At 30.4% G+C, this 72089-nt stretch overlaps 2 protein-coding genes across 2 annotated transcripts; one reads left to right on the top strand and one right to left on the bottom strand.

The window, feature by feature from the left end:
- The first annotated feature begins 30238 nt into the window (after positions 1-30238).
- On the top strand, positions 30239-38405 carry LOC147803003 (uncharacterized). Its single transcript, XM_087152823.1, has 3 exons — positions 30239-30950; positions 36894-36917; positions 38383-38405. The coding sequence occupies exons 1-3, from the start codon at positions 30239-30241 to the stop codon at positions 38403-38405; spliced, it is 759 nt and encodes a 252-aa protein (XP_087008949.1).
- A 22943-nt stretch (positions 38406-61348) lies between these two features.
- On the bottom strand, positions 61349-61654 carry LOC147803002 (THAP domain-containing protein 2-like). The gene has a single exon (XM_087152822.1). The coding sequence runs from the start codon at positions 61652-61654 to the stop codon at positions 61349-61351; it is 306 nt and encodes a 101-aa protein (XP_087008948.1).
- Between the last annotated feature and the right edge of the window lie 10435 nt (positions 61655-72089).

Here is a 72089-nt window from a genome sequence, read left to right as displayed (position 1 = left end):
TTATCTATTCTTTCAAACCTAAAAAATACTTACCAAGAAAACGATGAAAAATTTATTAATCATCAGCACAAATGACACTATTTCAAGTAATTTGGATGATTCTTTATTGTTGTTTTCCGAATTATATACATACAGAAATATATACCGTTCTATAACAAAGAAGAATATTCTATAACAATTGCTGTTCTTGACGGTCTGAATTAATATTTATTTATTGGAATGACGAAAGCAATGTTGACTTCAGTTTAATTTATAATGAATTGAAGACAGAAGAAATGCATTTTACCTTAAAACACACATCTGTAACAGTATACGATAGCGAAATCGGAAGTTATCAGTTGCAAGTTTGTTGATAATAGAAGTTTAAAATTATTGAGGAATTTTCTTCAAGTGTTTGGCGTGTTCTGTTTCTGAAAGATTTAACAATGTTCTGGAGAGTTTTTTCAAGCTTCTCGGCATTTTCATTAGGGAAATTTTGCTTCTTATTTCGAGCAAAGAAAATGGCGACCGACTCTGCCAGTGACTCTGATCGAACTAAATGAAAGCGTGATAAATTAATGTCTGATATTTACAGGCTCCCGGTAGAGGTCGTACTCGAGCGTTGCGATCACGAATACAAAAATATTTAAAGGAAAACAACACCTTTGCGACTTTTGTTAATTTTATGCTGATGACAACCAAAACAATATTGAAGTGAATAAGGCTAAACTGGATTATCAAAAATTATTACCTTTACACACACATGCGTTCTCAATTTTAATTGGCTGTTCTGTGCATTATTAACCGCAAGTGTTCTGTGATTGGCTATTTCTTATCATTTCGCTCTCTTCTTATATTATATAAAGATATGGTGTAATCAAGTTTAAGAAGTCCGATAACATGGTTTAACTTTGAACATTATTAATACAGCAAATTATGGTTCAACGCTTTTCAATATTTCGAACAGTGTATTTAGCGCCATTTAACACTGCATAATAGCATTTGTAGAAAGGAAAAAAATCTAGCCTGCCATCAATCAATCATTGTATTAGTGAAGTCATTTAATCTTTTTGAACATTTTTCCAATTCGGCACCAAATTTAAGAACACGAGAAAAGAGCCACCCAGAAAGTTCCAAAAGAATATTCTATTCATCTTTTTACAATTTAATCCTTCGCTTTCACGTAAATTTTTTATTTGTTCAAATTGGAAAGCGCCATTTAACTTTGAATATTTTTCCCATGGATTCAACAGTTTTCCTATTTTGTGTTTATCATGGCTCATTACCGAAATTTCTTAAATAGTTTGCTAAGTTGCTAAAACGCCGGATTTAGCAGCAGGAATTCCATTGAAATTGTGGAGATCAAGAGTGTTCCAATTACTCATTAGGTCATTAAGACATCATCGATCACGTGCGTACTGACAGCCAATCCTATTCATGGTCAAATCACGATGACAGTTTTAATCCTCTTTAAGGCTTTGCTTTAGACATGGGCAGTAATAAGAAGGGTTTTATATATATATATATATATATATATATATATATATATATATATATATATATATATATATATATATATATATATATATATATATATATATATATATATATATATATATATATACATATATATATATACATACATATATATACATACATATGTATATATACATATGTATATATACATATGTATATATACATATGTATATATACATATGTATATATACATATGTATATATATATATATGTATATATATATATGTATATATATATATATGTATATATATATATATGTATATATATATATATGTATATATATATATATATATATATATATATATATATATATATATATATATATATATATATATATATATATATATATATATATATATATATATATATATATATATATATATATATATATATATATATATATATATATATAAATCTTTTTCTTTTCTTTTTTTTTGTAAAGAAATAAAAAGAAATATATTTTGGTACGAACTAACGACACGAAATATCGAAAAAAAATCTGTAAAACTGTTTCCCTGCATTAGCAGCATACGTGTAGAAAAGCAAATTGTAGGAATTGCAAGTTGTACATTGTTTTAAGAACTGTAGCATCTCAAGTTATAAAACTAAATGATGTCCGTAACAATTGTTATTGAATTTAAAAGAATTGATACATAAAGTCATGACATGAAAAGGCAAAGAAAAGTTTTTAGAACATTTTCTAAGCACTCAAAGCTTTTTAAGACATTTAAGTCGTGGCATTTTTTATTAAACCTCTCCGGTACCACCGTCGGTAAATGCGTGGTGGTAAGGAACTGTGGGTTTTGAATTCGATTCTGGCAGACAACTGAGCAATCGGGGAGTACACGTAGCAAGGTACATGTTAAAACCGCTTGTACATGTTAAATCGGTTGTAGCGAAGAAATTTAGAGAAAAGGCTGTCCACGTTATTTAACTGGTATCAAAATTGCTAGGCATTCCCGCCATGGCTGTCTAAAGATAGAACCCTAAAAACGGAGCTAGGTGGTTAGCCATTGTTGGTAGTGTGGGTTTTTTTTTTTTTTTTAATTTTTTTCTTTTCTCAAAAGGTCTTAAAAATATGTTGGACTTCAATTTTTTTGTGTTATTTAAAAAGTAGGGGGAAATGTGTAAAGTTTAAGGATGATATGCTTAATGCTGACGTTTGTTCACAACCCAAATTTTTTTTAAATAAAAAAACAAATAAAGTATCTTTGATATTTGTATTTACTGAGACTGCTGAATGTAAACAATTTAATTGATGAGTAATTAGGTAAACAGTTTTCTAATTAACAGCGTCCAAAAAAGCTTGATACGGGCTGGTATAGAGGAAACTTCAAAGAATTAAATACTTTTGTATTAATTTAGTCCAATCTATATCCTAAATAGATTATGTTTGAACTTAAAGTGCGTTTTTACAAATATCCCCAAAAGAGATCGCTGAGATATTATTAGTTAAATATACGATATAATTATTTCATTAATAATTTAAATAATTAATTGGCAATATAATTCATAATTTAATTCATATTCATTTAATAAATTTAATAATTTAATGATTAATTAAGAATTTATTTTATAAATAATTTCTTTTATAAATAATTTATTTTATAAATTATTTAAATGATTAATTAATTAATTTCAAAGAATAATTACTTAAAATAAAATGCGTCAAATTTATGAGAGCTAAAAATTGCATTTTTTTTTAACATCGCAAAAAAGGAATTTAAAGCCATTAGCTAATAAATGCGTAGTATCTAATATTTTTAGTAATTTAAATAATAAGTTAATTGAATACTTTAATTCAATTAAATACTTTATTAAATACTTTAATTCATTTAAATACTTTATTAAATACTTTAATTTATTAAATACTTTAATTTATTAAATACTTCAATTTAAGAATTTCAATTCATTTCAAGGAATTGCAAAATTAAAAATAATTTCTGTCAATTTTATGATGTAAAATTAAATACCATGAGCCTATAATCCATTTATAAAATAATGCCTGAAAATAAGAAAAATTTGGAAACTATAAACTAAATATATAATATTGCCGTGTGCAACGTAGCCATGTGACTTGAGTCACCGTCCGGGCAAGACAGATATACCGAGTTCAATTCTCTCTGCTCGACGGAAATATATAAATATAATCTAAGCTTTTATTTATTATTTCAGTGTCTTCTAGAGTTTTCTAGAATGTTCCAATTAGTCACTTCCTGTTCTATTATTTAATTCCATGAAAGCTCAGGTGTTTGAAGTGGAAATGCCAGTTGCTTTGTTCCTTGCACAATGTGAAAATAAATGACCACCCTGAATAACTTTCGATCTAATGATCAGATCTTTAGAGCTCAAACTTAATGAGCTCGTAGGGGATATCCTAATTAATAAGTGCAGACGATGATTTAAGTAACGAAATCAGACACTAAAACGTAATTTATCTGAATAAACATGCTTTTTTTTAACGGATTTGTATTTTTGATCCCCAAAATATAAAGGGGTAGCCGCAATCTGTGAAATATGGTTCCCATAGTTTTATCAAGAGAGCGATTAAAATTTTTATTCTTAATGTTAACTTTACTTTTTACATATTTCGCCATATCTCGGGAACTTTTTGAGCAAATTTAAAAATTTTTGCACACAATTATAAAATTCGTTTATAAAAATTATAATATAGAGAAAATTTAACATTAAAAATACTTTTATTAAATATTTATTATTTTATTAAATAATAGTCAAAATAATTTAAAATTGAAAGATATACAATTTTTCAAATGATTTTAAATTATGTAAATTTACATGACAAAATACAAAATTGGAGCGAATTGGTTAAATAGTTCCTGACAAATCAAATTTATAATATTTGACTTTTTTTACTTTAACCGATAAACTATTCAACCGATTTTGTTTAAATTTAGTATTTCGCCATTTAAAATTATATTCTTTAAAAAGATGCAAAAAATTTGTATACCTTACGATTCAAAATTTTTTCAACCATTTTTAAATAAAATAATAAAAAATAATAAATATTTACAAAAAGTTATTTTACATGGAACTTTCTTTGGAAAAGAAAATTTTATAATTGTGTGCAAAATTTTTTTAATTCGCTCAAAACGTTCTGGAGATATAACGAAATATGCAAAAAAGTAAAATTATCATTAAGGGGTCCAACCTTTGGAGAGCTCTTCTGACCTAACTATTGGGAGTCAGAAATTGGGAACTACTTCCCAGATTGTGCCTCCTCTCTATATTTTGGGGGTCAGAAACCCGAATCCGTCTGGAAAATGGTATATTTATTCAGAGAAAGAGTATTTTTGTGTCAGATTTCGGAGCTTAAAATATCATACTTTTTAATTACCATATTTGAGGTCACCCTCTTGAGCCATTAAGATTAAGTCCTAAAACGTGAAGATCCGATCGTTAGATCGAAAGTTATTCAGGGTGATCCGTTCTTTTTTTTTACGCACTGTACGTTTGAAGATTCTTAGCAAAACTCTTTTGCTTCATGGACTGCTCCAGATTCATTCTATGTGACAATATATGAACTTTTTGATAATTTTGTCATAAAACTTACAATAACAACTGCATACTTTAAGTAATGTTTTGAGTTATAAAAAGGAACCTTTTCCCAAGTTGATTTTTATTCCCATTACTTCTGACTGGAAAGTTTTACGCGTGTTTGCTTAGTGGCTACTTTTTGTATGAAAAAAGAAAAAAGAAAAAAAAGCTTTAAGAGGAAATAATTAGAAAAACTAGAAATTGTTTTAAAAGTTAGAATTTAGGCACTATACCGTCAAAAAAACTCACTTTTCTGTCCGTCTATTCCTAATCCGAAATTTACCGTGTGATGCCACAATTGGCATTACATATTTATTTTCTATCTTTTAAAATATCTTTCATTACTTAAGCTTATTTTTATTAATAGAATATTTTATTAATAAATAAATCAAAGACTTAATCTTTCAAAACGAACATAAAATATTTATTTCTTCTCGTATAGATCAATGTAGTGGATACTTTTTATTTTATTACTAATGCAGACTTATTTATAACTTTTTATTCTAATTTCTAACAGCAAAAATGTTTCAGTTGCAAGGTTATAATAATTCTCATAAATTTGTTGGCGACTCGTGATCGCCAAGGTATTATTTTAAACCCAATATTGATATGCTGATTGGCTATGTTATAATTTAATAAATCGCCAATTTTGGATCTCCTACCCATGATTCTGTGTCCGTTGGGAACAAATTACATGTACTTTTTCATTTGGCTTTTGTTTAGGAAGGTCGTGGGGGATTTGTCTCCCATGGCCTGTCCTTATTAATATTATTATGCAAAATTGATTCAACTGAAATTCTTACGGATAATATATTTGGTACCTCGAGCTCTGCAAATATATTAAATAAAAGCTTTTTATTAATTCTGATCCGGTTCAAGTATTCTCTTCATTATCTTCAATTTGTCAGTATTCTTCAACTAATCCACTATACAATACAAACTCCAACACCCTGATATTCCATGTTCAACATAAATTGGTACCCTAACTTCCATACATCATTTTCTTTCTCCACCATATACCGTAAGATCATTAGTTTAAGTATCATAAGGATTTTAGTATACATAATGTATAAATAATAAAAAATTTTAATTTAACTAACTACTGGTCTGATATTCCTATCTAAACAATTAAAGTAAAGCATTGTTTAGCAAATAAACTATTATTTTATAAATTTTTTTTTTGCTGAATTGAGTTAAATAAAAAAAATGAATAAATTAATTGTTTAGAAGCTAAAAAGGTTTTTTGTATCAGAAGTATAATTTTTAACTAAGACATATTCAAGCTTGGAACTTCTTATCAATTGATCCTTTAAATTAAATTTCAAAAAAACATAAATTAACAATATTATTTAAATAAAATTAGAATTATGAACTTATTTCTTATTAAAAAATATAAGTTAACAATTCATTGATACATTCATCAAATATTAGACTAGATTACAATATACTTCGAGTTGGTTTCATTCGATTCAGAATTTAAATAAAAGAAAAAAAACATAGGGAAAAATATTTTATTGGTCTGGATTGTAAAACGTAAGCATCCCTCTAGATGGTGACTTAAGCTTACCTCGGAGAAAAGGACATGTATTCATATTAGGTATAAACTATGATTTTTGATTTTTGAACCCAATTTACAGCTTTCCCTAAATTATATCCGTATTCAAATTTAGGTACTGGTTTAGTATTTATACGTAAAAAGTATTTTCCTTAATTAATGGAAAAAGAAAGTATTAACTGGATAACAATAAATTGATAAATTAGATAGATAATAATAAATAGGTAAAAAATAAATAGATTATTAAAAAATGGTAAAAAAAAGTTTCAGTACCAAACATTAAAAATTCATGGGATACATTTAAAAATTCAGAAGCATTAATGCAGTTTAGCTGTCAGAAAAATAGATTTTTAAGTTTCGTAAAAACTTGGATTGTAAATTTATTGAAATGACTTAAGAAGTTTCAATTCTTTTCCTTTCGCTTATTTACTATACATTTATTAAAAATTATATTGTTTCTGAGTAAGCACCAATTTCTAAAACATTAAGGTTAAAGTTAAATTAAATTAAAATTTAAAGTTAAATTTTTATAGTATAGTCAAAAAATATTTCGATAAAATTTTTAGAAAAAGTTTTTAAAACATTGAAGTTCTTTTTCCGAAGAGAGAAAAGTTTGATTGCGCTAAGAAATAGCCAATTTGGCAAAAAAATTAAAATTTGCTTCAATGGACTTAAAAATTCAATATGAAATTTCACTGTTTCAAAAACTGAAACTGTTCTAAAAAAACCAATTACTGCATCTTGGTCACAAATATCCTCAACAAGAATTTTAAAAAATCCTATTTCTAGTATGAAAAAATGCATTTATTAACCAAAATTACAAAATTGAAATGGCACTCATTACTAGTCAAATAGTTTTGAAAACTTAGAATTACTTTTAGCTTTGGAACGGCATAAAAAAATTTTGTACTAGAATTTTATTCTAAATGCCTGAAGATTTAAAGGCTGTATTTTAAAATCTTAATCATAAAATAATTTTGAAAATGACATTTAGTGCAAAAGTAATTTAAAACACACAGATTTATTGAAAATTTATAATGGTTACTTAAATTTTTGGAACACAGTGTAACAGTTTTTTTCGACGCATTTAGTATTACATGTGTTTGTACTGTAAAAACGCTATTTTTTTTTATGGAAAAAAAATTTTCACTAATAATTTTATATTTATTAACTAATATTAAAAAATGGAAACGACACTCATTGTTAATCAAATAGTTTTGAAAACTTTAAATTACTTTTCGTTTTGAGACGACATAAAAGCATTTTTTGAACCTGAATTTTACCTTGAATGCGCACAGATTTAAAGGATATATTATTAAAAGTTTAATCATAAAGTAGTTTTGAAAGTGTCATTTTACGCAACAAAATGAAGAATGAAAATGTCCTTTATAGCAAAAGTACTATAAAACATGCACACTCATTTATAGAATATTTATAGGATTACTTATATTCTTGAGACACAGTGTCACTGTATTTTTTATTGATGTTTAGTCTTACATGTTCCTGTACACTAAAAACTCTTACAAAAAAATGTTCAGTTATAATTTTTAGTCGCAATATTTTAAAATTTATTTAAAATTATTCCTAATGACATTTTATTCAATATTCAGAAACATTATACTTCTATTAAATATACTTCTTACCGTTTGCTTCAAACACCTCGAGAGCTGGGAAACAGTTTCAAAAAGTTTTCTTGGATATTTCTGTATCAATTCTTAGTTTTCAGTATCAATTCTTTTAAATTCAATTAAAATTGTTACTGACATCAATTAATTTGATGACTTGAGATGCTACCATTTTTATAACAATGTGTGTTACCGTTTGCTTTTTAACACATATACTTCTACTGCAGGGAAACAGTTTTACAGATTTTTTCTTCGATATTTCGTGTCTTTCATACCAAAACATATTTTTAAAGATTTTTTAAAATCATTCCTAATGATATATTATTCAATGCCTTGAGTTATTTTTCAGTTCTTGTAACTGTGTTTCTTTCAAATAATTTTGACAATCTCCCCACATTTTAAAACTGGATTTAAAAATCTAATACCGAACTAATTTAAATGCCATTTTCGTCATTAATCATCAGAAAACATGAAATTAAGATAATTTAGATAAATAAAAGTACATATTCACAGACAAGCTGAAGAGAGCGCTCATAATAACAGAAGCGCCCCCAGAGGCGTAGGATGGGATTTGCAGTAATTGGTTCCTATGTAATTCTAATTCTTACAATGCTAACTACCTCCCATAGAAGATTTTTCTGACCTTTTTTAGACTTCCCTTTGCATACTAATTGAAAATGTTCTATACTATAGGAGGAGGGAATATGACTGAATCAAAGAATATTTTGAAAAATAACATGTCTGTCTTCATTCAAGCTTGGAGAAGCTTGAATGAAGATGATGATTATAATTTCAGAGAAGATTCTGATGAAGAATCTAAAGATCAAAAATCCAAACGAACAGTATGTAGACCACTGCGTTATACTGATTTTATAAACTGATAGAACCTTTCCATATTTCATATTATTTATCTAGTTAATTTTATTGTAATGTATTTTAAGTTTAGTTCAATTGAAGTCAAATGAAATGTTAGCTCTTATATTTATGAGCAAGGAATGGCAACAGCCGTTGTGTCGAATTGATGTGTAATTGTAAAACGCGTGCACGTGAATGTATCAAGTTATAAGTACGCTTATACTTGCAATTAATATTTAATTTTGTTTCCTGTAAATCATGTATTTTTGTGAAATAACTAAATAAGAAGCAGACAACAATTAAAAAATCATAACTTACTTTTTATTTTCTGAAAAAAAGCAGCTATATTGAAAAGAAGTGATTTATTTCTTTTCAATATGCATTTTATCTCAAGTTTTTTAACTTTTATTTAATAAAAAATGCAATAAATCAATGATCAAATCGCGCCGCAATGAATTTATTAAAAATAAAACGTATTGCTTTTTAAAATTAAACTATACGCTTGCTTTGAATACATTATCCTTATCTTCTCCTAACAACCAATTTCTATTTTTCAAATTTGTCTCATATTCAGCATTTGATACATTACCATACGAATATGAAAAATTTACATAATTTCCCACTTACAGAGAGTAAAGACTTTCAATAATACAATAACCGCAAATCAAAAACATGACCGAAAACGAGCAATAAAAAGAAGGTATATTTTTTATTATTATTTGCGCATTTTGTAGCTGCAGGGGTCGCTTCAACCCCGCTGCTAACCCATTGTGTTTATTGGACGCAGTTTTGCGAACAGAATGGCAAGTTTTTAATATACTCGGACTCATAATCGTTGTCGGATTATGATGGCTGCCGGTACGGTTGCGGTGTAAATGCAACAAATTGACATTAGCTCGCTTCGGATTCCTTTCAATTGCAAGGTTGCCATAGTTTGGCACGTTATCGCATAAAGTATCCTTCTTTTTATGTCTTAAAAATGGTATATTTGGATGCCCTTGCATAGTTCTGTCGCTCTCTGCTGTTGTGAATAATCTGAAGATCCAGTAATAAGTCCTCTATAAACGATGGTTCAATATATCTGGAGAAAAAAATTTTACACATTTTTAATATATTATGGAAGTATTGTGGTAAATAATGATTGCTATAGGACATCATTTGCTTTATGAATTATTTACTAACTAAACATGAACAGTGCACAAATTAAAAAGCAGATCACCCTGAATAACTTTTGATCTAAGGATCGGATCTTCAAATTCTGGACTCCATCTTAAAGGCTTGAGTAGGGGGGACCTCCATTATGATAATTAATTGGCGCAGATGATATTTCAAGTTACGATATCAGACACAAAAACGTACTTTCTCTGAATACGTTTACTTCTTTTTTGACGGATTTAGATTTTTGACCCCCAAGAAGTGGGGGGTAGCGACAAACTGGGCAATATGGTCCCAGGAGAGCGATCCAAAGTTTGGAACCCTAATGTTAAATTTACTTTTTGCGTATTTCGCTATATCTCAAGAATTTTTTACAAGAATTGAAAATTATTTTCACGCAATTACAAAAATTCGCTTATCCAAAGATAAATCCATGCAAAAAATAAATTTTTGTAAATATTTGCTGCATATTTTTAGTAAATATTTTTAGTAAATATTTATTATATAATTCTATTTAGCAATAGTCTAAAAACTTTTGAAATGTTAGGTGCACAATTTTTCACATCATGTTAAAGTATCTAATTTTACATGGCAAAATACAAAATTTGAGCGAAATTGCTTGAATAGTTTCTGAGAAATCGAATTTTAAAAAAGTCGTATATTTAAAATTTGATTTCTCAGAAACTATTCCAATTCGCTCAAATTTTGTTTTTTTCCACGTAAATTAAATAAAATTATATGAATTATTAAGTAAAATAATAAAGAATAGAAATAACTGTTATTAAAAAAAATAATAATGAATAGTAAATATTTACTAAACGTTATTTTTTGAATGGAAGTATTTTTAGATAAACGAATTTTTTAATTGCGGGTAAGGAGTTTTCAACTTACTTTAAAAGTTCTCGAGATTATGGCGAAGTACGCAAAAATTAAAACTGACATTAAAGTGTCGAAAATTTGGATCGCTCTCCTGATCAAACTATAAACACTGTATTTTTCAGATTGCGGCTACCCCCTATATTTTGGGGGACAAAAGTCGGAAACCATCGTAAAGAGGTATGTTTGATCTGAGAAAGTACGTTTTTGCGTCATATTTTGTAATTTAATATATAGTCTGTGCAAATTAATTAGTATATTTGTAGTCACCCCTTGGACCATTAAGATTGAGTCCTAGGACATGAAGATCCAATCATTAGATCAAAAGTTATTCAGGATGGTTCGTTTTCTTTCTTTTTCTGCTTGCTGTGTTCCCCGCAATAGTAAAAGTTCCGTACAGTGAATGTTTTCCTTAAATACAAAATTTTTATCGGAATGTTAAATAACATTTTAAATATTCCAGATAGAACGAAGTGGTTGTCCTTTATAACGAATTTTTTCAGATTTTTATCTCTTTTTAAGTTTAATTCTGTACTTTTTGAAAAAGTTGAATTTAAAAGTTGGAATTTTTGTACAACCAATTTGCACATCCATGTACCTGTTTTTTGTACCGCTCGATTTATTCATTCTAATAAATTTACTCATCTTAAACGCTCCTTCATAATGTGCTTTATTTTGAATTAAAAGTCGTAAATATATACTTATCACATAGACTTCACATAACAATTCAAGACTTTACATAAGAAAGCAATTTAAGTTCACTATGAATGAACTAATAATTTAACAGGTATTCGCTATAAGAGTATGAAATTACATTAACAACAAACGTTACGCTATATTTAAATAAAAATTTCGACAGATATTATTTTTTAGATTGTAAGAACGAATAAAAAAAAACAAAGCCTCTTGCGATTTATTTGACACAAAACTAACTGTATATTTGACATTTTTAACACTTTCATCGAGTGCAATGACGCACCTTTGTCCCACCATCTGCATTTAGAATTCCCCCGCAGCACTAAAATTGAAATCAAACACTAAATCCTTTAAAACTTGTTTATTTCCCTTTAAAAATTAGTAATCAATTGCATTCAATAACCATAATCACAAATACAACACAACGAGTAATTTCGTCCGTCGCGATGAAAGAATTAATCTCTATAATTTTTGTTTAAAAAAAATTAAAAAAATAAATATTCTACAAAAAAAATCTATGAAATTTTTTTATTGGGAATATTGATGGGCTTTTTTTTCTTCTTTCATCACTTAGCTTTTACAGCTTAAAATAGTTAATTAACCCTATGGACAGTGGTTTGAATCGAAAAAAAAGCTGACCAGAAGTCCAAGCGCTCTGATAAACTGTATATTTTGTAATTTTTAGGGTATTTGAAGTTCAGTGATTCAAATTGAACTGCGAAATTCAGTTTGGTTAAGGCAATAAATATATCAGTGAAAAAAGAATTTATTGACGATATCATGCAAGCAATTATCGTATTCATTAATAGACAAGTATTTATTTATTTTCAGGATTTATAGCTGCTAATATAATGTAAATTTATAAGCATTTTAATACAGATATTAGAGTTTTTATTGCAATTGAAAATTAATTGGAAATTATATAAATGCTAGTTTCAAAAGTTTGAACTGTGAAAACTATTGAGAGTGGAAATGATGCATTGTTTTAGAGATAACTCATGCATTATTTTAGAGTTAAGATACTGCATATCATTCAAAATATCGTGTCTATAAATTAAAAAAAATTCTTATGGAGCAAAATATATCAAACAATGTATTTTCAGTAGTATATTTTTAAAAATTAATTCTGTTTTCCCTTGTTCTTCTTCTTATTTATTTAGCATAAGCAACTATGAATATACCTTAATTTCAGTCACTTAAAAATGTTTTTCTGAATCAGAATTTTATCATGATAAGATTTTTGCTATTTTCTATTAAAGGAACAAAAAACAAGTTTACTACTAAGATTTGTTCTGATTGTTGGTCATAGACTTTCGAAATTTTCTATCTGGAATTCGTTTCTCAAATATTTTATTAAATAATTAATTACATTGCTCATTTACAAAACTGTTAAAGACTTTTTCACATTTTTCTGGAAAAGGTTGCATACTTGCAATTTACAATAGATTTTTTTTTTTTCAGATTAATTTTCAAACGATTGTTTTATATTAACTTAGAGATCAATTTATCTTTCAGTTAAGGTAAAAATCAAATATCAATTTTTTAATAATTGATTAAAAACTTTTTAATTTTACTTTACAACGTTTTCGAATTATTTCAAAGCTTGCTGGTAAGTATAATTGCCAAAGCACGGAGAATTTTTTTAAATTTTTTGGCGAAAATATGCGCAGCTAATTATTCTCTTTTTTACTATATTTACATTTTTTATTATAACAATGTAGTTTTATAGCAGTTAAAGATGACCAAAATTTTTAAATTTAATGAACTTTCTTTAAAAAAAAGTCAAATATTTCATAAAATATATATGAGCAAGTTAAATGCATTTTTTTATTTATTCTTCTTTCATATTTGCATCCGTATTCAATGTTCGTATACAATATTTCAGCTCAGTAAGAAAAAAATGATAGTAATAAATATTGCCAAAAGTTCTACATTTGGCTAAAATTCTTGAAGTTCTTAATGTTTGGGTTTCTTTCCTTTATAACTATTCCCATCTGTTTCTTCCTTTCCGATAATAAGAAAAAAATATAAGTTTTGCCCATTATTTAAGTCGAAAAGTAAGTCAACTTAATATTTTTTTTTTTTTTTTGTGATCTTAGGGTTATTAGGCTTGTGTTTAGTGATTTTAGGCTATTAAAACAAATATGACAAAAGATGAAACTTTTTTTAATTATAACTTTTGGTCAGATGTTTTCGTGATTCCGACCAGTGTTCCTTCTCACTAGGTTATTTGTACAACATTTACAAACACAAATGAAATTCTCGAGTCAAGCGCATGCTGAATCATTTTATATTTTGATTTTTAATTCTTTTGGTGCAAATATGAGCGGCTAGTTTTATTTTATTTACATTTATTTATTTATTTTACTTATTCATTTATTTTATTTATTTATTTTATTTTGTTACTCTCCATTTTTTTACTTATTTATTTAATTATTTTGTGTGAGCGTTTCTGTACAAAACAATGCAATTTTTATAATTTCTATTTATTACATTCAAGATAATTCGAGATGTTACAAAAATGATAAGTGATTTGATTAAATAAAGAATTCTTAATAACTATGAAAATAATAAATATTGACAACTAAAGAAATTATTAATAACTATGATACAGTTTTAAATTATCATTTTTTAAATAAATTATGAATAAGAGTACTTTTTACGATTTTTTTTTTTGTGCTCTGCTAATTTTTTATTTTTTAAGGTAATTGCACTCACTAGCAAATTTATTGATATTTAAGTTTCTAAACACTTAGTAATTTACTTATTAAAATCCCCATATTTTACATATTTATCTAAAAATTAACTGCTAACTGAAAATAATAATCAGTTTCAAATTAATAAATGACGAAGTGAAAATGATCTATTAAAATCATTTCATGTTCTTAAAACTCTAAATATCATTACACATTTTCCCACAATAAAAACTTTTAAGCGCAGTAAAAAAAGTCATATCTAACTTCTTTGACTACAAATAAAATTATATTTAATTAAACAGATCCATAAAATACGCAAATGCACAGATCTCCCACCATAAAATTCGACTCGCAATTACTTATCATTTAGATCAGTTTCGTTACCTCCAATCCTTATCATCAGCATCACATTAAATTCCGTTTCAAAATTAAATTCTCGCCAATCCTCGACCATTCCGCCCCTGTATCCCTTCAAATCAGGGCGCAGCAACCCCAAAAGCCCCGGCAACCAATCGCAAATCTCCTATCCCTCCTTTTCCACATTCGGCAGTAGTATCACGTTGAGAACGAACGGCCCCAGGAAGCCACTAATAATAAGAAAGTCGGTGGGGGGCCCCTCGCGAAAGGGTCCCGCAGTCGTATTACTTATGATATGGAAAAAAGTGAATCATAGCTCCAGCAAACAGTTTACACATAAGAAAAGGTGGGTGGGGGATATATAATATTTATCCACATTTATATCCAAGTGACGTTTTAATAACCGGCGAGAATAGAGCCTCTTTTTCCTTTCTTACCACTAAAACTTGGTCGTGTTATGTCGTTTTGTTCGTAAGGGCTTAATTGCTCATATTGTGGGTTGTTTGTGGATTGATTGATTTATATATAATGCGCAGGGTTATTGCTGGATGTTTTTCGGGGAGTTCTTTTACTGAAAACAACGTGGCTCGGAATAAAAATGGTCAGTGGTTATGTGTGTTTGTGGAACTCTTTGGAAACAGTAAAAATTTGATTCGATCGTAATGTTTGATTCAGTGCATGCTTCTTGCTTTCTTTAGTGAAAGAATTCTTACGTTTTGGGTTGTAAATGTTTTTTTCAGTTGCTTAATGAAAAGGTGCTTGATTGATTTAGGGTGGTATTCGCTTGTAATGCTCAATGTGTTTTCGAGGTTATGAGTTGTAAATGTCAGTTTCTTGGGAGGAATTGTTGTTATGAAAAAAAATAAGGGAATTAATAGTGAGTAAGTTGAATATTGGAAACAGGACCTGATTTACGTTCTGGCAAAAATAGTGTGGTTCCATAAAAGTTTGAAGATTTTCAATTAAAAGAAGATGAAAAAATCATTAGGCAGAAAAGTTAGTTGAATGTACTGGTACAAATTTTCTACAAACTACTTTCATTTATTTTGTATTTTTCAATTTAAAAAAAATTGCTCGATTATATTTTGATTCGAAAAGAGCATCTTCAAATGAAAACAATTTAATTAAAAATAAGTGAAATATTGGTCAAATTCCCGAAAAAAAAATTTCCAAGTAAATTAGACTTTGGTTAGAAAAACACATTTGATTCATTATTTTTGAAAGTGGAATAAGTCAATTTCTTCCTATACCGAGAGATTTAAGTGTTATTGTTTGAATGAATTAAAATATTGGCAAGGTAAATCTGTTTGGTTGGTGTTTTTAAAACTGTAATATGATCAAACTTTAAAATACAATCCTCTTACCGTCAGGCTAACCATCGGAGGTCTTAGTTTTTTTCCTCTCAATTTAACGCAAATGCGGATCAGTTCTACCAAAAAATCTTCCACGAAGGCAAATTTTCTCCCAATACTTAATCTAGGAGTTCCCTTGTCTTCTGGATTGGATTAAAAATTACAATTATGCGGAGTTGAAAATTGGTAATCGTTAACTGAAAATTCGGTCGGCTGTTCAATGTCGGTTATAATATTAATATTATAATATCAGTTCATTTGTGAAAATTAAAAAAAGATGATCAAATCAGATTTAAATTGTTCCTCCTGCCTTTCCACCCCTCCAACAGTTTAGCTTTATTGAAAAGGGAGAGGTGTTTCAATACAAATTTTCCTAAAAGTATCATTTAACATGTCCACCCCCCCCCCAAGTTCTTCAAGGGAGAAATGATATTAAGCGAATTATGATAGTGATAATTTTTTGAATAATTAGTTGATAATTTTTTTATAACACATTATTTAAATTCATTAATCACATCTGGATTGGGTTCAAAATTACAAGGCTACGGAGTTGAACATTAGTAGTCATAAACCCAAAAATTGGGTTGGCTGTTAAATGACGGTTATAAATAAAATAAAATAATAAATATTAATACCGTAAAAAAAATAGCTAATTTTTAGCATCTACTGGATTTATTCCACTTTCAATAATAACAGTTTATAAGAAATAAAAACAAGCGGAAAGTTGAGCCCATATTTTTATGCATTTTGGCCTTACTGGAATGGATTTTCCAATGTAAAAATATTAATTGAATATAGACATGTAAGTTCACAAACAATTAATTTATTTAAAAATAGCAATTAAGTACTCATGATAAATAAGAGGCATATAAGGTACTCGTCATATTGCTGTACTTCTCTCTTGTTTAAGATTATAGTAATTTTGTTGAGATCTCCTGATTTTTTCTTTTTTGATTATTTGCTTTGTTAAAAAATTATATAACTTGAAATTCGCATGCTGTGATTGATTGCTAAAGAAAGCACAAGCCAAACGGTAGGGTTTGAAGAAAAAAAAAATACTAAAACAAATTAAGGCAACTGACTTAGAATATAAATTGGAAGGAAAAATGGCTTACTCCTTAAACTGTATGCTGGCACAGTGTTGCCTAAAGCACGATTTTTTCCAAGGCATATGGTAATTTGATAAAGCAATTAAATTTGTTTTTAACTTTAATTAAATAAAAAATAAGAGAATAACAATAAATGAGTCTGTCTGGTTCATTGATAAATTGTTTTTCGATAGAGCAATATTGATCTGTAATTTAAAATTTTCAAATGAAAATGAAAAATTTCCTACAATATTTTTGTTTTCAGATTAGCACATTAAAATGAAAAAAAATAATTATTCAAATTAACCAATCCAAAAATTAATTATTAAATATTTCTTGAAACATAAATTTAAAACATGTTTTTAAAAACAAGCAAACATAAATTTAGAACATGTTTTTAAAAACAAGCAGACATAAATAAATATTAAATTATGCATGAAATTAAGTTATTTGACTTTATGAGCGATTTTCGAAAGAATTATAAAAAAACACGCTAGATATTTACATTCTTCAATTAATTTTCAAATCTTATTTAAAATCAAATTAACTTTTAATGGAAACTAATGACCCATATTTACAATAAAAGATTTATAAATGACAATTTAACTCAAAATGCTTCAACAATTTAACAGAAATATTTAGATTATTTCATAGAAACTTGATACACATCATTTTTTTTAAAGTGTTAAGTCAATTTATTTGAATTACTACTAATTTGTAAATTGTGCATGTGCGAAACTTCTAGAAAATAAAAGGAGAAAAAAATCCTAACCTCATAATTATCCTCCGTTCAGCAATTTAAATTTAGCTATAAAGGAAAAAAATCTAATTCAAAGTTTATTCAGGGTATAAAATAATAATTTATAAAGCTGAATTTATGAAGATAAAAGGCAAGAGATTTATTTCTTCACCAAAATACGAGCTGCATAAATTGCGAATGCAAATGAACTTCATATTTTTTAGAGATATTCGTACCTAAAGTCTAAAATGAGTTTATTATACCGAATTTACAATAATTTCTTAACTAAGAGTAATTGCCCAATGAACTATAGACGAGCATTTTGTTAAAGAAAAAATAATAATTTAAATTTAAATCCAACTTATTTATCAAATAGAGAAAAATTCAATTACCATGTTCGTTAAGTTTATATTCAGATGTAAATGTTATTTTATTGAAGGAATCCTTAAATTTTTATTGTACTGTATCGTTTTCATTCGAAAAATTTTTACTTGACATAAATTTTGAATGCATTCAGTCATGCATCTGAATAATTAATTTTCTTATTTTTCGAGCAATTTAATGTAATTTGCTTGATTAATTTTGAATAAAAATATTTTATACTCCGGCACATGATATAGTTATATGGTTGCTTTAAATTTAAATTTACTAAATAAAGACAAATCAAACAAATCGAAATAAATCAAAATCTTACTGCAGGTTTTAAATTTTCAAACTATTTTGAACTCAGCGAAATGTAATTTACTGAATTAAAATTTTTCAAGGTGTTCTTGTTTTTTGTTTTGCTTTCAACGGACATGTTTTTTTTTTTTTTTTTTTTTTTTTTTTGCTTTTTTTGCTATAAATAAAACTGATAGAGTCGTGATGGCTCAGGGGACACAAAGTTCGCCTCCCAATGAGGGATTCGAATCCCAGTGAGGGCTGGTTGATATGATTTCCACACCCAGCTCTCACCGACCACAGTACTGTTTTAAAATATCCTCAGATCATGAGTTGGAGTCCCCTTACCGCAAGGCTACAGATCATGGGTTGGAGTCCCCTTACCGCAAGGCTACAGATCATGGGTTGGAGTCCCCTTACCGCAAGGCTATAGATCATGGGTTGGAGTCCCCTTACCGCAAGGCTACAGATCATGGGTTGGAGTCCCCTTACCGAAAGGCTAATCGTAGAAGGTTTCCGTGGTTTCCCTCTTCATGTAACGCCAATGCGGGTTAGTTCCATGAAAAAGTCCTACACAAGGGCGAATTTCTCCCAATACTTGATCCACGAATTCCCTTGTCTTCTGGATTGAGTTTAAAATTACAAGGTTACGGAGTAGAACATTGGTAGTCGTATACCCAGAATTGGAGACTGTTCAGCAACGGATATAAAATAAAATAGAACTGATAAAACGTAAGTACAAGATTTCTCTGTAAAAGGTCTTATTTAGAAGTGCATAACCACTATACTACACATTTATACTACTTTATACCTATAAAGTAATTTGAAAATTTAAATGGTGGATACGAATGTCAGTGAGCCCTTTATTTAATAGCCTTTTTCAACACCACAACTAAAATTTGTATTTAAATTATTAAACATTTGAGATTCGTATAAAGACAAAGACTGGGATCTTTTCTCGCTTAATATCGTAATAAGAATAAGAACTAGTAAATATAAGATTATGTACAAAATACTTAGAAAAGATTTTATAACATTCATTTCATTGCAACGAAAAGCATTTAATCATTCAAAATAATTCAGCAATTTGTCAAATGCGATAAAAATAAACGCTTTTCGAAGTTTACGTTTCAGTTTAACATTCAGCTTCCGGGCGAGATTTGTCAAATTTGCCATTTATCGCCAAGCCAAAAATTACCACAGCTTTGGTGAAGAACATAGCACCCACAAACTGCGATATCATCAAAACCGCGCTTTAATATTTGTCTAAATCTTCCATGGACACAAAAGGCTGCTTGAGGGCCCCTTCACAGCTTTTGACTATAACTAATGGCTGGTTTGTCCGAAATTATAATCCAACAAGGTTCAACCACTCATCTCTCGTGCGGTGTATATTTATAAATTTCATATTTCGCGGGGTTTAAAATGCCTACGTTTGACCCCTAAATCAACCTGCCATTAATCACAGGGTATTATCTAATTGTTATCCGCCTTTATCATGGGTCTTCCCTGAAGGAGATTACGTTCATTCATCATTTCTCAGTCCCGTGTCACGTGCCTTCCGGTAGCAGACTTTTCATTCATAACATTATGAAAAGGGACGTATGTTGTACTTATGCTGAGTCGTGCTATGGTTTCGGTCTTTAGATTTAAGATCCTTTGATTGTTTAAAGCTTTTGAAGTGGACAGCGGGTTTATTCTCATCTGGACAGGTCTATAGTAATGTGCGAAATTTAATTCTGTTTTAATATATATTATTTGTATGTATAATAAATTGTTTTAATATGAAATTGTGATAAAAATTAAAATAAAAAAATATATATATAATTGTAACTTTTTTCATTCAATACAATAATTATTTACTTTTCAAAAATTATATTATAAAACAATTATCCAATTAGCATTTCTTTTTATGTACCTTATGCTCAGCATAATTATTCATAACAAGAGAAAACGTTAAAAACTAACTACCGTTGGATTTTCCTTATTTTAATTTAAAGGAAACATAGAGACAAAAGTATTTATTTGCACTTACTATGACAACTTTGTTACTATCAAATTATGCATTATTTATTTAGTTATTTTGTTTATTTTACATTTGAGATTTAAATTTTTTGTTATTTTTTCTACTTCTCTATCACTCTCACATATTATTATCTGTCTCACTTTCTTTCTTAATCTATCATATATGTATTTATTCACTCATATATCTATCTATCTATTTATTTATGCATCTATTTATCAATTTATTTATACATCTATGTATCTAAAATAACCCTTCATTAGTGTTCTCCCTTAAACGTTTTCAAAAGAGCGCCCTATGATACCTTTAAATGTGCACTTTTTGTAAAAATAAGCTGCCATCCCTTAAAAACACTGCTTATTTAATCATATTCCATTTTTAAGACAAATTAATTAAATGTTAAAATAATAATTACACACAAAAATTATCATCGTTTATTGGTGTAATTCTGATTACTATTACAAATATTTACTAATATGTTAGGATTATACTCAAATGGTAAAATTTTTATAAGTTTATCTTTTTTTAAGGGGATCTATTAATAAACTTCTTAAGTGATTTTAAATTTAGAATTATTCTTTTATATAAATGCATTTTTTTTAAAAAATGCTTCTTTAAAAGTTTGTTTTCTACTAATTTTTAGTATAAATTATAAATAAAATCTTTTAAGCTGCTTATCAAAAAAAAATTTTTTTTATTTATTGTTTTCTTCTAAATATATACACAGAGATTGTTTCTTGGAATGTTTAATTATTATTTATAAACTACAAATTTTTCTTTTTTTTAGATAAGGAGTAAAAATTACTTTTTGAAATATGCACATAAAACAGCATAAGACAGTAATTTAAAAATTATTGAGGATAAAATTCAGTTATTCTTTGATATTACACATTTTGATAAACTTTTACGGTGTTAAGCGAGTGCCCTTTCAAAACTCAAAGTGTCCTTTTCTGTGAGGAAGTACTTTGCTCTTTTTTATTCCTAGGAAGAACTCTGTCTTCATTTTCTATAAAAGTATGGGAATCTATTTTTTCTTCTGCAATTTTTTAAAATTGCTTATCTTTCTTATTTAAAAAACTTCTGTTTGGATTACATCATAAAAAAATAATCATATGAATAAATAGAATATTTCTCAAGTTCAAAAATTTTTTGTTGTTCTCCTTCTTTCTTTATCACTCCCACATATTTTTCTCTATTTCACACTTTTTCTTTATCTATCTATCTATTATCTATCTAAAAATGAGTATTCATTTCCTATAATAGTAGGGGAATCTATATTTTCTTCTGTTATTTTTTTTAAATTACTTAGCCATCTTATTTATGAAAATTCTGTTTGGATTACATCTTAACGAAATAATCATATTAATGAATAGAGTCTTTCTCAGGTTCAACAATTTTCATAATTATTAAAATTTTTATTACTTAAACTAATTTACAAAATTTATTATATTTAATAGATATTTTTAAAAAATAATGACAAAAAATTTATAATTAAGTAAAGTGAATGACCTTTTTTTCATCCAAAGATTAATAGTATTTTAACGAGTTGGAAAAAATTTACCTCAAACCAAATGTCCTTCATAATGGGTGATGTTTTACTACAAAACGTATACATATAGTAATGGCAAGGTGTGATTTTTAAATTGTTCAGAGAAGCGCTTTAGGAGAAGAAAAAAACAAAGTGTTATGATGTTCTGATTACACTGATTAACAAACTTTAAAAAGTTGCGGATATCTTAGTATCCAATACATATTCTAAGACAATTAAAATATGTTGATTCTAAATACGCAAGCCATTCATCTCAATTAGCCAGCGTTGCTTAGATGTACTTCTTTAACCGTTTATATTTCACTAGAACCATATACTGTTACATTGAGTGCTCATGAACACATCATTATCTAAGAAAACAGTCAGATTAGTCACATCACATAAATACTCTAGAGAGATATCTATTTTATATTTCATTTTATATCAGTCGTTAAACAGCGGACCCAATTTTGGGTTCAGCACTGTAGCCTTGGAATTTTGAACCCTATCCAAAAAAACAAAGGAACTCCTAAATCAAGTATTACGAAAAATTCGCCTTCCTGGAGGACTTTTTGATTAAATAACCCACATTTGCGTTACACGGAGAGGAAAACCACTAAAACCTCCCAGTGTTAGCTTGACAGCAAGGAGACTCCAACTCATGATCCGTCTACCACTGACTATATTTTACGTCAGCATTGTAGTCGGTGTGAGCCGAGTGCGGGATTTGAATCGACCAGCCATTGCTGAGATTCGAACCCGGTTAACTTCATAGGAAGGCAAATGCTCTATCCCCTGAACCACCACGGCTCAAAAATATAGATTTCAAAATGCTTCACTCCTAAAAATACGTATGCATATATACATTACAAAGTACATCGCATATAAGAATGCATTTTCAAAGTGTATGGATTCATGCGTGATGTATTTAGAATACTCTATTTCAAAATACATAAAATCCATATACTCTGAAAATGCATCCTTAAGCTAAAGTATACTTCAGTGCTGTATACATTTTGAACCCCCGCATATATTTTGATATTATTGCGAATGGTAAACGGAAAAAAGAGTATCAGAAAAACACCGAAAGGAACCGGAAAGAAAGTTCTGGAGAAACAGCACCGGAAAGAACCAGAAAAAAAGAAGAAGGCTTTCGAAAAAAAAGCTCTTTAAAAAATGTTGCTTTAACAATAATATGAATTTATGTTCAAATTGGTTTGATCCGTTGAACGATATTTAGCCCCAGTTTTAAGAAATTAAATATTTACTCCACCGGAATTAGATATTTAAAAAAAAACTGAAGTGCATGGATTAATTTAAAGTTTATGGAAGTAGCTTTACGCTCTTAATGATATTTAACAAAATTTTTTAATTCTCTCAAGCAACTGCGTAATATTTCTGAATTCCGGTAATTACACTAATTGTGTAGTCTCATTACTCCATTGTTACATTTTTAACTTTTTAAAAGGAAAATTTTGTGAAATAATGTTCAAATATTAGCTTTTAGAAAAACTTTTAAAAAATACATTTAAAAAGATTTAAAATATATACTTCTTTTTAAATATTTATTATGTCTAGAACATTATCTAGAATCTTTATTAAGTATATTAGATTGTTCTCTCATTACAATGCAATATTTTTAATGAGCTTAATACTATTAACGAGATTAATTTGTATTAATGATTAAGGGAAAGAAATGAAGTGAAAGAATGTATTTAGTTACACGTGCACGATTATGCACTACCAATTCGTAGTATGCATTTTATTTCATTCGATCTAAACGATATCTGACATTTATACTATTATTCTTTTATAGTCTTGAGTTACGCATGTACAATCCTGTACCGATTTGTGGCATGTATTTAATTTCATTATATCTAAATGATGTCTGATATTTATACTATCGTTCTTTCCTCAGTTCTTCTAATATTTGATGCTTCACGTCACTATCCTTTTTATTTAATCGACTCGTTTGTTCTATTGATTACAATGAACGAGATAAATTTTATTCTTTAACTTATTTCCTGAAATAACGAAAAACAAGGCTAAGGTTTCATAAAATAAAAAGTCTGATACATAATTTAAATTTTATTTCATTACAACTAGCATGTAATTTCATATTTATGTGTTATTTGATATCTACAGCTAATGTCGCTTTTACTTTGTCAATATATTTGTTGAGGTAATTACTGCTAACGAGATAAATTTCATTTACTAATTTGTTCCACGAAAGGAAGAAAAAAAAACGATACACCTGATGAATTATACCTTTTGCGTAGCTTAAACAAAGCCCGATAATCGATAAAATTCCAATTAGTGTTTTCCTGCTTGGTAATAAATTCATAAAGGAAATTTTCGACGCTGATTTTTAAATGCTTAATCACTTTTCTGAAGATAAAAATAACTAAATAGGAAAATAATTTTTTAAAAATTATCATAATTTATGCAGCGTAAAAAGGTCAATTTCAGAATGCTTATACGCCGTACACTATGTGCATTTATGACGAAGCATTAAAAACTTATCTTGGGGATGGCCTAGTCCTATCTTTTATCGGTTTCATCGCATCATTTCCTTTTCCCCCACCCCCATTAATGAGCGAATTATTATCAGGTTACTTTACGCTAAGGTTAACAAACAGAAAGCTGTCCCGTAATAATAACCCATTATAGGTATAACGGGTGCTTAAAAGTTTAATGGCTACCGTTAAACGGTATTTATCGCATAAAATAAAAGTTCTCATTATCACTTTCTATAGGCACCAAAATGAAAAAAAGTGTTTACAAAAAAAAATAATAATAATGAAGAAAATAACGTTTTTATCGTCGCCAGCAAATTACTCGCGCTCCATTCTCAAAAAGAAAAAAAAAATGGAAGAAAGAATGGCCTAAAAAAAGGTAATGTTTTACGCTTTCGGTACGTACAACTCATTATAAAAGAAAGGGGGTGGCTTAAAAAAGGAGAAAAAAAGGGGGGACCATTTTGTAAGTACTTTGGCACATTCAATTCTAGCATAATTGCCTCTGATTTATCATTGAGTCTTTTTATTTTAATGAGTATTACTATTATCATTAACCACGTTTTTCGATGATAGAGGAGCCGTTTTTTTTTATGTTTTATTTATGCACAGGGTGTATAAAAATAACTTCATTTAGGCCCCTAAGTGTTAAAAGGCTTAATTGTCGAACGCACAATTTTCTGGTAATGACGACGTTGGGAGTTTTTCCAGAACGTTTTGCTATTCTTTTATTTAAAAAAAAAAATGTGCGCTTAATAATGACAATAATAATAAAAATAGTCGAAGAGGAGGAAAATAATGGAGAAAAGAAAAGCGAAAAAACAAAGAAAAAATCCCCTGAAAAGTCGATGGTTTAAAAAAAAATGGACGAAGAAAAAATTACGGAGAGAAAAATAATCTTCTTTTTCCCCCTAATTGCATTATTTTTATCTCACTCAAACCATTAAATTGAAAACGCGTTGAAAAGGGGGAGGGGTTCGGAAGCTTCTAAAATATACCAAGCTAGTTTTTTTAGTTTTTTCGTTGAGTAAAAGAAGGGGGGAATAAGCTGGAAATGACTTTTGATGTTTTTTAAATTGATTTTTTTTCACCCGTTTTGCTTTCACTGCTTCACTTTTATCGACTCGTGGACTTAATTGATTGGCTTAAACGGGTAGAGAGAATTCGTTTTAAGCTAAAAGGATGCAGCATTTAGAATTTTTCAGGAAAATCTCTCGAAATACTTTTATTTAAGTGATGAAGATCTTTTTTAATCACTTGATTGTACGAAATAGATTTAAATTCAATTTATTTTCTGTAAAAATTGTTTAAAAGTAGCATTTAAATGTTTAGAAAATCAATTGTAATTTAATATGATTAGAAGTTTGAGAAATCAAAGTGTATTTTTATAGTCATTTTCTGAAACACCTAAATAGTGAAACAATATGTGAATAATTGTATTTTATTGAAATTCCAAATTCTTATATAATGATTTATTAAATTTGACATACTTTAAAAATAATACTCAATTGTTAGAATTTTTATTCTAGAATTGCAGTAAAATAATCAACAGCAGTCTGTCCACTCACTTATAACCGTAAATATTACGGTTAGGAACATTTTTTACCTTTACGGTTTTAAGACCATTTACAACTAGAATGGTTTCAAAACCATAAAAATGTAATTTAACTGAGCATTGGAGTTAGGCTTAGGTTTCTCCAATTCCTTTCAGTTTGGTAATGTACATTGGAGTTACTCTTTTCGTTAGGTAATGAAAGCTGAGTTATGTTGTGGCTGAGTTGTGTTTTGTCAAAAGAACTGTGAAATGTTATTTAATTAGTTCGTTTAGTGGTATCATCGGTCGTAGAGATGAAAAGATATTTTTGTATTACACAGCTTTATGTGTTGAAGGAAGGGAAGAAACATTGCGATGTATACGCTGGGATACGAACCATCGTTCAGCCGGTCATGAGATTGACAAATTTGCCTTCTCGGCTGTAATATGTGTTTATTTATAAGGAACTAAATGATTTCATAAGGTGGGTCTAGTTGACGCAGATAAAATTCCGGTTATTTAACCGTATTAGGTAAAAACAATCAATGAACGATTTTTCTCACACTTAGCAGTTTTAATATCATCTTTTTAATGGTTATTTCAGTGTTTTGCTTGAATATGGTGAAATAACAGTTAAATAAAATCTTAGTTAAAAAAAAGTTTCCCAAAAATTTCGAATAGTATGATTACTGTAAATTTGGTGGTGATTTTTATTTAAAAATCAAATAAAAAAGTCTACAGTGGCTAATAAAGTCAAAGTGTCCTATTTTTGAGATGAGTGACTTCAGCTAATAATTATAATAATTATTATATACAATTATATTATACAAACATTTAAATCGGTCTAATCATTCCTAAATTCACTTATTGTGAAGTAAATTTATAAAGTAAAAACTATTTTATTAGCCAAATGAAATCGAAAAACAGGACTGGTCATTTATCTATAGTGTAATAATTAAAATTGGTATGGAAATTATTACCTCTATAGACTTAAAATTTGTTGGCCAGTTTTAATTCCTTTTCAAAATAGTTCAGGTTTCGTATTTCTTATTTCTGGAATTTGATATTAAATATTCGTTTTATTATTCGCTGGAATTTGGTATTAAATATTCGTTATATTAATTATTTTAATTAAGAAAAAAGGATAAAACTATGGATGTAAAGTATGTTGTTTCGATAATACCCTATGTATACAGACAAAAATAAATAGCCAAAAATAAATTCTTATAATAATTAAGTTCAGAGGGAAAATATATTAATTATATTCTGTTCATTCTTGAATTGTCTTAAGCTTTGTTATCAAATTCTTTTATTGTTTTTATTATAGCTCAAGCTCAAGGGAATGAAATAAAAGGATGATCACATTTCCCTTTCTAAAATGTCAGAGAAACGATTTTAAAATGGAACGTTTCTGCCATGAAATCTCTTCCAGAAACAGCAATCACCCCTTTTAAGAAAATTTTCTATTGAAGAATCAAAACGATCTATTTAAACAACGGCAATTTTAACAGCGCAATTCTCAACGAAAATAGTTTCCGCCGCCATAAGTCGAAACAATCCAATCTTAGCAACAATACGAAAATATTAACCCCCTTTCTATTCGCCAAGGAAACCCATCTTGAATCACTTTACGCGCCGCATAGCACTCGTCCAGATTTAGAAATATTTCAAACAGCCCTCCCCCACTTCAGTCCATTTTCTCGCCAAAGCGATTCGGAGCTAGATTAGGAACGCCAAACACAGAAAAGGCCGAAAGTAATTAAAATAATATGTCAAGTACTGAACTACAACTTCGTCGCCTTTTACCACATGAAATTTTAATGATGCTCTTTAGTAGCAGCCAACTAAAAGAGGGAAGGGTTGGCGTCCACGGGGATAATTTTCTGTTTATCGCGCCAAATTAATCACCACCTTCTATTGTTCCTTCATTGTCTTGTGTTGAAACTCATGTCAGCAAAGTATAGCATTTTTAGTCTCTTTTAATGAACAAACTGCCTCGTTTTCGTTATCATAATTGCCTGTGATAAGGGGTAAACCATCCAAAGTGTAGGCGGGGGTTTTTAGCCCCTACCCCCTTCTGCACTTTTCGATAACAGAAACCCCGAAAAGCGGGCGTCTGTAATTTATGACACGATAAGCTCGCTTCAAACTCAATTAATCTAAATCACCTTTATTATTGTACACTAATAGTCATTTCCTCCAACTTCTTTGCATCCTTTTCTAATAGGTTGCGCAATTCTCCGACATTTTAAAAGCCGCTGTTTTCCGCTTTTAGCTCTTTTTTTCCCCGGAGCTTGTAAATTTGATGACGAAGCTTATTTGACAGACGATTTTTACGCCATTTTTTTAGTACTTTAATTTCATGCAGTGATATTTTGGTAGCTTTAATTTTTCTATCGAGCTCCGTTGTTGTAATTTCGGTGCTACCGGGGCAATTAAGTCTGTTAAATTTTTCCGATCAAATCTATTTTATTGGCATCGCTAGCAATAAATTGTAAACATAAAGAGGTAAACATATATCAGAAAATCTCATTAAATCTTTAAGTTGAATGTTAAAAGAGCAGTTAATCATCTTTAATACTGTTAATTAAAATAGTAAATTTTAAATCAAATATATAAATAAATATTCTTTCGTCTATTTTAATACTCAAATTTAAATATTTCCTTAAAATAATTAAATTTGTGGTAAAAACCATTTGTTTTAAAATTAAAATTTTAGCAAATTTCTTTTAGTACGATAATTTTGTTCAATTTAATATCTCTATTTTAAAAAAATCGTAAGCGACACTGCTTTTGATTTCGTATTCAACTTTAAGCTTTATTTTGTTTGCATGCTCATTTGTGTATAGATACATTTAGCTTAAAAACTTGAAATCAAGATAGTGTATGGAAAAATGTATAGAAAGTACAATGGCATGAAAAAAAAATAAACTTTATTAACTTTTAAACTTATTGTAAAAAAATAGCATGCGAGCCGCTCAGCAAAACAACAGAAAAAACAACTACAGAATTAAAATTTGACTCGCTAAAAGGTGAGTTTTTATACATGAACTAAAAGCTAGTTAATTTTTTTCTGAAATTTTGATTTGTTTGATTGTTATTGCAATTTTAAGAACTTCTTTTTCAATGCATTTAATTTTTGATAAATATTCGAAAAATATCATTTCAGGTGAGTCATTACGGCACACCTTGTATATTTAAATAATCTTGGGCTTGGATAGCAAGCATTCGGTTGATATTCTCCAAAAGGAGTCCAAACTCATCACTTACGTACATAACATTCAATATATATGCAGTATCCTCACTGCTGAGTCAAACTCAAAAACGACAACTGCCCCCTGGCGCAGTTGTGAGATTGAGACTGCTACTTCAACTTCTACATCCGAACCAGTCCGAACTTTGAACTGAAGTGAACAGTAGTTTCTTTTTAGATATAAACAAGTTCGTTCACGAGATGTTGCTCATCTGATATTATTCTCTCTCGCGATCGTCAGCGAGATATATTTTTATTTCATGTAACCTTTTATTATTTAATTTTAATTACATTAAAATGTAATATTGGAGATGAATTATTATTTCATGTCTACTGCATAAAAGACAGGATTGGACTTCGTATTCTGGTCTAAACCTGTAGTGGTGACCCTTGTAAAAATTATTTTAAGCATGCAGTAGCGACAGAGGATCTCGTTACATCCTTGCTTTAATGGAAATCTTTCACGCCTATAAACTTTCAAGGAACTGAGACGGTACTAAACGCTACCAAAGAAATCTTCATTTCGTACAAGAATGGATAATTTCGCATGCCAGTTATTCTCCGTCTGATGATTGATTAAACTCCATCGCCAAAAGCCTCTTCAGTACAAGGCAAGATCTTATATTTGTCCATTTTCTTATCAGTTATTGGAGCTTTACCATGCCGAACAACGATACTCAACAAATGCAGGTTAACAGAGTAGGGTTGAAATTAGCTCCCTTTTGGGATAAACACGCCGTACTTTGGTTCGCCAATATTGAAGCACAGTTCGTGGTATCCGGTATAACTCAAGATGATACTAAGTTTTATTGCGTGGTGTCAGCCCTTGCCTCCGACATCTTGAGCCATGTTAGCGATATCGTGCTCTCGCCGCCAGCCACGGACAAATATGCAGCTCTTAAATCGCGATTGATAAGCGAATTTTCGGATTCTGAACAAAGAAGAATAAAAGCAGTACTTTCGGAATTAACCTTAGGAGAGGACAAACCTTCACATTTATTGAGGAAGATGAAACAATTAGCGGACAAAATTCTTGGCGACGATGTGCTAAAAACACTTTGGCTACAACGTTTGCCCAATCAAGTGCAGGCGATACTTTCAGTCTCTGACGATAATACAGAAAAGCTCGCAGTAATGGCGGACAAAATTCATGAAACCACAGGCGGTAATGTCGACGCAGTACGTTGCTCAAATCCATCTTCTGAAATGAGTGAATTGCGAACACAAATAGCGGAACTTACTAAACAAGTTGAACGCCTTTCCCGAAATCGCGAACGCAACAATTCTTTTCGCCAGCGTAATCGCTCACAAACACCCAAAAAGTATGATCAGTGTTGGTATCATTTTAAATTTGGAAATGCAGCAAAACGCTGTAAGTCCCCTTGCAAGTTTAAAAAAAAACAGGAAAACTAGAGAAGAAATCACATACTCAAGCCACCTCCCCAAAAAGTGATAAAATCGCAAATTTGACGAATAAAATTGTGTTTAGGCAAAAGTATTGGCCGAGGATTTCTTCTGAAAGAAAGACTGGGGAAAAAAATATATTTATCTCGATCCTTTAAAATACGTCAAAATGAATTTTTCTAAAAAAATCAGTACTTTTTATTCGATTACAGTAATTTTCGGTAGATGCACCGCATTGCCAATTAGAATTGGGTCCAAATAATATAAGCCTGAAATAAACTACCGTAAAATAGTTTTCTATGAAAAAAATTAATCATAATGTTAACATTTGCATTTGGCGAAGACTTTCGAAAATTGGCGAATACTTTTGATATTTGCCTAATTTACTGGCTAATAATTTGAAATCCTTAGCGTGTGCCCTGTACTGACTGACGATTCCATTATGTAAGGACTGTAGTTCCATCCAATTCCGTGCCGTACCGAGCTTTCATCCTTTAATTAAAGTTCGTCCGTCTTAAAGTTCTTCAATCTTAATTCTTTTCTTTCTTTCTTTCTTTCTTTCTTTCTTTCTTTCTTTCTTTCTTTCTTTCTTTCTTTCTTTCTTTCTTTCTTTCTTTCTTTCTTTCTTTCTTTCTTTCTTTCTTTTTTTTTTTTTTCTTTTTTCGATTTTTCTTTTGGTTAATTTTAACGATACTTCAGTAAAATGGAAAATTACAGTTCATTTTTACATCCAATTTAATTTTAGAAAGCAAAAACTAAAGAAATTTCATGTACAAATATACAGGTAGCCGATTATTTAAATATACGTTTAAAAAAAACGAGTGCGTGCCTTTCACTTACAACATATGCAAGAGATGGACAAGACAATGGAAACACTTCCATGCTAACATATTTTTTCATTATACTCAAACACTTAACGAATGATTTTAAAACTTCAGAAGTGTTTAAATCATGCAATTTCTCAAACTTATCAATGAAGTTTAAATTAAAGCTTTTAGAGGTTTCATGGACTCACAATAAATTACAAAAGTAAACTAGTGTTTTTAAACTCCTCATGCCATAAAATATAGCAATAAATGTGTAACTTGTAAAAATTATTTTAGTTATTGTATATTGTATGCAATAATTGCATGAAAATTCGTAAGCCTAGCTTAAATATTTATGCAGATATAAACAATTTTATTTGAAAAAGAAAAAAAAATTGACTTGCGTTTTTTTTTTTTTTTTTTTTTTTTTTTTTTGCTATAACAAAATATTTAATAAAATTAAACAACACTTTTAGAGCAATTTAAAATTAACTACAAAATTATTTCTTTAAAATTTGAAAAAAATTCGTTGAAAACTGTGCAATATATTAGTATTTAAAGTAATTTTTTTATATTGTGCATCGCGAAAAAATTTAGCAATTTTTTTTTCGTAATTTGTAGAGAATCGTATTTGGCATGTAATGAAAAAAATTCAATTAGAATATCTTAAGTTAAAAAGTTTCAAGAAATGTTCTAAATAGTTTTTGTACTGTTTGAAAAAAACTCAAAATGATAAGGAGTTTTCTGCAAATATTATTATGTATCATAAGACAAAATTGAATAGCAAATGATAATACTTTACAATAAACGTTCATACCCTGAAATATGATTGTGGAAGAAAAGATTCCACAATCATATTCAGGGTATGAACGTCTTATTGATAAAGTATTATCATTTGCTATTAATTTTGTCTTTAGCACATAATAATATTTGCAGAAAACTTCCTTATCATTTTGAGCTTCCCTTTATAGAGTACGAAAATTACTTAGAAAATTGCTTGAAACTTTTAAATTTTCAGGATATTCTTATAGGGCTTTTTTTATTAGTTACTAAATATGATTCACTACAAAATAATTTTTTTTGAATTAATTTCCCGCGTAGGCGCAATATGAAAGAACTACTTTAATTACTCATATCCTTCATAATTTTAAACAAATTTTTCTCAAATTTTAAAACAATAATTTCTTTATTAATTTTAAATTGCCTCAATTTTTTTCCTTATTAATTTTAAATTTTAATTAATAGGCCTCTCCCCTCTCGATAAAGTTCAACTTTTGGAGGGATGAAGGCGCAAGAGGAAAACTCTAAATCTACTTTTGATTATCTTTATTTATTTTTGCCAAATGAACTGATATTATAATATTAATATTATAACCGCCATTAAACAGCCGACCGAATTTTCAGTTTACGACTTCCAATAGTCAACTCCGTAGCCTTTTACTTCAAATCCGATTCAGAAGAACTCCTCTCTCAAGTATTGGGAGAAATTTGCCTTCCTGGAGGACTTTTTGATGAAACTCACCCACATTTGTGTTACACGGAAAGGAAAACCATGAAAACCTCCCACAGTTAGCCCGGCGTGAAGGGGACTCTAACCCATGACGCTTCTACCACTTTGGATATTTTACGCCAGTACTGTGATCGATAAGAGCCTAGTGCAGAATTTGTATTGATCAACCATCAAAGGATTCGAATCCGGGTCAAGTCATTGGGACGAATGTGCTCTATTCCCTGGGCCACCATGGCCCTATTTCATTTATTTATTTTTGTACTGATTTCTTTTTTTTTCGAAAAAATAAAGTCATCCAGAAAAATGAAATAAAACAGTTGGGAATATTTTACGCCCGTACTATGATCGATGCGAGCCGTGTGCGGAATTCGAATGACTCAGCAATCGCTGGGATTCGAACTCATTCATCTCATTGGGAAGCGAGCATTTTCTTTATTCTGAAGTATCTTTCGATGCACGTAAAATACAAAACCGTCATTCCGTCATTGAGGTATAATGCGTGCAGAATTTCAGATCTTTATTTATTTATTTATTTATTTATTTATTTATTTATTTTTGAAAAATTATACCAATAAAATTCTGAAAGCAGTAGTTTTTGAAAAGTTCTTAAATAGTATGAAGTTGCAAAAAAAACGAAAAATGACGTGAATAAAACACAAATGAAAGCACATAAGTGGATTAGTTTCATTTCTATAAACAAAAACCTTCAAAGTTTAAATACCAAGTGATGAAATTATTACTTCATTTGGTGTTTAGACACGAAATTGTGATGGAACAGAAACTACAGAGCGTCAATTTTTGTACTTTCATCTGTGCTTTATACGCGTTGCTTTTGCTGGAGTTTTCGCAGCAGAAAGTATAACCCATCCTTTGTTGAATATAGAGTTGTTTGCTTTTTTGGTAAATATCTTTGTTTTTGTGAAGTTTCGTTCAAAATATTTATTTATTTATTTATTATCATGTTTTGCATTATTCCAATCAGTTTTCAGCAGTTTAAACTGTAATGAAATTAAATTTTAGAAAATCTAAAAACTCACAAATGTGTAATTTTAAATTACCTACTCAAAACTAGAAATCTCATAATTTTATTCCTTTAAAGTTTTGAGAAAAAATCTATAGAAATTTTAGAAACTTTCAAGCGCTATTTCTTCTAATCCAATACACCGACCCTTTTATTTTCCACTTTTTTTTAAAAGGTGTCGCGCTGTTGGTTAATACTACATCGTCAAAAATTTGTTGAGTACTAAAAATATCAAGAGAACGCAAATTAAATATTCAACCTAAAATCCAAGTTTGGTGAGGGTGGAGGCCTTTTTAATTTCTATCTGAGAAAATATAAAAACTATACAGTTTACATGGAAGCTGTATCTTTCTCTTTACTTATTCCATGCAATAAAACCCCGAAAAATTGTTTTCCTTTCAATTTAGTATCTAAGGAAAAAAATGTAAGACAGATTACGGTACTTCTTTGAATTAACTTCGTCTTTTTCTCGTATCTTATTTCCTGCTAAAGAGTTCATTCATAAGTTCTCCAAAGGAAAAAAAGAATAATATTAAGCCCTAAACTGGATAGCGACCTTTTTTGTTATGTACTCTGATATATACTCCTCCTCTTAACCCAAAAACACAAGTATAATCCTCTATCGAATAGTGTATCATTCTTTATACCAAAAAAAGAAGTTATTTCGAATAAAAAATAAACAAGTAACCAGAAATAAAGAAAAATAATAAAAGTATCCCATATACAGGATCTTTTGTGAGTATAACTATTATTATCTTATACTTTAGCTTAGAGCAGTACAGCGGAAGCGAATGTGAATGAGATACTTATTGTTTATTGTGTGAAACATAGCTGATAGCTTTCACTTTTTGCAATATTTTTCGTAGAAAGATATAAAAAAATATTTTTTTAAGAAAATCATATTTGTAAATTTTTCTTTCTTTTAACCTGAGCCACAAATCAAGCCAATGCAAAATGTGTTTACGACTATCAAGATTTAAGTCTATACATCCATAATTTTCTAAGATAACCACCATATCAATCATTGAATTGCTTATGGAAGTTCTTTAAAAAAAATAATAATAATAATCGCGCTTTCACATCAAGAAAGTCAAAAACTCTGAAATGTTTCCGAAATGAACCAATATCTCCTAAAAAAGAGAAGGCCTCTGCACGGTTAACCATAAACAAGAAATTTGATCCTTTAGTAATTCAAGCGTAAGGACATCATTCGTTTTCACCACCACTGCGAAGCCTAGTAGCCCGAATGTAGTGACATCTTTCGTATTTTTCCTCCACTGCGCAGTTTATGTTCGTTACGTCGGACTACTAAATTGATCCATGCTGAGGCCTTCTTCTTTTCTAGGAGGTGTTGAGGGAACTCGGTGGCAAAGGGCTCCAATATTATGTAGGCATTTTTATGCATTTTACATCAACATTGTGGTTCGTCGCAACTAGTAGCAGAATGGATGGTGTTTTCAATATTAATGTAACAACAACAATCTTGACCTGCTCCGCTTCCGGTTAGAAAGTATACAGTTGCTTACTATTGTTTATTCTGCGAAGCGATGTTTTCAAGTAGAAAATTTTGTTTTTAATAAAAGAAGTAAATTATATAATTCCCGAGCACAAATCTGCCTTATTTCATAAGATATTAATTATATTACGTAGTTCCGATGAGTTTAAAGTGAAAATTTGTTTTTGTTATTTATAGACGGTTAAAAAAGGTGAAATGGATAGATTTAGAAAGCACTCTCTTTCTTGGTAATACTAATTAGGCCTCTTTTTACTTGTTTATTGCTGTTTGTTCTTGCTGCAAACCGTGCACCATCATATGCTAGTGTTAGCATATTGTTCGAGCAGCGAGATTAAGTTCATTTTACAAATTTATTATTTAGGTTTAAATTTTGAAGCTGGTATATTGCTGGCAAGATAAGACGTGTTTTTTAACTATTCTTTTTTCAAATATGTCTTGAAATGATAAATCTTCAATTGACTATTCTTTCTTTAAATACAAATAATGAATCAAGTAACAAATACACGCATACAAGAAATACTACTCAAGAGGGTCTCAAAACACAATGATCACGTTGTGAGCCAAATGATTTCAAATCACACCAAGAGCAATAACCTGGAAGTATAGGCAATCAAAAGCTTGCAGTGCACCCTGGTGTAGAAAACTCTAGCCATAGCAACTGGTCATTACCGGTATTAAACAATAATCAATTACAAACTTCCTGAATAAAAGGAGAAAGCGATAAAGGCTCTATTTTACTCTAATCCTAGTTTGTAATCCTACCTAAATCTGGATTTGAATCAAAGTTTTATTAAATGCAGCAGAAGGAGCAAACTAATTAATTTATGTTCTGAACATCACTTGCTTAACTAATTGTGTTTTTAAGCGATATTTGAAGTCAAAAATTAATTTCTATTTGCTTATTTATAAGCTCCTTAATTTCATTAACTGATTTTTATACAAATGTATGCATGAAAGTATACATTTGTATTAAAAATCAGCTTATGAAATTAGGATATTTATAATAAGTTAATTTTTTTGTTCGTTGGAGAATTAAAAATTTAATTTTTAATTTACAGGTTTCGCAAAAGGTTTTCCAACAGGTAATTAACGTTTTAATCGATCTTAAGATACATAAAATATCACTTACACTTATATCATATGAATCATGGCATTTTTAAATAATGAAAATTACTAATAACCAAAGTAAAATTAGTCTAGTTAATTTGTGGAGAAAGAACAGTAATGCTCTCATCACTACAGTATGCAATCCTGTCAAAATCGGGATTCGAACCTGAGGTTCAAGTTGAGCTCAACGGCAAACCAAGATACTTTTAAACGCTATCAACGTAAATATTTTATTATTATTATTATTATTATTATTATTATATACACTCTTCTTCATGATTAAATCTATAAAAAAAAACTCTAGAATTCAATTCAGATGGTCGGAATCATCAATAACCTGATTAAAATTTTCGAATATGACTAATGCTAAGCGATTAAAGAAACAAAATACTAATAATGTAGTTTTCTAACTAATAATGTAGTTTTTCTCTAACTAATAATGTTTAGTAACTAATAATGCAGTTTTCGAAAAAGTGGTTTCACAACTATTTTCTTTCGATTGCTAAGAACGCCTAGATAGAAAATAAAAAAAAAAACTGATAAAACATTTATTTTCGAAGGAAGAAAATTGCACTAAGTAGCTTATAAAAAAGATGCCAAATATAAAAAAAATCTCAATTTCGAATTTTTTGTCACTTACGTTTATTTTCCAATGCATGACAAAATCGCGAGAATAGCTCTTATCCCAATTTTGTAAAACCAGGATTCGAACCAGGGAGCTGTACTAAATAACGCAGTGTAAGCTAAGTTAAAAGTGAAGTGGTATCAATATTTAATTATTGTTCTGTAAATAACTTTTTCAGAGCTTGCGCATGTTTAAAATGTTCCTTTTTTAGTACGGATAAAATTTTAAAAAAATGTATTGAAATAATTTTTATGTAATGATAACCAAGTAAAATTTGACTACACGACTTGCAGTGAGAAAACAGCAATGTTTTTATCACCACAGTGTGCCACAGTTTTGAAGTCAATGGAGGTAACTCATAAGAGCAACCAACTTCTATTAACGATGATTTTGGACAACCATCTATCGAACAAAGAGTGCTCGCTCCCGAGAGGTTCCCCTGTATATAGATATGCTAATTTAGAAGTACAGTTACACTGATTTTTTAGTGTTTTGCTTAAGATAAAGCAATCATAAAAGTTTTGTACTTCTTCCAAACAATGAAAAGAATCTTTCAACAAATGACACCCGCCAATTGTAACTTAAAATGTTGATGCCAAACAGAACTTTTTACGTAGAAATCGAAGCTCTGAATTCGAATATGCCATTTATTTTATAGCCACTTCAATGGGTCCTATGTAATAAACCAATGTGTGTCTTATGTAATATACCGTAACTGTGTTCCAGAAAGGGAAAAAAATAAAACTAATTTTTCTCTTTATGCCAAGTTACATTATAAAAATTGAAAACTTATCAAATATTTTTCTTTCTTTTAGGTGCTTTCATTCATAATTCATGATACATTATTAAAATTTAAATTTATCAATGAAAGGGAAGCAAGAAACAAATAAAGAGTACTTGTTCCCATAGCGAAAGTGCTATGTTCGTTGATTAAGTGGACTGTGCGAAAAATATAACAAGCAACAACTGTAAAAAATTTTATTTTAAGCAAATTTGTAATGCAATTCAACCAAGACGTTCGAATACGAAACGAGAAACTTCGTTCATTACGCCAAAGCAAAGTGGAGAAGAGTAGCCAAAACTAAGTTCGGCGCAAACAGGGAGCTTTGGCACCTAATGGGTAAAGGAAACCCTAAAAAAAATTTTGAAAAAAAATAATTTAAATTATAAGAAAACAATTCTTATGGAAAAACTGTGACAACCACCGCTTACGTTTAGAATATTAAGAGCGAAAAAATACAAGCGCTTCCCCTTAGCGATTTTCCCATCCTGCAATTCTCGCTCCCGTGAAAATGCCGGGGAGAGGTTTCGCCCTCTATTTCTCGCTCCCGTGATATTGACGGGCTGGAGTGTTCAGTAGTAAAGCGCCAATAAGAATAAAACTAATTCATTTCTTTTGTCCGGGAAACATTTTATTTCTCATTTTACACACCAGATGGCAGTACCAGGATATTTTTTAGGTAATTGTACATAGTTTATTTTAAACTTGTTGCAGCACTAATCAAATACGTAATACAAATACAAAAGCCAAAAAAATAGGCACTTTTATGACCGTTTTCTTGAAAATTAACTGACCGTTAAGGTTAACGACCCGTTCTCCTGTTTGGCATTTTTTTTAAAACATAATTTTCTTTCAGTTCAGGTAACAAACTTTAAAAGAATTAAACAGTTTCATTATAATTGCAATCAACTACAGCCTAGAGGAAAATCTCCAAGAAAAGATAGCGAGTCGTTAAAAATCGTAGGATTGTAAATTAGCTTCCCATTACGCAGATAGGTCTTTTAAAGTTATGCATTTTAACCCTTAACGCTGCGCAGACAGACTTTTAAACATTGCCTATTCAAATCTACACTTTTCTCTCAGTAAAATCTAATGATACTATGGAAGAAAAACTCACGTTTTCTGTCAATATGTAACCTTAATATATGTGGAACAAAAAAATTATCAATGAAATTATGTCGTTTTAATTCTACTTATACTGTTACGAAGCAATGCTTTATTACAATAATTACATTTGCCTATATCCTGGATTTATTTTAATTTCGCCGATATCTTAAAATTTATTACACGAGTAAATTGATCACAAAAGACTCTTATTCAATTCGTAGCATATTTCTATAAAACAATCACAATTCTAATCTAATTTATGCTTGAAGTATTTCTACTCAATCGCTAACATTTCAAATGATCATTTTCTCCGGGCACGCACTACCCTCTCTACCGGAAGAGGGTGGTTCATTTCCAGAATCCAAACGATTTTATAGCTTTCGAACTCTTTTGAAGGGGTAATATCGGAAGAAAGGGGGTAATCACTTAATCTGGAAACGTCCGCTGGCCCAGAGGTGGGAAACAAATTGCTTCTACTCTCTGGCACTTCATTTCCTTCGAATCCTGGAACTTGGCGTAATTGGCGGAAATAGTTGCGTTCTCTGTTGGCAGGAAAACTGGAAAACTTAGTAAGACCGTTGAAGCACGTCATTCTCCGATGCTATTTCAGATGAGTGCATTAATTCTTTTCTTAATCTGAAACTTAAGAAGAAAAAACACTTGAATGAATTTAAATTGAATAAATATTACTTCATTCTATTTTATTTTATAACTGTCCTCGAGCAATATTGAGTTTACGACTACCAATTTTCAACTCCGTAATCTTGAACCCATTCCAGCGGACAAGAGAACTCCTGGATCAGGTCTTCGTAGAGATTTTTTAATGGAACCAACCCACATCTGCGTTACATGAAGAGGAAAACCCCGAAAACCTTCCGCGGCTAGCCGATGGCAAAGGGACTATAACCCACGATCCGTTTACCACTGAGGATATTTTACGTCAGCACTGTGGTCGGTGCGAGCCGGGTGCGGAATTCATATCGACAAACCAAAGCTGTGATTTGAACCCGAGTCCCCTTATTGGGAGGCGTGTACTATATCCCCTGCTCATATTTCTTTATTTTTATTTTATATTATAACCGTCGTTGAACAGCCGATCCAATTTTGGGTTTACGACTACTAATGTTCAACTTCGTAGCCTTGTAATTTTGAACCAATCCCGATAATATAATCATGCCACCCATGTTAAATAAATCTGCTGACGCCTTTTGACACAAAAAGAATAAAATATTGGGAGGTAGCGTACCCAACCATACATGTAGAGTTGTCCAACAATCGGTTTACAGGTTACGTACCTCCTCGACTGTCACTTTTCTTGTTGCACGCATGCGCTGGATCTTAGTACATATTATGTGCTGCTAAATTTGAGCGCGTCGCTCACCCTGAATTTTTTTTTTCCTTTTTTTTAATGTACAGCACACCGCACCGAGCTGTTCCCCGCGATAGTTACGTATTCGAAAAGCTGGACTTCTTCTCCTTTTTATATTCTTTACTATAAGCGTACAAACATCAACGATGTTACCTTTAAAATATTTGAAAAATAAATTAGAACCGTCCATATTTTAATCTATAATAATGGCTATTATGCTAAACTAATCAGAAAATTCCCTTTTCGTATATTTCTCCCGAATCATCTAATTGAAAATTTCGAACGAATTTTAAGATCGAGGGCTGAAATCTGCCGTTGCACCCACTGTTCGAATTTCAAGACGATAGGACAACCTGGAATTATAAGATAGACACACAAACTCTTCCTTTTAATATCATAGATTCACGTCGTAAAATTAAAATATATCCAAAATAAACTGTGAATCAGTATCTATGTTAAGCCTAAGCCTACTATTACAATTCAGATTGATGATGTTGACGGGCCGTTTTAGGCCAATCGTATGGAGTCGCTCAGTTTCACGTTGTCATTAGTTTTACTCAGCGACTCATTTGTTCATGAAACTTTACCATAACTTTTTATTAGTGAGTTATTATATCAATTCAGGTAAAAAGTTAAATTGTAAAATAATGTGAAACAAATATTATTGTTCATTGGGCAACAATAAAACAACGTTTTATGAAATTAAAATGTTTATATACGCTATCATCTGCTACGCATTTTTATTTAAAAAGGTGTTTTATGTGAAATTAACTAACGAAATTTACTAAGATTTCATCTGAAAAAATTATAACTTTCTTTTTAATAATGACCAACATATTTAGATATTTAAACTGTTTTTTCTTCTAGTATTTTTTAAAAACAGGTCAGAGAACTTCTGAATCAATCTATGTTTGAATATATATTCTTGATGGCATCGTTGAGAATAACTTCGCAAGAATATGACATACTTTGAAGCGTAAAAAAATAACTTGCACCCGATTTTGAATACCGTCCATTGTTTTAGGTTTCCTAGACGTCAAAGTATGACATTGTTGAAGCACGATAAGCAGAGAAGCAACCATTACTCATTTCGTTCGAAAATCCCAGACTACACCATCCCTTTTTCAAAGACAGCCTTTAACCCTTTTTTACATACTCAACCCCTACTCTTTTCCCGTTTCCCTGAGTTTTCCCGTCTATGCAAACAGGATTTTAACGAAGGAGGATCTTTTTTCCAGCCCCTTGCCAAAGAACTGAGTGGGCTCTTATACATTTTCAAACTATCCTAATGTATTTAAATATTCCCTTTTTCCAAGCAGTTCTACCCTCGTCCGCAAAATTCGAACTGCAAAAGAGTAGGGAAAAAAGGATAGTTCTGCCACTTCCTGCACCTCCCCTGCTGTAGGAACTTGAAGAGAAGTAATCCCGCATTTGAATAAATAAATATATAAACCATTTAGGAGTGTCAGGTTGCATTGACTGATTTTCGAACTGCGATGGCTTCTGGAATGAAGTAAAATTCTTCTAGGGTGTAAGGAATCATTAAAATTTATGGACGCTTGGCGAAGAGACAGCCTCCGAAAAGATACTTAAGTAAATTTTCCAGCAGGGGAATTTAGTTTTCCCGCCTAAAAGACCCCTTCAAGGCTTATTTATATTCCGAAAAAGAAGTTTTATTTCGTTGCTTTTGGCAACACTTCTTCCGCCTGTTCTTTTATTACTTTTTTCTCTCTTCCACTTCATTTCAGTTCTGAAGGTCTCATCAATTGCCATTCCCGACTTCGAAAACTCCTTCTAAGATCATTAGGGGAAGAGAAACAAAGGAAATTTATTTCACTCCCACCGTCATTTGCGGGGAAAAAAATCGTTTCTGAATGGATAAGTAAATGCAGATTTTATTAAAAACCATTAAGGTTAGAAGATGCTGGGAAAGAAAAATGGTCTCTAATCTAGTTTGACTATGAAGTTCTTAATCACTTAATTCCGAAAATTAAGTTAATTTTTATGAGTCTCGGTTCTTAAAATTGATTCAAAGAATTTTCGAACGGAAATGGTTTTCTTAAGTCATTTTCTTTATTTTGATTAATGAAATTAGTGCTATTTCCTTAATTAGAGAATTTATCTTTCATTTAAACGGAGCTATACCTTCTTTTTATTTTGATAAATAGAATGTGTAAGTGAATTTATTGATTTTTTCCCCCTCTTACGTTTTATCGGAAATATAATTTTGTTGTTTAATAACATTGTATAAATGCTTTTTATTTAAGAATACCAAATTTACAACATATAACCTTTATGTTAAATTTACATAATCAAATGGCTTTTATTATAATCATAGATGAAATGTCATTAAAAATAGATCATTATTAATAATTTGTACAGTGTAAAAAAAACATAACATTTACGGTTTTAAACAGTCAGCTAGGTTGATTGTAAAAAACCGTAAAATATACGAAGTAAATAAGTAGTCTCGAAGGTTTTTTACCATACAAGAGCATGTTTTTATAGCAACAATTTACGAAGAAAACCAGTAATTAGAATGATTTTTTACCGTAACAAAGCAAGTTTTTACAAACATTAATCTGTTTTCTCAGCAGATTTTTACTACATGGGGACAGATAATTTTACAATATTATTAAACATGCCTTGCAAGACATTCTTGCTCTGGATTAATGACGATAATAGATTACCTCTTTCATGTTAACAGCACGCCATTCCAAGAACTTTTGAATGAATAATTTTTAACTAATCTGTTTGATTAACTTTTAACTATTTTATGGTAATTTATACTTTTGATGCATTTTAATGCTTTTAATTATCTTTATAAATTTAGCATTTTAATTGTACTCATAATCACCTTTCAGTTATTTAAATATTACTTTCATCCTTTAAGTGTATTTTATATGTTGCTATAATTCATATTTCAAATTCTTTGATAAATTTTTATCTCTTGTATTGCTTAGTTTTCAACCTATTATGGTGTTTTTAGATTTGACTATACTTTGATTACTAATTTAACTGTTTCATTGATTTTATAAATTTTGGTCATCCTCAGCTTTTAGTTTCTTAATGATTTAGTCACCTTTGACTTGTCTTGCCGGTGCTTTCTGTGATTTTATTCAAATTGATTTGTAATTGTCTTGTTCTTAATTGATTTATTTGTTATTATTCCATTTACATATATATATGAAGGAAAAAAAAACTTTTTGTGTATATATTTTGATTTCATAACTCTGTTATTTATTGATTGATTTCACCCAGTTGAAAAAAATCATAATGATGTAAACTTAGAACCACAATTGCATATTGATATTTATAATGAAAAGTCATACTTGAACCACAATCCACGCAAATAGATGTAAACCTTATATGAATCATGTTAACATCTTTTTTTAAACCGTTAAACCGTAATGTGTAACCATTATTTGGTTTAAATAAACGCCACGGGAGGCGCTTCGGTAGTCCATGGGCCTCGCGGTAACTTACCGTCACCTTTCCTAAAGGGTCTATTGTGGCGGCGAGTAATATTTTCCGCCTGCCCCAAACGAGGTGGGTCGGGGTTAGCAACTACTTATTATATGGGGGCATGTTTTCTCCGTGAAAGTCACAGAGAAAATCTGTACTCGAACCAAATGTGAATATTTATATCGTCTATATCGGCATTAAATATAAACTCTTTTCACAATTAATTCTTTAGTTTAAATGGTGCAATGGTTCATCTCATTCATATAATATTTTTTCAACATTGAAATAAATTTAAAAACCAGAAAAATGGTGCAAAATTAAAATATATTTTAAATGAACCATAATTTACCTGACAAAATGCATTTTTGCCGTTTGTAAAAAACGATATTCTTAACGAATCAACGTCTAAGCACTTCTCAGAACTAAAAGCAAATGACCAAACGATTGTTGTTGCTGTTGTCGTTTGACAAGTGCAGAAAAGTACAAGTGAAATGGGACCAAAGGCATGGAGCACAGCCCTGGCCACATCTCCGACTTTTTCGGAATAAAGGGTGTCATGACAGCAGTTGAGGTCGATGTTGAAGAGGGTCGAGACGCAGCTGAAGACATGCCTCGGATCCAGCTGAGCATCTGGGCAGTGCCTGCAATTTGCGTGGTGGTGACTCCGCCCAGGATCGAACTGAGGACCTTTCGCGTGTAAAGCGAACGTGATACCAAACGATTATAAAAAGCATTATAAATTCAATTAAAAATAATAATAATAAAAAAGAAAACTAGAAAGAAAAAAATGATGAAATGAACTCAGCAGTTTATCGAATCTAACTGATAGTTAAGCTTTATGCCGAAGCGTGGCGCTAAAATGGTTTGGGCCACACTGTTGCCATTTTGGAGCGCATCAATAAAGGTCTTCTAGGGAAAAAGATTCTCTCTTTTTCCGTTTAGTTAGCTTTTATTTCCCCTTTAAGAGCACCAATTCATAATGTGCTATATGTTCAAAAGTATATGAGTATGAATTTTATTTAACAATGGAGTTAATAATTTCAAATATATAAAAAAACTACTAATTTTTATTGTATATATTAAATGTTCAAAAGTGAAAACAATTCATGTATTTAAAGATTAATATGTGCTTAATATGATTTTACATTGCTTTGCATTTTGTGATGTTTAATTGTGATAAAATTTATTTTATGAGCTTCGTTGAACAACCGATCCAATTTTGAGTTTACAACTACCAGTGTTCAACTAAATAGCCTTGTAATTTTGAACCCAATCCAGAAGAAAAGGAAACTCCGGGATCAAAAAATGAGAGAAATTTACCTTCGTGGATGACTTTTTGAAGAAACTAACCCGCATTTGTGTCACATGGTGAGAAAAACCACGAAAACCTCTCATGGTTATCCTAAACCTCATGGGAACGGCAAGGTAACTCTAACCCATGATTCATCTACCACAGAGGATATTTTACATCAGCACTATGGTCGGTGCGAGACAGGTGCAGAATTAACATCAATCAGCCATCGCTGGAATTCGAAACCGGGTTACCTCATTGGTCAGCGAATGCTCTATCCCCTCTATCCCTTGAGCCATTATGACTTTGATAAAAATTATTTGCATCCACAGTGATTACACTTTCAATATCTCCTCAACTCTACATATTAAAAAATTAACAGCTTTTTCTTCGTTTTAATAAAATCGGAGAGAGTTACATCATTTGTTTTTCTTCCATTCTCTACTAATGTTCTAAAGTAATTTCATAATTTCAATTTTCATAGTTGCTATTTTCTTCAAAAATAATGAAAACCGAAATAAAAAATATGAAAACTTCGCTATAGAGAGAGAATCTTTTCGTTTTAAGGAAAATATTTTGGATGTTACTTAACGTTTCGATTCGAAATTTCGTTATTTGAAGAAATTCGTAATGGATCTCTGATACCTAATTCAATACATCTTTTTTTTTCTTTTTTTTTTTTCTTCTCAAAATTATACTGCAGCGAAAATTAATTGCATCCAATCCAATTTTTTCAGCAACGCTGAGAACATAAATTTAATTTAAATCATCTTTTGAAATTGTATTTAATATTTTTATGCAAATCATCCCATATCTTTGAAAAATCGCAGGTGAATTATTCACTGATTTCGGCCCTAAAATCTTTATCAGACATAAATTAAATATATAGTTAGCACCCGAAATCTGGAACTCTTCAAAAAATTCAATATTGCTTCATCATACCATTCGAAATATTTCAATGAGCTTAAATTCTACATCCTGTGATAATTTTAAAAAACAAATAATATTCAGAAGATTAACAGCACCTTGAAAAAAATTTCAAAAATCACGAACAAATAGAATGATAAATGAGTTTTTAAAACTATATGTCTCAAAAAGTGCAAATGCGTTTGCGCACTGAAGAGAAAGAAATGGAGGAAGCAAAATTCGTAACCTATAATAAATTCTAAGTAAAACCGCTCATGAATCAATCGATTATCGCAGCAATAATATCTTTCTCATATATAAATCAAACACAGAATTCGAACCCGAAATCAAGAACGGTATAAAAAATTTAATACTGTTTCGTCATATCATTAGAAAGTGTTCATTGAGTTTCAATTGAATATTATGTGAAAAATTACAAATAAATAAATAATATTTAGAATACTGACTACACTCCGAAAAAATTTCAAAAATCACAAACAAATGGAATGATAAATGGGTTTTTTAAAATAATTGTCTCAAAAAGTGCAAATGTATTTGCGTACAGAAGAAAAAGAAATGGAAAGTGCTAAATTCTTTTGAATTCCTTCCTTCAGATGTCAACTAAATTACGATTTATCAAACTTTTCCCAACCTCCTTGCAAGGCGCAAAACACCACCTTGGCGATCCACACTTCCGTTTGGCAGGATTCAATACCCCCACTTCATAATCTTAATTTATTTTTGATGAGAACCCGTTCTTTTCTGAAAATAAGACGCAAAACTTATCGCCTTTGTTAATGGAAAAGAAAAATTGGCTGCATTTACGCCATTTCCGCCTTGGCGATCATTTGGGCAACAACAAACAGTTATATTTTTATAAAACTGAATTACCATCTGAAAAAGTTCCATTCATATAAACCACACTAAAAAAAAAAGCTTACTGTTCTTTTGTGTTTTTATTTCTGCGAAAAAATAAAATGGCGATATATACGAAGCCTTATATGAAATAGTGAAAAATAAAATTATGGTAATTATTGAATGTCACGACACATAAGTCACGTGAGGGACAATTTGAGACACATTGAAGTCCATTAGCTGTTTCCATGCTTCGTTTTTAATGGGCTACTGTATCACGTATCCGACAGGAAAGTACAACGGAATGCTTAGGGATAGCGCGACACGATTGAGTCGCAAAGGTGGTACCTGAAACTGTCAACTTTGCTGAAGGGCGATGTAGGTTGAACTTTCACGAACAAATTGTTTCGACTGTGCACACTTTTTGTCACGAATGAGTGTCATAGGTGCCAGTTAACTGTTTCAAATCTGCTTTATTTAGGATATTAAATAAGTCAAACTTAAAATTTTAACTTTCTTATTCGACCAAAAAAATATTAAAATATGTTTAATCGTCTGCTTTTTTGTATATATCCGTCTGTCGAGTAACTTTATTCTTATTTTCGATTTAAGATTGCGTTTAACATTTCTGATTACCATTTCATGCAACATTTCTATTTAATATTACCTTTCTTTTTTCGATTTACTAGTCTGTTTACTTTATCCATTAATCCAAATCAATTATATCTGTTTAACAATTTTTGTATAGTACTTTCCATTATGATATTTCAACCGTAGCAGACCGGACTGTGTAGGGGTCGGGGAACTGGCCTTGCATCAGAAAGGTTCTGGGTTCGAATCCCGGACAAGTCGTGGATGTTCTTTCTTTCTCTGTTATATCTGTCCATACTGGGGGAACACCGTTGGGCCACGTAACATGGTGCCCCTGAAGGAATGGCAATCAAATAAGCCCTAATACGCCAGAATTAGCGAAATAATAACCCTGGTCGGAATTTTAAATAAAAAATAAAATATTTTAATCGTTTCACTTAATTCATTTCCAATTCCTCAATTTAAATGTTCTCAAGTATTCACATTCATTCAAGTCTTTTTTGATAAAAATAATTAAAATAATTAATTATGGATGAATTAAATTTTTATAAATATTTTGAAATCTATTAGCTGTTTCCATGCTTCGCTTTTAATGAGCTATCACGTATACAACAGGAAAATGCAATGCTTTGGACAATATGACGCATTCCAGTAGCAAAAGTGGTACCTTAAAACTGTCGACTTTGTGGAAGACTGTTGAGCTTTCAGGAAATAATTGTTTTGACAACCCAACCTTTTAGTAACGAATTGGGTCATAGATAGTGTTGTAAGAGCTTGAAGAGAAAAAAAACGATTTTAAACAGAGAACAAATTTCATATTTTGCGAAGAAATTTCTTAAACATGGGAATTTTGAGTACGTTTTTTGTGGTAATATTGCCCTTTTAACGCTCTTCTTTTTATTCTTTAATAAAAAATTTAATTACAATTAGACCAATTGACTTTTCATATTCAATTCTAAAGATTTTATATTATATAAAAAATTTTACGCATTGATTCAGGATTAAAACGAACAATTTTACTTAAAATGTAATGTTGTTTTTTTCCCGAAACATCATCAGAGATGCCAACTGCTCCGGACACGCCGAAATAATTTTAAAAAACGGTAAATAACTACAATCCAAAATTTGCAAATATTTTACTAATATTGCTCAATTTTAAAAGGTTTAACATGACTTAACTGTAACAAAGCGGCGAATTATGTAAGCCTTCGGATTGTTTAGAAATAGTGGTGGATTAAAACCTAATAAATTGAATTTATTAAACAAAGAATCACAATTAATAAACTACCACTGGAAAATATTTATTAGCTATCCGGAGCAAGTTTGCATCACATGCAGGGTGTCCCAAAACTCGTGGTACATACTTTAGAGTGTGATGGAAGACAACTAGATAAGCCTAAATCACCATAAAATCCATGGTCGGAACCTCAAGTCGTAAAGCGCTAGAGCACGAAACTTACTGTGTCACGAAAGACAGACAGAGATGAAATGAAAACAAAAACGATAATATAAAATTAAAAAAAAAAATTAAAAAAAAACAGTTCATTCAACAATATGAAATTAAACAAAACTAAGTCCCCTATCACAAGATCTACTCAAAAATTGCTGCCACCTACATTAACGCGGGCTTTACACCGTCGAAGGAGTGACTGCCGTGCATAAACTTCAGGCATCTCTATTATGGTATCAGCAGCTACGGATATCCGGGCAACAAGGTTTTTATCAGAATCTATGGGACCATCTTATAACCGTCATTGAACAGCAGACCGAACTCTTTTGGGTTTACGACTGCTAATGTTCAATTCCGTAGCCTTGTAATTCTGAACTCAATCAAGAAGACAAGGGAACTCCTGGATCAAGTATTGGGAGAAATTTGCCTTCTTGGAGAACTTTTTGGCGAAACAAACCCATTGGTGAAGCAAACCACGAAAACCTTACACTGTTAGCCTGACAGCAAGGGGACTGTAACTCATGATCCGTCTACCACTGAGGATGTTTTACGTCAGCACTATGGTCAGTGGGAGCTTGATGCGGAATTCGTATCTATCGTACATCGCTGGGATTCGAACCCGGTTCATCTCATTGGAAGATGAACGCTTCATCCCCAGAGCCACCACAGCTTTTATGGGACCATCGTTGTAGATGAGGCTCTTCATATGACCCCAGAAGAAAAAGTCCAAACATAAAATTAAATGTCCAAACCCAGAAAAAATTCCGCGCCCTCTAGCGCATTACGACTTGCGTGAATTCAACGTGTCTCGTTGAATGAGAAATTTTGCTTGTCTAGTTGCATATTACCTCTTAACGTTTTAATGTATGTACCATTCAAGACTCATTCCATTCCATCAGGAATGAAATGAGACACCACGAAACATTATCTAAAGTGTGAAATTCGCTCAGTTTTGAAGAAAACTGCATCAACCAAAACTATGGCCTGCTGAGAGTACAGGAGTTAATTTAAGAGAACAAGCACGAATCCTTTTCTGAAACCATTATTGTGATTATTTCTTAAGTTTAAAGGAAGAGAAAATGCCTATCACCAAGCAGTTTTAATTCTGATAGCAAAATTACAATTCCCATTCCGAGAAAACTGACCTCTTCAGAAAACACATCTGAGTGAAAACAAGAGGACTGATTTCTGGACTTCTGATTATAATATTTAATTACAACTTGAAGTAATACTTTTTATTTGCTAGTAGTTATCGAAACAAATTAGTTACGCTTGAAATCGAAACATATTTACGAACCAGAAACTAAATTCTACTCATAATGAACGCACATAACGGGACAGTGGTATTTAATGATATATATAAATTTTATGCAGGATAAATGTTGATATTTATAGATTATGATTTCACGCAGAAATTGAAAACACATCTTCCTACTATGAAAATATCACTGCCTGATCTGATCAAAGTTAACATATTTCTATAAATAAATGACTCTGTAGACGATTGTTGATTCTAGTATTTTTAACATGTTTTGAAATAAATGCTGACTAATAAGATAATAAAATAATGAATTCTTTATTATTTTAATCACTTAATATTAAAATCTTCATGAAAGTAATTTATATCATTGTCTTACATAGGAAAATAAATTTAACTATATTTTCTGAAAATTCAATTGTTGACCATCCAGTTAAAGTTGTAAGAATAAATAAAACTAGAAGGCTCTGCCCCCTGCTCGATAACGCTCGCCAACCCCCGAGAATTGCTACGCAATCCTATGTGGTTCACGCCATGAACCATGGCTCGCTGCGCTCGCTTGCCAATGCAACAATGTTCTAGCACAAAGACATAGTATATTATCATCAAAGACATAATATTTTATCATCAAAGACACAGTATTGTACTTATGTAGAAGAATTCTATCAATGTTCTTACTAGCTTTTAAAAAAGTATATTAGCTATTTACATTGTACATGGTGAAAAAATCAAAACATTAGCTAAATGAGAAACGTATTAGCAAAATAAATTATCAAATATTGCAGTTACTCACCTAAATTCAACTAATTGTGTATAATAAATTAGTTAATGCTAGAAATTCTGAAAATTTTAGAAAAAAATTTTATTATTTAAAAATATAAACATTAAACCCTAACTTTTCCTTGTGAGATAATAACCCTCAAAAGTCTTTCATTTTCAAGAACACAAAAATTTGTTTTATCGCCAAATGAAATATTTTTTGGTGATCAGCATTATTGAAATCAATTTCTATATTAATTAACATTTGTGATAAAGTACATAACATTTCAGAACAAAATAAGGATGATTTAATTACAATAAATTAAAATGCATGGCTGTTAGCATTACCCGAGAAATACCACGTGGAGGTCGCCATGCTGCATTTCTAATCGGGGAGTTTTGATTTTGGCAGTTCCCCTTGCCTACTGCCAATAGAAGTTTCAATTAAATTTTTTCCAAAAAAAATTTTTTCTGCAAAGCTCTAAGAAATTAACACTAAGCATTTAGAATTTCTTTGAAAACACAATTATAGATTTGGCATCTTGGAGCAATTACTGAAAGGCTGTCAAATGACCTAACTCTTGACAGGCCAACAAAAAGTTGTCCATGACTAAAAACTTGTTTAGTCAATACTAAACTGATTTTTTCAAAAGTCTGATCTTGTGACTTATTTATAGACATGGAGAAGGCCATCCTAATTAATTCCTAATTGAGTATAAAATAAATATTATCATTTTTTAGGGCATGAATCTGAATTGAACAACCTGATAATGCTCACTCTGGTTATTGTTTCCGTTTTTAAAAGCGCTATATGTTGAGCCACCTCATGTGACATTTGGCATGTGACATTTTTAGCAGCAATCATTGGTCGATTTTCTAACGTTGCCATTCGGGGAGTTGTAATGAGGCTTTTTTTTGGTGCCGTGTAAGAGAAATATATATATAAATAATAACATGACAAGATCAAATTGTCAAGCTTTAATATTGTTGGAAAGAAATGCATTGTGATTATTTCATCTCTTCGGCTTCGGTGTCTCTTATCCTTATAATAATATAAAGCCACACATCAATTCAAGCATTTTTCCAGATTTTACTAGAAAAAATATAATCGATACATGATTGAATATAATCTATATAATTTAAAATGAGAACATAATGACAGTTTCTTTGACAGGGATCAAAGTTTTGATTTCCTTATTAATACATCCAAGCACCCTCACAAATTTCGGTCCTGCAATAATATTTTGTATCTTGTGCAGCTTAAAAATACATGATGAGGAAAAATTAAAATGTGTATTTAATTTAGAATATTAATTATAGTCATAATTACTTAATTAGCCTATATATTCATGGAACATATAAATTGTATCTAAAATATCATAGTTCAATTATTTGATTGAAAAAAATTCTCAAGATTCTCTGATTTTACTTTTTTCTCTTCTCTCGTTTTCTTTCTTTTCTACCTTTTTCGCTTTCTTTTTCTCATTCAACTTTTTCTTCTTCTTCTTCCTCCTCTCTTTGTCTTTCTTTTTTTTACTTCCTTTTTTTTTCCTTTCTTTTTCTTCATTCTTTTTCTGTTCCTTCTATTCCTTCACCTTTTTTTTTTTAATCTTTCTCTTTTTCTTTTCTTCTTCTTCAACTTCCTCTTCTTCTTATTCTTTTTTCTGTTCTATTGCTTCACTCTGTCTTCTTCTCCATATTATTATGGCGCAACGTTTGCAATTCAGATTCATAATAGTTATTAAAATATGTATTATCTTTATTTTCATTATTTCAATCATGAGTAACTTAGTTTCGATTAAGAGTAAGAAATGTACTACTTAATAAATTTCTATTCGACAAAACTTCAGATGAAATTCATAAAAAAAAGGTATGAATAGTATAATAAAAAAAATTTCCTCTGCAAAACATTTGAAATTTCTAACAAGCATTATTTATTAAAAATGTGAAGGATTTGAAAAAGAATTATTACTCTTTCTTTTTTACGCAGCATAAGTATAATTTCCCGATAAACCAAAATAAATAAATAAACTAAAAACCACTGTTCGATAAATTTCTATTTGTAAAAATAAAATTCAAAAGAAGAAAAAAAAGATGAAAGGGAAAATCATGAGAAGTAAGATGCTATTAGTTCTAAGATAGTGATTTCTAAAGAATCTGGCAACTGCATTTTAATAAGGTAATACGTTGAGCCTATTTCTAAAATATGTTCTGCTAAAAAAAGGAGATACATAAAATAAATAACTAAATAAAACTGCCATACTTTTCTGTTCCACATTACAAAAACTAAAGGGAACAAAATCCCTCAATCGGACACTTGCTGCGAGAGAGGGATTTTCTGCCTAGCCATTTGTTTACTTCCGGCCTTCAAAAAAAGGGAATTTATAGAGTGAAGGAAAATTCCCTATAATCCCTTTTTCGGGGCTTCATTTTTAGTGAGCTAGGGTATTACTGTTTCTAAAAATTTAGAGACTCCATTGGAATTCCATTTGTAATGACTGGCGACGTTACATATGTCAAATATCATCTTCCTTGTCAGGATTTGGCGCGTACTGGGATTTCGATGAAAAGAGGGGGGAGGGAATTACCCCTCTCTTTATTATATCGTCATAATTTTTGGTTGGTGAGAACGGGAACGTTCCATAATTTCCGAACTTCTAATACATCCATCTCACGTGTATAAAATGCTTGCTACAAGAAGAATGTTTTTCAAAACTTAATAACCGACGCTAAACAACCGACCAAATTTTTGGATTTACGACAGCTAATGTTCAACTCCGTAGCCTTGTGACGTTGAACCCAATCCAGAAGACAAAGGAACTCCTGGATCAAGTTTTGAGAGAAATTTGTCGTCGTGGAGGACTTTTTGATGGAACTAACTCGCATTTGCTTAACATGGAAAGGAAAACTATAAAAATCTCCCACTGTTAGCCTGATGGCAAGGGGACTCTAACCAAGGGGACTAAAAATATCCTCAGTGGTAGACGGATTATGAGTTAAAGTCCTCTTGCCATCTAGCCAACCATGGAAGGTTTTCCTAGTTTTCCTCTCCATGTAACGCAAATGCGGGTTAGCTCCATCAAAAATGTCCTCCACGAAGTCCACAATGTCCTCCGCTCCTAGTTTGCCCAACTGCTTGATCCTGGAGCTCCCTTGTCTTCAAGGTTGGGTTTAAAATTACACTTATGCCTGTTACAAAATTATAAAATAAGAATAATTGTATTACATCTAAATTTTTTAAAAAAAATATATTAAATAATAATTTACATCTTATTTTGAAGGAAATATTTTTCAAATTTACTTGAAATAACATTACACTTCATTGAGTGCAAATTCTGATGCAAAACTACAAAGATATTCTTCTCCTCTCAAACTTTTAAATATTTTAGCAGTGGAATATTTTAAATTCGAATAAAGATAATTCGAGAAATTCGAGAATCAAATATTTTATTCTTTTTTCATCGATCAATGTAACGGCTAACTTTTTACTTCAATACTAATGTAGACTCGTTAATTCACTGCCGCGCCTAATCAGAAACAAAATTCTATTTATAACTCTTTATTATTAACTTCTTATCACAAATATGTTTCAGTTACATGGTTATAATAATTCTCACAGTCTTGTTGGCGATTCGCGATTGCCAAGGTATTTACAAACCTAATATTGATTATGCGGGATTGGCTTTATTTGGGCTATGTTATGTTTCGATAATTCGCTAATTTGAGATCTCCTCTCCACGCTTCTGTGTCCATTAGGAATAAATTCATTCACTTTCAATTTCAAATTTCTGGCGACTGGGAGTGCCCTTGCGGGCCTCTCAGTCTCAACCGTTTAATACCTCTCATGCTATCAAAAACTCTCGATGTGGGAGAGTGTTTAGTATTGATCCCTTTGGGAATTTTCGTTTCTGTATTATTTGTGTATTTTAAATACGGCCATTTTAAAATTACTGGTTCTTTCTTTAATAAATCAATTTTTTACTAAAACGATTTTATTCATTTTCCTGGTGACAAATATTTCAACAACCACTATATAGCGATCACCGCCTCCAAAGCATCTTTTAATTCTGCCACTATTTTCTCATTAAGAAATTGTTTTGCATATCATAGTTCAAAAAATTTGTTATTTACAAATATGCACACACGGAATATGTTAAATTATTTAATAATATAAATTCAGGTAAAGATTTATTTAAAAGAGAAAGACAAAGCAAAATGTTTCTCTTCTGAAAAGACAGAACCTCGTGCCTCTACTCCTTCACGCCCCCCTCAAATCCTGCTAGCTGCCTCACCGTGGCGGGGGGTGCCACTGGGCAGAATGGGCGAAGTACGTCGGGAGCTTAGCTCCTGGTAGGGCCACCCGTAACCTCCGAGAAAGGAAGAAGGCCATGACAGCTGCGAGTGACTCATACCTAGCCGTCCGACGGGAAGCATAGCTAGAAGACGGTGATAGCGGAGGAATGTAAAAGGGAAAAATAAGGATCGCTTCGTTAAGCCATAATTCTGACAATTATATTAAATTAAACATCACTTATTTAAAAAAAAACTAAATTCAGTTTTTAAAAACATTCGGAAATCGAATTTTTTTTAGAAATTCTTTTCAAAGATTATGAATTGACCTGTATAATATCATACATTGGGAAAAAAGAAAGAAACACTGCGGATTTTTAACAGATAATTAAATATGCAATAAAATATTTTTCAATAAGATTGAAAGAATTTATTACTTGAATTAAATTAAAAACATGATTATTTTAAAATGCTTTATCATTGGAAACTAAATTTTAAAAATAATTACAAATTGCTGTAATATAAAGTTAAATATCGATTTGAAAAAAAGAATGTATCATATACATATGTTAATTATTGTATTAATTAAAATAAAAAGTCAAGGAATACTATCAACCTAAAAGGAAATAATCCAATAGATTTTTATAAAATTTGAATTTATATTATTTCAAACTATCTAAAATGTATGAGATTTTAGGGATTTCTATTATGTGAATAAAATAAGAAGAAAAAAAAACTGTAGATTTAAATTGACTGCAATACTTAATAATTCATAAATGTTTTTTAATGTTTATTCTATTTTTGAGTTTAGAATTTGTTTTAGCAAGAGATATTGAATTAATTTTAGACTGTAAGATATTATTTAATTTGAAAAATAAAGCACTATATAATACTTCATATAGAAATAACTTGTTTACATACTCAAGCAAGCAAAAAACTTAATAAAACATATATCTTGCATTGGAAAATGTCCAAATTTTAAAAAACTTTCTAAAACATAGAAGAAACCAATATAATTTTTAGAAAGCCAGAAAATCAAGAGAAATTTGCAAAATCCAGTACAGTTCACATCTATGACGCTACTATTACTGTACAGGAAGAAAGCTACTAAAGATTAATATTCAGAGTTAAAATTCAAATAAATTAGATTCACATAGAAAGAAATTTGATTTCTAAGTTAGTGTTATTTATATTAATTTTGTGTTCAATTTTATTTCAAAATTTTTATTTGCTCTAATGCGTTATCACAATCATATTAAAATTTTGCGTTAAATATGGTTTAATAAATCATTAATATCAGGTAACTTTATTACTCGGTGACAGTTTATGAAGGGAAATTTATTAAAACAAAATAAACAGAAATGTTTCATGGTGTAACAAATTTATTAATGTATTCATTTCAATACTAAATATTACATACATTATATGATTATATTTAATCCTTTACTTTTAAGTTTAGAAAACTATAATTTTATTTTACCGGCAAGACAGGTTAATTTCATGAAACACAGCAATGGTGTAGCCATGTTTCCTAACTCAACATTACTGAAATAGTATTTGGAAATAATGTGAGGCTTTATTAATTTACAATACAATATAAAAATTGAGGTACTTTTTCCACATCATAACCTCACAGACAAGAAACTTTAATGTATTTTACAAACATATATTTTGATAAATTATTTATTGTTTCTCTCATTTGCTCCAAATTAATAAATCATTTAATTTCATTCATTAAAATACACTTAATAAATCATTAGTATCAGAAAACTTTTTTACTTGGTGACAGTTCATTAACGGAAATTTATTAAAATAAAATAAACAGAAATGTTTCATGGTATAACAAATTTATTAATGTATTCATTTCAATACTAAATATTACATACATTATATGATTATATTTAATCCTTTACTTTTAAGTTCAGAAAACTAAAATTTTATTTCACCAGCAACACAGGTTAATTTCATGAAACATGGCAATGGTGTAGCCATGTTTCCTAACTCAACATAATTGAAATTGTATTTGGAAATAGGGCGAGGCGATAGCAATTTTTGTATTGTATTGTAATTAATTTACAATACAATATAAAAATTGAGGTACCTTTTCAACATCATAACCTTACAGACCAGAAACTTTAATAGATTTTACAAGCATATATCGTGATAAACAGAATGAATGAAATTATTTATTGTTTTTTCCAAACTTATTTATGCCTGTTATAAAACATGCAGTTTTTAAAATGGTTAGTATCAATTTTTATCTCTTCATAGTCCTCTTTTATTTCAGACATATTTGAATTATAGAAGCATTAACATTCTTATCTTTACTTACTGAAACAGTTCTTTTGCTCATTCTATAGAATTTTATAAATAGAAAGTGCATTATGGAAAACTATAGATTTCAATTTTCTTATTAACATAAAATCCATTACTATAATTTTACAATAATGAAAGCAAAGTTTGTTTATTACTTCACAATCAAACACATATTGTTGATTTTAATGTACTAGCAAGAAGAATAGTTGATTCATCAAATGTACAGCCAAGAGAATTTGTTCTATAGATTTTTGATGTCGAAGAGAAGAATGAAAATAGATTTATCAAGGTCAGGCTTTGAGTTTAAGAAAAATTATAATGTAAAAAACAATATTACTATTTTAAAATAATAGCACCCGAGCTTTCATTAATGATAGATTTCATCAAGCCTTAAATATATTACCAACAAGAATTATACTGCCCGTCAACGTTAATCAATAAAAAAGTAACATTTTTTAAATAATGCTATAAATACTCTTTCAATAAATTTTATAATGATATAAACATAGTAAGGGTAAATTTGTGATAATTAATTATAAAATTGAACTAACTCATACTCTGGGAAGGAAATTTCTGCCATTCCACAAAATATATAGTTAAAAATAAATATAAAATTTCAGCATTTATATCTGATAAGAAATAGAATTCGAAATGGTACAATTTGAAATGGTACTATACTAATAAAAGTCAGACTACAAAGAAATTATTGACAAAAATCAACACAATTATAAAAAGTAGATAACATAAAGTACAGCGATAGTATAACTTACCAAATTTAAAGGTAATATATAAAAAGCACAACAAAAAAATTAACGAGGTTTGAATTTTTTCAATTTTCGTTCTTGTAAATTTACAAGATTTTTGTCAGATAGCACTTTAGTATAATTTTTTAAGCAAATGTTACTAAAGGTGGTGATAATTTTACAAACAGAATTAAACAATTCAGTTCCACAAATGTCACATTTCTCTTGTAGTGAAAACAAATCACTGTTCTCAAGATAAAATTTAATTAAGTTTACAAGAACTTTATGTTGTGGCATGTTACACTTTTGAAAGTTTTCTTCAAATTCAGAAGTTAAAAGCTTTTTAAAAATACTATATGCATGAATGATTATGTTTAAAATTAGTCTTGAGGGTTTCTTTAATCCTCCTCTATTTACGATGTTTATAAAAGAGTCGGGTTTGTTTTCTGAAATAGGTGCCAAGTGAATCTCACTAGGTTCAATCAGAATATTATGATTAACTACATAATGTTTTAAACACATACTGCATGTTAGATTTAATTTGAAGACACAATAACCAGAAATATATGTAAGAATCTCTACTTCATCACAACTAACATCGACGTTGAAGTCGCACAAGACATCACTGAAATCACAAATGTCCACTTCTTCAACGTCACCTGAAGTATCATCACCACATAAACTGCGAAAGAAAATGTTCCCCAAACTGCTTGAATTCAGAGTGAGGATACTTTTGATTCGAAGTTTTCTCTCACTTTCAATTACATCAATTACCGAAACATGGTAATTGCTACCAGACATTTGCCGGTAAATGCCAAATCTAGACTCTAAACAGTCTGTCTGAAACTTGCCTGTGAGGACATAAGAGTTTCCTTGGTTCAAGAGATGTTCAATTAAGGATATCATGCATCGAGTTGTTTGGGTGAGGGCATAAAAGGTTTCTTCTGACAAACATCCACAGCGAGGCTTCAGTTTCAACTTTTTCCATGCATCTAACCACGCAAGAAAATTTCCAAGAAATTGAAACCTTTCATCACTTAAAGAGCGAAATGGAAAAGAAGCAGCATTTCGTTTAAGGAAACCTTTCTTAGTGTTCTTTATGTTCATAATATCCCACCACTTTTTTACTGTTTTCAAAAATTGAACAGTAGGTTGCCAGTTTGAAAAACAGTTTTGTTCCCCATATATCTGAATTGCAGCTTGAGTACTTTCATCAAAAATATTCAATGCCAGGTTGACATTTTGTCTCTCAATATTAGTTGGATAAGTTGTCTTAAAAGACAACTTGTGGGCATACTTAACAATCGAGTTTCGTTCAATGTTAAAAACTTTTCGTAAAAACGAAAATTTCACATTCACGATTTTGGTAAAATCTTCAAAATCTGGGCACACAAATGTCTTTTCTGAATCTATCTGATTTAGTAAATTATTTCGTATGGATTTTACGATGTGCACAGAATCAAATAAGAGAAATAGGGGACGAGAATTATCCACAGGATTTTTAATACAAACTGAATCCTCAGCTTGAAGTTTTAAATGTTGAAACATATTTCGATTAATTCTATTATTATCTGATATGACAGTAAGCACATTGAATGATGAACCATGCAACACCGAGAGAGCAGTTTTGGTAAAATTGGTCAAATCTGAAGCACTCATGTTTTTCACCGGAACTAGTCCAATTATATCTTTATATGTACTGAATATTGAAGAAACCATGAAAGCTTGAACTGATGTTGCCTCAGTATTAACAGCATTTTCAGCAAAACCATACAAAGCTTTGCCCTTGTAAGAAATTGCAGGTTTTACATGTACTTCATCAATTAATAAGCTTACAGTTTTCTCATGAGCTAAAAGGCTTTGGCATTTTTTTGTTAAGTAACTAACATTATTAACATTGTTTGTAGATGGTGATAAGCTGAGGAAGGAAGTTAATCGTTTTAGATGTCTAATAGATGGCAAATAAATTATCTGGCTTTGACGAAGCTCTTCGTAGCAGGCAGCCGATTTAATGTACAAAGAATAGGCTAGCGTTGTCAAGTGAGGACTATACCTTCGACTATTTGGTGATTTTTTGTGAAGCTTTAACTGCTCCGAAACGAACACCTCAAAAGAAAATTCCTCACATGCTTCTGCTTGCACAAACTGATCCCATACTTCAACAGCGGCAGAATACATATCCTTGGAGGATTCGACATTATTTTCCACAGAAAAATTATAAATAAAACTGCATACATTTTCTAGTTCACTCCATAAACTTACTTTAGTCGAGCTGTTTAAAATATGGTGCAGGTGCTTTTTAAGATCCAAATGATCTTGCATTATGTATATATTTATATTCATATTATCATCAACTATAATACTTTTTAGCACAACTGGAGAAGGATCATAACTCATATAAAGAACAAAAAATTTTGACTCAGCTTGGTAAACAAGCAGATTTTCTCTACGCAAGAAGTTTTCCATCTTTGCAGAAAATTCATTCACAAATTCCTTAAAATTAGAAATCTGATCATCTTTCACAAATGATGAAATCATCTCCCTGTCCATTTTGAGTCTTTTTTCATCTCTACTGGATCTCTGAGTAGTTTTTATTTCACTCAAATAAGGGGGACATCCATCAAATATGCATCTTCAGTTAAAATAGGGCGTTCTCGTTTTATTTTATGAGTGATTCCTTTGGAGTCTGTAAAATCTTCTTCCCTGATGATCATATGATTTTGGAAATGCTTTTCGCACACCACTGAATGTTTAGATGGTGTAAAGTTTTGCCGAGGGATTTTACGTAGCCACAATTTCTTCCTTTCCTCATTTCTAGGAAATTTAAAAACACTGACATACTCGACACTAGCAGCTTTTGATGTATAATTAGACTTGCAAGCAGGCACACAACAACGGTCCGGCATTGCTAACACTAAAATCTTTTAACGATGTTTAAAAACAGTAATAATTGTGAAATTTCAACAATATAAAAATGTAAACAAAACAATAAGAAAGTTTTACAAAAGAAACTCAAAAATTATAACAAGAAATTAGATAATTCGCTCGAAAATGATCGTATTTATCGCACTGTATACATAAGTAAACAACGCGCATTGCAAAGTTGCTGCGGTCGAGATTTCACTTGATGGAAGGCGGACGACTAGCTATGAGTCATCAAAGATTCGGCGGTAGCCGTCATGGCCTTCTATCTTCTCGGAGGTTACGGGCCACCCTAGGCGTGAGGGCCATTCCATTATGCCCAGCTAATGCTAGCAGGTGAAACTATGGAGCTAAATCAGTCTTCTACCTTTGGTGCTCCAGGTCACTTTCGGCCAACAGAAGCTGTAACACTTTTCCCTGTACCATGAGTCTAGTTCAATCCAGTCGACGAGGTTTTTTCAAAACCTCATCTGTTTTTAGACTTCCTGGACATTTTTGGACTTATGGAATTGGTCTAATTGGGATGGACCTCTTGGGGATTAGAAACAACAACAACTCCTTCACGCGGCGACGAAGTCAAGAACCACGCCCGCTCTTAGAAAAAAATCTCCGAACAGGAGAGCAGGTCTTGAAACGCTTTGATAAAAAAGCGCTTTGATTGAATAATCGCGAATCGGAGAATGAGCAACATGATGGGGTTGCTGGTTTCCGAATGTAAAAAAAGTCTATCGTGAAAAGTCTATCTATGTATATTTTATCTATAAGTCTATGGCATCTTCCGTGGCGAAGATCGAGAAGTTCAGTGCCTGCCGTTAAAAAGAAACATATATATATAGTAACAATTCATAAAAATATTTATCTCAAAAGTCTCTAGAATTGTTGTCAAAAAAGACAAATGTTTAAATCTGTATTGTCACAATATTGAAACTAGAAGCCTATAATAGAGAACAGAACGTAGTATCTCCCGGGTAAATAAGTCGAATTTTCTTGGAGGAAGATAATCATGAGAAAAAGGTAACTGACAAAGCTTAAGAATATGAGATATTTCATGATATATTTTCAACTTGCATTAAAAAATAAATAAATAGAATCATTTTTACGTTGATGTGAATTTCAGATGATTCCAATATTTTAGAGGTTCGATCTCTATCCTAAGATATCTGATCGGCATGTGAAGTACTGCAATATTTCTTTGAGCAGCATTTAACTTACAGTCTATATAAATGCCAGTAACTAAGCTAAAGCTAAGCAACAGATTAAGCTACTTAGCTAAGTTACAGATTGTTTGCACATGACAGCAAATCAACCCATCTGAATCCGTAGCGGTGATTATGCAAACGAGGTTTAACTATTTTAAGTGGGGGGGTGTGGTCATTGTTTGGGGCAAGTTTTGGTCTGGTCGGTGAGAGAAAGGGAATATTTTTCTTTGGTCCATTGTGTTAGCCCTAGAGTGAAGAGAAGCTACTCTTCCTGAAATGTGCTGCTCTTATTTCTTTAGCAGCACACGTCCTCAGACTTAGTGGCGGGGTGGAGACCATCTATATGTAAGCGAAAAAGAACTGAAGCTACGTTAGTTCATGAATGGCCATTATAAGTAAGGTTTATAAGACTTGGATCGACACCTTGTGCTAGTAACAGGTTGCAAGATGATAGATGAATATGTTCCGATGTTCGGGGCTCAAATCCCATTGGAAGACCATGTCGCGTAAAATGGGAGATATCTGATGGAAGAATTGTGATTTTTTTTTATGTGTCTTAGTTTTTGGTCTCTATTTGATTTTAATTCCGTTTAAGGAGAAGGTTGCAGTATATTCCTTTCTATGATGTATCTCTTAGCACATTGTCTGTTTTGCTTTTGGTTACTGCAAAAGTTTTCAACAGGCAATGATATCCCTACTCTGGTGGAATTTTTCAGACTAACTACAAAAAATTTAGAAAATATTAAAAACGCAGGATATGTACAATTTACAAAAGAGGAAAAAAAAGGAAATGGACTACCTTGACTAACTTGTTATCTAATAATCACATTCTAAAACCCATTCTTAATGGTTCGAAGGGGTGACCTCGAATATGCTAATTAATTAATGCAAAAGATACTTCAATTTACGAAACTAAACGCAAATTTCGTAAGACCCCCTAAATATAGAGGGTTGCCAAAATCTGCGAAATATGGTCCCAATAATTTGGTCAGGAGAGCGCTCGATCAGTATTCGTTGAAAAGAAAGTACGTTTTTACGTCTGATTTAATAACGTAAAATATCGTCAGCACTAATTAATTAGCATATTTGAGGTTAACCCTTCAAACCATTAAGATTGAGACATAGAACATGAAGACCCGATCATTAGATCAAAAGTTATTCAGAGTGATCCTTCTTTTTTTCTCACTGTACATTGTTATTTATTTCATAGGATCTGATAAATCTCATAAAACTATTGAATTGTTATAAAATTGGATTTATTTTTGTTCTTTTCTGTTTTTTTTTTTTTTTTTTTTTTTTTTTTTTTAAGGAACAGAAAAACTGTTTGGAGTACTTGACATTAAAACACTCTATACAAAGTTAAGGTCGTTTAAGACCTTTTAACACGTTAAGACAAAAATAGATATTTTCTTCAGATTCTTCCGTGCCTGCGATCGGTCCTCTTTCCATCTCTTATTTGAATAGAGCAGTTCTCATGAGCGTCTGATGCCTTCTTGGTCCAACGAAGGGTTGGCTGTATTTTCAGACAGAACTAATAATTTTGCTGCTATCAAGTTTCTAAATCATGTATCAAATCACATTTTTCCTTAATAGATTGAAAAATGAGTTGATATTGAGTCATTAAAAACACGCGGAGCATCTCATGAATACTGAAAAATTCAAACGCATTCGCAGTATTTATGAGTTCTTTCCAGAAACTAAGATAAAATTTTTTAAAGTGACAACGGGAATGCAGGCATTTCTATGCTTTGGGAAAAATATTCTGTGACTTTTTTTAAAAGTAGTCTTCTTTAGTTCAACTATTGCAAAAGTAAAGACAAGAAAAACCTTCTGTATCCGAACTTCGAATACCTCTGTTAATCGATATCGATTTTGAAGTGTATTTTATTTTATATTTATTTATTTATTTTTGACGCGAGTACTTAGGTTTTTCTTTTCAGTTTTAATAACATGCAGCCACAATAAGCCTATATACGAGTCTTCCAACTTAAAAAAATAAATAAATAAATAAAAATAAAATAAAAATTTAAAAAATTCATGTGAGTAACAAGCAAACGCACAAGCAGAGCTGCTTGCTGTTTTTGAGAGACTAGCCGTGAGAAAAATCTTCGGTGCTCTAAATGTGGATGACCTAAGGAGACAACAACATAATTTTGAGATATCTAGGCTATTCAAGTAAGCTTATATCAGCAAATACATTAAAATAAGTCGCTTGAAGCTTGCTGATCACATCTATCGAATGGACCCTTCTTCCTTGATATTTAGTTAATATATTATATTACAAACCAATGTAAACTACAATTAAAGGTAGGCGTAAGATCAGATGAATTGACTGTATGGAAGAGGATTTCAAAATCCTAAGAATTACTAAGTGGAGAACTGGGAGTATGAATGGGTCCTCCTTGCAAAACGGGCTGTAACGTGTGTGGGACTGAAGTCGTACCCTTGGTTATAAATGGCACCATTGAAAAACGAGATAGGTTCCCTCTACCTTAAATATTCGCTTGGGTTTCCATAGCAGGCTTGGCAATTGGCATAAGTAACAGCAGTAACAACCTTTACTTCAAATATGGAGGTCAAAATAGCCATTCAGATTTCAGCCAGCAAAGAACAAATATTTTATGCGTGTGAAATCATGCAATTGTGTGTATTTAATAAATATAAGGAAATTGCTTCTCGAATAATCCGATGCATTTTTTTATTTTCTTTTTACAGTGCAATTTATATTAATTGATATGTACTATGGGTTTTATCAAGCAGACGTTTTAATCTAACTTGTGAAAATAAAGCATTAAACACTTTAATTACTTAATTTAGCTTCCTTAACTAAAATAACATCGTAGATTTCAACCCTTCTGAAAAGATCTCCACCGTAGTTCGCGAATTTAACAACGCCCCCGTAACAGTTTAATCACTGGCAAGTGGTCTAAATTCTCTCTACGCGGAGGGGGGCGGGGAATAAATAAAACTCATAAAAACTCAGTGGAGGTGGGCGAATCGAATTGAAGATTGAAAAAGGAAAAAAAAATTGCAAAACGAAAAAAAAAAATTCTGGAATAAAATAGGAAACGCGACACCCTAACGGCGCCAGAGCGACTTCATTGAAAATTGAAATTTCCACAATGCGCTAAAAATCGACTTGGCTGCTTCCACTTCCCATACCAGCCATCCAACCGAATCGTGACATTTTGCCCATACCTATATAAATAAATATATATATATATACCCATCTTTATATATATTTCGCTATCTCGCTCTCTATATTTATACGCTGCTATAAGAATATATTACGACACAACCCCGCATTGCTACAGGAGTTGTCTCAAGCAATCCCCAACTGCGGAATGTACGGATAAATAAGTTATATTTACTTGTCGAAAGTGTGTCGGGGGGTAAGAAATCGGGCACATTTATCAAGGGGGGTAGGGGTCGAAAACGTCTCCTATGAGAATATATTTTTATTTTATAGCCCGCGAAAGGAGGAAATAAAAATTGAGTGACGGTTCAAAATGGCGAGAATGCCCTTTTTTCGGGAGAGTTTTTATACGGGCGGGCAAATTTTATTTTATACGGATAGGGTGTTGTATATTCCTCGTAAAGTTTCGGGCATTTGCTATTGGAAGGAGATGCTTCCTTGAATTTTTTAGATATTAGGTGCGGGGTAAAGTGAGCTATTAGCTTGGATACTGGGTGTGAAATTATTTTTAATGTGTTTTAAACCCGGGAGTTAGGTTAAGGTTTAGTTGTGGGTTTGTTCTAAATATTAACAGCAAGAGTTCAAGAGTTAATGGAAGGATTTCTTCTTTATACTGTATACATAAATAATTTGTATTTTTTAAAAAAATGCGACTATTGAGGAAAATTACGTTTCATATATATATATATATATATATATATATATATATATATATATATATATATATATATATATATATATATATATATATATATATATATATATATATATATATATATATATATATATATATATATATATATATATATATATATATATATATATATATATATATAAAATTGCTCGTACTATGAAGAATAGACAGAATAATACAGATTTCATCGGAAAATATACAGTGTGCCAAAAAAAACGGACCACCCTGAATAACTTTTGGTAGGTTCTTCCCGTTCTAGTATTCATTCTTAATGATTCGAAAGGGTGAGCTCAAATATACTAATTAATTAGTGCAGAAGATATTTTAAGTTACGAAATCAGACACAAAAAACGTACTTTCTCTGAATAAACATACCTTTTTTTTCGATAGATTCGTATTCGTGATCCCCAAAATATAGGGGGTAGCCGAAATCTGGGAAATATGGTCCTTAAGGTCTGGAGAGCGGTTTTAAGTTTGCACCTATTAATGTTGATTTTACTTTTTACTTATTTCACCATAACTCGAGAACTTTTTAAGCGAATTGAAAATTTCTAGCACACAAATATAAAATAAGTTTAGCTGAAGATAATTTCGTACAAGAAATAAATTTGAATTAATATTTATTATTCTATATAATAATAATCGAATAAAATTTTGAATTATAAGGTATATAATGCTTTCATCACTTTAAAGTATCTAATTTTATATGGCAAAATACAAAATTCGTGCGTAATTGGTTGAATGGTACCTGAAAAATCGAACTTTAAAAAAGTCATACATTTAAAATTTGATTTCTCAGCAACTATTCAACCGGTTTTGCTCAAATTTTATATTTTGCCTTACAAAATTATTTTCTTAATAATACGAGAAATTGCATACTTTACTATTTAAAATTTTTATGGCCATTATTAAATAAAATAATAAGAAATAATAAATATTTACTAAAAGTTATTTTTTGCATGGAATTATCTTTAGTTAAACGAATTTTATAATTCTTTCCAACAATCTTTCGATTCGCTTCAATATATAGCGAAATACACAAAAAGTAAAAATAACGCTCTCCTGACCAAACTATTGGGGCTATATTTCCCAGATCACGGCTACCTACTATATTTTGGGGGTCAGAAATCCGAATCCGTCGGAAAAAGGGTAGGTTTATTAAGAGAAAGTACGTCTTTCTGTCTGATTTCATAACTTAAAATATCATCTGCACTAATTAATTAGAGTATTCGGGGTCACCCCTTCGAACCATTAAGAAAGAATCCTAGAACGTGAAGATTAGATCATTAAATCAAAATATATTCAGGGTGGTCCTTTTTTTTCTTCTATTTTTTGTCATATTGTACCTTGTATATTCAGATAAACCCTAGAGATAGCTATGCAAAAAGTGTACATAAATTCACGTCAAAAACAGTAAAACGTTGCAATTTCAGAAAGATACATAGACTGATAGACAGATAGATATTATCAGTACATTCTTTCGAAATACGTGATAGAAAAAAAACGTATTAAAACCCTGTTATTCCTCTTTTTTTGTTCCTTATTATGTTCTTAGAGTAGAAATATACTGGCAAATATTCTTGAAAGTTAGGAAAAAAACATAAACAACATCGATATTGTCTCCTTCCCTCAAAATCTGGTAGGTTGCAGACTTTTTCCATCGTGAAAACTGAGTATGTTTTCCAGTATCCAAAACGATTAAGAAATAAATGTGCGTAGAGAATTTTGTGTTAAAACTAGGATATTTATATACCTTTAGATGGAAATATATGATTGAAAAGACAGTATGCTTAGTTATATGACAATCGAAATTTATACACGTATTTGACCTGACCTATATAATATGAAATCTTGATTTCTATAGGAGATAAAAAAATGAAAATCCTTTGCAAAACGAATCCTATTATTTTCTGAAACAACTGACTACTTTATGACGCGCTGAAACAATTTCTCACTATTTCAGCAAGTATGACAATAACTTCATCAGCTTCTAATTTAGCAGTTAGAAGATTTTGTGGGCGTTGAACAATAATACCGAACACATTTGCTTTGCGAAGACATACCAAACTGAACTATATAATCCTAAGATAAGTGTCTGCAATGACGATGGAGAAGGGCCGGGATAGCCTGGTTGGTAGGGCGCTAAGCCCATATCCAAGAAGTCGTGGGTTCGATTCTAGCCGGCCGAAGACTCCCCGTGTAGTAAATGGTGACTGATGCACGTTAAATCTGTCGAGCCTCAAAGACCTCCATGTTCCCATAACAAATCAATTCCTCTGGGGGTACTGATCCAGGAGTTTCCTTGTCTTCATGATTGGTTCAAAAATACAGGGCTACGGAGTTGAACATTAGTTGTCGTAAACCCAATATTGGGTCTGCTGTTCAACGACGGTTATAAAATAAAATAAAATGTCGATGGAGACAGTCACGAAGACTCATGGGATAGAGCGTTCGCCTTCCAATGAGGTGAACCGGGTTCGAATCCCAGCATGACTGGTCGATACGAATTCCTCATCCGGCTTGCACCGACCACATTGCTGACGTGAAATATCCTCAGTGGTGGACGGATCATGGGTTAGAGTTCCCTTGCCGCCAAGCTAACCGTGGGAGGTCTCGTGGTCTTCGCCTCCATGTAGCGCAAATGCGGGTTAGTTCCATCAAAAAGTCCTCCACGAGGGCAAATTTCTCCCAATGCTTGATCCAGGAGTTCCCTTGTCTTTTGAATAGGGTTCAACATTACAAGGCTACGTAGTTGAACTTTCGTAGTTGTAAACCCAAATATTGGGTCAGCTGTTCAAAGACGGTTATGAAATATAGTATACTATAAAATTAAATAACGATAGAGAAAATTATACTTGTTAGAACCTCGAACTTTGTGGACTTCTCAGCGGTACGTTTTCTCTCTTGGCTAAAGGTGATACACCAGCTTACTGTATGAAGCGTCACGTTGCCACAACAGCAAACTGTGGTTAAAATGGGAATACGATTTATTTTAGCACTTCATTTGATTAAACCCGCAGCAAATTCGCATGATATTATGGTTCAACTGTGAACTAATTTTTTCTCTTGGTGTAGACAAAAAGGTTTCAAGGACGTTCCTTCGCCTCCATTGTTTCAAACCTTTGAAAAATATCATGGTATCTTTAGATCTAATCATCGAAGTTTCACGTGCTAGGTGTCAATCTTATGGGTTTGAGTTGGTGACTTCAAATATGCTTATTAGTTAGTGCAGATGATATTTAGGTAATAAAATCAGACACTAAAATGTACTTTCTCTGAATAAACATACCTCTTTTCGGCAGAGTCAGATTTTTGACTCCAAAAATATAGGGTTTCGTCAGAAGAGTGCTTTAAATTTGGACCCCTTAAAGTTATGCTTACTTTTCGTGCGTATTTCGTGGTATCTCGAGAAATTTTAAGCGAATTGAATGATTTTTGAACACAATTATAAAATTCATTTATTCAAAGATGATTATTTACGAAAAATAACTTTTATTTTACATTATTCACTTTTACATTTACATTATACATTTACATTATACATTTACATTATACATTTACATTATACATTTACATTATACATTTACATTATACATTTACATTATACATTTACATTATACATTTACATTATACATTTACATTATACATTTACATTATACATTTACATTATACATTATTCACTTTTACATTTACATTATACATTTACATTATACATTTACATTATGCATTTACATTATACATTTACATTATACATTTACATTATACATTACATTATACATTACATTATACATTTACATTATACATTTACATTATACATTTACATTATACATTTACATTATACATTTACATTATACATTTACATTATACATTTACATTATACATTTACGTTATACATTATACATTTACATTATACATTTACGTTATACATTTACATTATACATTTACATTATATTACTTTCACATTATTTTTTATTATTTTATTTCATAATAAAATGTTTTGCTTGAATTGTAAGGTTTACAACTTTTTATGTCATTTCAAAGAACGTCATTTCACAAGACAAAATACGAAATTTGAGCGAAATTGATTCTTCCTGAGAAAAAGAATTTCAAACAAGCTAATTTTTTAAAATTTACTTCAATTTAAGTTGTTGTTTTTTTAGCATGCTTGCCTAATTTGTGGTTTTTATAACTTAATAACTTAACGAATAAGAAGGTTGAGGGGTTAAAAAATACCTGAGCAATAGGTCCTTTCGATCGTTAAGAAAATCATATTCAAAACCTTTCCACACAGTAATCTTCTTTTACAAATAGTCATCAATGCATTTACCAATAAGTTATAGTTCCAGCTAGTGTTGAGGCTTTCCCTAAATTTCTATAAATATACTCTACTGTGTGTAATATGCGCATAATTTCTTTACAATAATACTGTAAATATTTTTTCATCAAATTAAATATAGTATACAAATATTACAATTACAAAACTGAACAATTTATATTGATTCCAAAAAGAGGAATAAAACTTTAGACCTAAAAAAGAGAATCGACTTAAACCATTTTTACAGTTTTTTAGTACAGTGAGAAATAATAGTCACGAAATAGCCGAAAATATTTGTTTTTTACGATGGTCATTGTTTCTTCCCTAAACTGGGAAGCGAGAGATTTTGTTCGAAAAAGCGAGAAATATATTTCTCGGCTTTTGGTGTCTTTTGTAAGAAAATGTAGGATTTACATGATTCCTGATCTGAAATATTTTTACAGCTTTACTTTTATCCTCACCTCAAAAGAATTGGAAAATAAATTCTCCAGTTTGAAAAGAGAGTTTTATAGTTCGGATAAATGTGTTTCGTTTCACAACAAATAACAATGAACTGATTTTTATGTACTGTTTCTGAAAGAGCATTATTAAATGTAGACTTGTTCCTCAATTTAAATACCTTTTATGATATTTTCCTTTTTTATATTATACTAAGGGGCTAAGCCCCTTAGTATACTCATGCATATCACTAAAACTAACTAAAAACTAGACTAGATGCCACTCTAGGCTTACAAAATTTAACTGTCGAATGTGAAACCAAATTTTAAACTATCAGCCAACCATAGTCAAGCACCCTTTAAGGCTCTTTCTCTTAACGGTCTTGCCCAAAACAGCGGAAGATTTACGATTTTTTTAATATTAGAAATTAAAACATTTTTTAATAGAATTATTAGTTTGGTCTTAATTACAAACGAAAAAAGTTTTAACGAAATAACACGAAACTTTTAATCTAATTAATTATACAACAATTTAAAAATAATGCTTTTTCGGAGGTTTTGGGATATTTCTTCATTTT

The sequence above is a fragment of the Parasteatoda tepidariorum genome, chromosome 10 (genome assembly GCF_982258835.1).
Source record: "Parasteatoda tepidariorum strain Cologne lab strain chromosome 10, Ptep-v5.0, whole genome shotgun sequence".
Lineage (NCBI taxonomy): Eukaryota > Metazoa > Arthropoda > Arachnida > Araneae > Theridiidae > Parasteatoda > Parasteatoda tepidariorum.
The sequence above is the reverse complement of the archived record's forward strand: the minus strand, read 5'-3'. Positions and strand labels throughout refer to the sequence as shown.

Coding starts and splice junctions, on each gene's coding strand:
- LOC147803003 (XM_087152823.1), top strand. CDS start 30,239: ATGCCGAACAACGATACTCAACAAATGCAGGTTAACAGAGTAGGGTTG. Junction 30,951..36,893: donor TGGAAATGCAGCAAAACGCT/GTAAGTCCCCTT, acceptor TTTAATTTACAG/GTTTCGCAAAAGGTTTTCCA. Junction 36,918..38,382: donor CGCAAAAGGTTTTCCAACAG/GTAATTAACGTT, acceptor TCTTTCTTTTAG/GTGCTTTCATTCATAATTCA.
- LOC147803002 (XM_087152822.1), bottom strand. CDS start 61,654: ATGCCGGACCGTTGTTGTGTGCCTGCTTGCAAGTCTAATTATACATCA.